Source organism: Falco rusticolus, chromosome 12 (assembly GCF_015220075.1).
Source record: "Falco rusticolus isolate bFalRus1 chromosome 12, bFalRus1.pri, whole genome shotgun sequence".
NCBI classification, from domain to species: Eukaryota; Metazoa; Chordata; class Aves; order Falconiformes; family Falconidae; genus Falco; species Falco rusticolus.
In genome coordinates, this window is record NC_051198.1 from 12,450,792 (window position 1) to 12,521,979 (window position 71,188).

Below are 71,188 nucleotides of genomic sequence, written 5' to 3' on the forward strand. Positions count from 1 at the left end.
CTTTGTCCAGCGATGTTTGCATGCCTCTGGTTGAGTAATCCCATGGTCTTAATGTAACCTCAATCAGTCATCCTCTCCCCAAACAGCTTTGTTACCTTTTATTTTGCATCGTGCAAATTCGAGATATTAGGAACTTTGGACAGAGACCATGTAGTGCATTTGTTTGAAGGCATTTGGCACATTCCTGAGAACTACAAAGCAAGCTTGCTATGCCAGGCAGCCACAGACTATGTAACAGCAAGCCCGTTTTCCTAGCACTTTTCTTCCTCAGCAATCCTGAACAGCACAAATTGAAAAAAGAATCATATTTGGAAGTACCTGCTACTGAAACGAAGCCAATTCCAAAAGGCTTTTCTTTTGCTTTGAAAAGTTTATGTTAGTTAACTAAACACCTAGAAGCAACAGCAGGAGGGAATCTGGGAAAAGGTATCGAGCAAGATACAGCCACTTCTTCTCCTATGTATGCATTATATTAGTCTCTTTTGACCTTCAATGTTATGCTAGTGCATTAGTGGAATCCCTTACATAACAACATCAGGACAGGACTCTAATTTCTCTTGCCTTTCATTTCACATGCAAGGGGAGTTCAGTGAGACCAAACAGGTCCCCAGTTTGGAATCTGGCAAAGAACCATGGCAAGGCAGCTCCTTTGGGAGAAGCTGCAGGGGTATTAGATGGGCACATGGGGCTCGGCCCTTCTTTTCATATTCCCCTTGCTGCAGGGGGAGGTCTATAGCACAAGTTTTGGTATTGCAAGACTGCACTTACAGTGAAAGAGGAAAAAAAAAATCCCAAATTGTTTTAATGCATCAGCGTGCCAAGTGCAGTTCTGGTCACGTGTCCACATGCTTATGGGAAAGTGCTCCCGTGATAATAAATGATCTCACTGGGAGAGAAGTGAATGTGTGAATGTGAGACAGATACACATCAATGCTGTGTGCAGGTTTAGACAGACAGTAGCTTTTTAAGAAATCCCTCTGTTTCTGTGTGGGGGCTGGAAGTGCACACCCCAATTCTGCATAGGAAGGAGGATTTAGTAATGGCCTGATTTTAAAGCTTTTGTTATTTCTCTTTTGAGCAGGTCTAATCCAGCCCTCTGGTCCAGGCTTTTGGCTTCCTTTGGGGACTGCAGGCTGGGGCTTTTCATTGTTAGCTGAAACAGACATTTGGACGCTTTCCCTTCCTGGAGCACATTTGCTTTTAGCGCTTTTAATACTTGCTTTGTCCCAAACTCAAACTTGTCCTATTTTGTTTGCTGCCTTTTTTTTTTTTTTTTTTTTTTTTTACCACCTTGATTCAGCAGTGGCAAAAGCCTGATGCCTGGGAGCAGTCAGTCTACAAAATTCCTTTTTCTCTTTGACTAACCCCAGTTCCTACTGTTTCACAGATATTTTTTTTTTTCTGAGACTAAAAACAATCCACAAAACTCACATATGAGAGCTTCAAAGCCCAGCACACAGGATGTTTCTGCAAACTCTGCTGTCCATTTAAGGTAGTGTACCCTCTTTTCCAGCCAAGTCACCCAACCTTCCATTGTATCCAACCACACGGTTTGCCTTGAGGAGTTTTTATAATAACCTACAAACACACACTGGCAGATGGTCTGAATTTTCTCAACCAGCCAAGGGTTGTCAGGACACAGCCTCCATGTGGATGCCAAATGCAGCTGGTCGGCAGCCTCCTAACCCGTTATCTCAGAGTGCAGAGCTCTCAGTATGGACAAAGGGGGGCAGAACTGCCAATCTTGGGGACTGGCTACTCACCTCAGGGCTCTGCTTGCCCCCTTCAGTATGGCAGGATCCTGGACAAAAAACAGAATCCCTAGACTCCAGCTGCATAAATGAGTAGTTTGGATAAAGCATGATGGGAATCTTGGTGGGATTTCCCTGATGGGAAAAGGCAAGATATAAAGAGGATGGAAACAACTGCGGTTAGTCACCTGCAGCCACTGCAATCACCTAAAATCTCTGTGGCATAAGGAGGCCTGTTTCCATGGATTTTACTCAGTCGGCAGGTGAGGCCCCAAAGCCTTCCCACTCAGAGGCTGCCACTTAACACCCAGGAGCAGGCAAAGGGCTTCCAGGTGCTGGGTAAGGGAAATGATCTACCCATGGGGCAAATGCAGTCCTGCACACAGCCCAAGCAAAGGCCACGTTGGTGCAGTTCAAGGCTGAACTTCTGAACCCTCACTGAACTTTTTCAATCTGGCTTTTGTTTGGATTAAGAGCAGAAGGCAGAGGGCTACAGACTGCAGGAAGCACTCGATCAAAGTGCTGGCAAGACTGCCTCCTCCCTGCCACATCCCTTCCCGTGACACCTCTTGGCTTTGCTCACCTGCAGCCACTCTGGCTCTTTGCTTTTGAATTCTCATGCTATGCACAGAAGAGTTTCCATGCAGATGAGAGAAACCACATGCTGCTGGAGTGAAATGCTGATAGCAGTGAAACCAGATTCTGCTCCCAGGGACGAGAGGTGTCCACAGAGCCCGAGAACTTTGTAATTCATGAGGAGTTCATATGGAACCTGCCTCTTTCCTACCACATAGCAACTTCTTCAGTTCAGGTGATGGAGGAAGGATTGACTTGGATATTATCTGTGCCAACTTCTGTTCTGCCAGTAGGAAGCTGAAAATGGAGTGGCAGCTGAGCACTCAAAATCAAGTACTCCCTCATCTACAGCATCTCTTGCTGACAAAGCCCAGCCTCAGGGAACCTGTGACATCCTTTAGTCCTTTTGGAATGGGAACAACTTCACAGTGTTGTACTTCAATCAGTATTTTGGACCTGCCAGAGGAAAATGAGTGCTATATTCTCATTAAGAGTGCATCTACACGCTGGCTTGAACTTCGTGACTGTTCTGGATAGAGTGTTAGTGCACACTATCCATGTAACAACCTCCATGCTGGAAAGAAAACTGCTGAGCTATTCAAGTTTCCATTCCTGAAACCAAGGACAGAAGTCTGACCTGCAGCTGTGTTTGACCATTTTCCAAACAGTTCTGGTGTGTGGTGGCCTGCGCTGACAAGACTCTGGAATACCAGAACAGTCAGTCACTCCATGCAGTGCTGGTGAAACTCCTGAGAACTTCCTTGGCTTCATGGGCTAGTGAAAATATTTTGTTTCTGCAGCATGCCAGGCTGGAGCCCAAATGGATGCAGAAATCACAGCAGGAAGTTATGAAAGTGAGAATTCAGGCAAAGGATGGGCGGACAATCCTTCGCTGCAAGACAAATTTGCTTGTGGAATCATCCCTTGGAAACAGTGAAAGCCCCAGACTAGGCCAAACATGAGAAAATGAACTACAGGGAGTAATTCTACATCGACAGGGGTAAACTTCATTGGTTTTACATGTCCGGGTTCTGCAGACAAATAATATGGAAGAGAAGGGGAAGGACAGTAGACTCAAGAGTTGATGATGTAGGTACTCCCATGGCTGTATTTCTTCAAAAGCACCCACTGCTAGTAAAGCAGTCAAGTGATAACGTTCATGAGCTTCTGCTGTCAAAAATAAATTAGGCAGAAAGCAGAAAGGCAAAGAACTGAAGTCCAAGGAATATGAAATATCATGGTAAGTCTCACCTGGACAGTGTCCCAACTGCAGTGGGTAGAAGAGAGCGCTGTGGAGCACTCCCCAGTTGAATTCTAACCACAAGGTGTTCTCCTACATCTCCTACCACACCCAGGACCACACAGCTTGGCTCAAACTGGCATTTCACTTTCACGTTATACCTTCTGCAGTTCCCAGTCTCCTCCTCTACATTATATTACATCCTGGATGGCTGATTGCATACTCTGTCAGAAAGTTGGCTAACCAAGAACAAGGCGGGATCTGCAAGCCGCTACTTCCCAAAGCATTCTGCTCTTCCTCTTGCATTCCAGTAGTAGAAACAAGGTTGGGAGATGGGGTGGGTAGGCAGAGGCCAGCTGCCAAGTGACCCAGTGCAAAGCAGGGAAATTCTCACCTCTCTGCAGAGAAAGCTGGGGCATGTAGGAGGGAATGTCCAAAGTTCGTACAACGGAGACAATAAAAACACTTCAGAAAATAGAGCAGGAATTCTGCTTTTTGGAGAACATCACTGAATAAGCACCAGAACACCTTCTGGAGAGGCAGAGCACGTAGAGGGGTTCTGGATGATAAATCCATACTTCACATGATTAGATCAACAGCAGGGAAGCACCCCTGACCCTTGTTAAAAGAAGACAGTTTGCCGACAGTTCCATACAGTGGCATGTTACATTTTAATCTCAGCTAGGTGCTAGCCAGTGCATGCCAGACACTTTGTATTTTAAGGGCGCTCATTTTATACAGGGTGACTGTGATATGGGCCAAACATTCTGGCCAAGATGGCCACAAGTGCAGCCAAGGAAAAGCTGAAGAGCAGCTTTTCTGGCACTCTCAAAAGTATACATTAACACAGCTCCTCAACCCTTTTTTATGTACTTCCTTAGCACCTTTGCCCAGGTGCCACAGGGTTTGTCCCATGCAGCTGGCCTGTATGTTGCCTCAGGGGCAAAGAGCAAGGCAAAGCAGTTTTTCATCAAGCTGGTCTGTCCCTCTTTCGGCAGCAGATGAAGCTGCTCTCAAAAATACTGACACAACCTTGGAAAAAGCCTGGCCAAAGGGAGCATCAACAAGAGCTTTGCAAGACTGGAGAGAAATGAAAGGGATTGCTCATCCAAATGAAGTAATCTGCCAGACTTCAGCCAGGCAGGGCTTGCTGCTCTGAGTCTACATGCAGTAAGTGAATGCTCAGGTCTGTATTATGGTAGAGGTGTTGGGTTCTGACTCCTGCTTCAAGTTACACTCCCCATCATGCATCTCCTTCAGTCTCAGGTGGTGTGAGTGACATCAGTCCCCAAGGTTATCTTAGGCTTTCATCTTGGTCCTGTCATTCTAGCAGCTGATGGTGCAAGTCTAATGTCAAGAGCCCTACCATCAGCAAAACATTCTTCAGCTCAGCGTAAGATTCTTCTGTCCCCAGACGGTAGGAATTCTCACAGAAGTATGTGGGGTAACATCTGGAGTAGCCAGTGACTTCTTGTAAGTCCCCTCTTCAAAAAAGTGAAAGATGTCTAAATTCAGAGTGAAGAGTTGGATTGATTACAGGGGTAATGAGAGGGAATTCAGAGCAGAAGGGATGAGCACACAAAAGTACAGATAAGACTCTGAGAGAAATGCTGTCCTTCATCAGGGCAAAGCTTATTGTCACAGTCTTGAGACAGACTATATGCCTTTACAGTGCTCTGTTCTTTTCACCTTGCACCTTCCTATTTTAAGACAGCAGGAACTGTCTTCTGTATACAAAGCTTTCTTCTATGTGCAATGCAAACTCCTGATGGCAAGAGAGTAAGTGCAGGTGAGCAAGCAGGAGTCAGCAGGAATGGAGGCCATGTGACTGGGAATGGACTAAAATCTCAGTATACTGGATACTATTAGCCACCTGTGTGAACTATCCATCTCAATTTGCAGCCTTGATACAAGTTTGTCTCTGTTCGCTGGCTTGTTGCTGCATGACTACTTTCTTCTGATCAAGGAGGACCAGATTCCTGCAGAGCCAAGAAAGTGATGCCTCTTTCACCTCTGCCAGCATCAGTGCACAGCAATGGGCAAGCTGCTGTGCCAGGATCCCTGGTTCCTTCACAGAACAGGTTAAAAGTCCCTCAAGGAGCTGATAGCAATTCAATAGTTCCAGCACCTGCAATATTGGCACTTCAGTCTGCTCCTGAAGTGTGGCTGGTCAGGGTTATTTTGGAGGGGATGGGGTACAGAAAAGCCTATTTCAACACCACACTCAGAGTTGACCCACTGGCAGAGCAAGGAAAAAGCCATCACTGCAGGCGGAGCTAGAGACCACAAGGACTGGTTAAACTGACATTAAGGAATGTACATTACCTGTGTTTCTGTCTTGGAAGAGCTTTTACAAGGGGCCCAAGCATATTATGAGGCACCTCAGTTTCTTCCTGTTGGCATTCCTAGGGCTACAGCAGCAGTGCAAAAAGGCACTATTACCTCTCATTTAAGCAGGGAGGTAAAAACAACTAGAGCAGTCAATACAGTGATCTCAAGAAGAGTTTAAGCTCAAGGATTTGAAAAATATATTACTTAACTGTGTAATGTACTGCCTGCTGTAATAGGCTCTACCTAGATCCTGTTGATCCCTTCTTGAACTAGCACTTACAAACACAGCAGACACAAACACAGTGAAGGAACAGATTAAGTTAGGTGTGCGGCCCTGACATTATACCAGACAGGATTAGAGGATGACCTGGTCATGTTCGCATGGCACTGAACAAGGCAGCTTGTTCCACTCAAAAGTCCCAGCCCAGTTCTGCCCCTGTCCTTCCCTGTCAGCTCACTTGCATCTGGCAGCACCACAGGCTGAGTGCTTCCCAAATTACTACAGACTTACAGAAAGCCTTAGAAACAAGTACAGACGCAAAGACAAGGTAAGATTAGACAATTCATTTATGTGGGAAACTTTTGATGAGGTGCTAGAGGAAGGAATAAATTTGTATCCCCTGCCTTATGTGGTTCCAGAGAGCCATGCAGGAGGTGCAGGCAGGGGTACACACAGTCAAAACTCTCACATAACCGCAATGGCAAAGATTTTGCAAGGGTCCAACATGAAGAGCTTTCCCCTTCCAGTATGCTGAGAAGACAGTATCATGAGAGACCAGGAGAGCACTTCTGAAGTGCCCCTGCACTCTATCCTGGCTCTGGGACTCATCTGTTTAGTTCCAGCCCCACCATCAAAATGCTCAATCCAATTTCTTGATCTCATTCTCCTGTCTCCACCCAGACTCCAAAGCCTGCCTGTTTCAATGCTGTTCCACCTCCTCAGCAACAGCTCTGCTCTCTTTTTCTAAACTCTGCTTCCACCCTGCTTGCTACGTTCCCTTGCTGGGACAAAAAAACCACAAGGGTGGTGTAGGGAAGGACTAGCAATGCAATAGAGAGGGCTTTGATACTAATCTCCAATTTAAATCTCTTAATTTTAGAGGTGCAGCACATCTACTTGCATGTAGAACGTATCCAGAGGTATCCATTCTTTGTTCTCACTATACCAGTCTATGGAACAATTCTAAGAGTCAGGGCATTAATCTGGAGTCCTGGTGTGATTCTAGCAAGATAAAGGATTTACCATTTCCTGTCTCAACCTGCTCTGCAGGGTTGCTATGTGAATGTGAACTAGATAATGTGCTCCACCCCACAGCTGCTAAATAGACACAGCCTCTAAAGAATCCCAAAGATTTGTAAGACACAGGAAAGAGGTTTTCAGAGTTGAAATATCTGATGGCTACAAGGCTACATCAAATGTGGAGTCCTCTTATTTGATCCTCACTGATACCCAGTACACAGCCTGCCAGCATCCAAGGGACATTTCCAAGAGCTTAAGACCTGAAATGTAGGAGTCTCCAGCCATCCCTAGCCCTGCAGCCTAAGCTCTCCCAGCAACAGCCCCATGGCCTCTGGTAACCCCACAGCTTGCTAATGCGAGGTTCATAAACCGCTCTGGCATTCCCATGGAAACAGAGTGTGAGGTCATAAACAGGGGATTAGCACCTCTGAGCGCCCAGCACCGAGCAGGAGGCAGCCACAGGCTTTCCCTTCGCCCACCAAAGGCCAGGGGCCATTCAGGCCAGGAAGGGGGACGAGACCCTGTTGCATAGCAAGGGCAGGCAAAGAGCAAATCACTGACTGGGGGAAACAGGGATGGGGCAGAGGGGAACAGGCTTGTCATGGGACCCTGCTGGCTGCTCAGCCCCCTGCTCACTGCTGATACCGCTCCTGGGCACCCTCCTGCTGTCAGGGGCCAGACACCAAAAGCCTAAGAGAGAACAACTGTTCAGCCTGGAGAAAAGATGACTCAGAGGGGTCTTACCAATGTTCACAAATACTTCAAGGGAGGGTGTAAAGAAGCAGAGCCAGGCTCTTCCCAGTGGAGCCCAGTAACAGAATAAGAGGCAATGGGCACAAACTGAAACACAAGAAATTCTGTCTGAACATAAGGAAACTGTTTCACTATGAGGGTGGTTCTTCAGAACAAGCTGCCCAAAGAGACTGCAGAAGGTCCATCCTTGGAGATACTAAAAACCTGACTGGACGTAGACCTACGTAACCTGTTCTAGGTGATCCTGCTTGAGCAGGGGGCTTGGCCTAGACTATGTCCAGAGGCTCCTTCCAACCTCAACTACTCTGTGAGGCTGGGACTCCATCTCAGTGGCATCCTCCTGCAACTGCCTACTGAGTGTGAGTTATAAGGAGGGTGAGCACAGCTGAAGAAGGGAGGGCAGACTCTTAACACGTGTGGCAGTTTTAATCCTGTGGGGATAAATGCTTTGAATGAGATGTGGTTTGTCCTTAAAAGACTGACAAGAGAATATCATGACAGACTCTCCTTCTCCGAAATACTGTGAGTACTCTTTATAAGCCCTGCTGCCTGAGGCATGTTTTACCTAGTTATAAGGAACTGCTTTTCCTCTTCCAATCTACTCCTGAAAAAAAAGATGTGGAAAGACAAGACTATTCACCTGTTCAACTTGTGTTTCTTGGGAATATGCCCTTCAGGAAGTGGAGGCCTGTGGTTTGGCAACAAACCTGAAACAAAAAAAAGAAAGGTGTGAGAATATTTTGCAGTGTCTCCTTGCCTCTACAGCATCTAGAAATTACATTACACTTCATAAGCCAGGCAACCCAGGTCCGTATTAGAAGAGCACAGCAAAAACTCAAAAAACTACAGTAGAAAGGGTATTTTATGTCATTGCTTGAACCTGCACTCCAGCCAAAGAGATGCTAGAAGGTTCTGCTGGGTACAGAGAGGAAATACACACCGAAGACACAGCCACTTGGGCTCAATGAAGAGGCTTTTTGAGATGGCACAGGCCACTGGTGTCCAATCAGATTCTATCTCCAGGATGAAAATCTGACCATTAAAATCCTCAGTCTATTTAACCTGGATACAACTCAGGTACCACACACAAAGATCAGCTCAACACTCCAACTATGTCAACCTTGGTCCCACTCCTAGGGTATAGCAAAAAAATTCTTCACATGGCAGATGGTAGACTGTGCATGTTATTAATGGGGTTGGTCAAGCTTACGCTAAATTGAGTGATTTCAGAAGCTGGTATTAATCATTAGTTACTAGAGACTGAGCCACTTCCCAGATCTTTCTGCAATGGCAGTGTCATCTAAAGGGATAAATGTCTGCTGCCAAGGCAGGAGCCAAGACACATAGAAAGCGGAAGGAGTAGCCTCTAGTCCATCATCCTGTCCCAGCACTTGGACTATAACAAGTTTGCTGGGTGACTGGACAATGACATCTCACTGAGCTATACCAATTGGGTTGGAGACCCCTCTCAAGGGGTTCTATAGGTACCCCACAGTAAGGGGTTGTCTCAGGAGGAGGCTAGGTACCTGCACGGTGAGCCATCTGCACACAGACAGCAATCTTCTTGTGCTCCTCCAAACAGAGGCCTGTGATCCTTCGTGGCAGCATCCCTCCATCAGAACGGATAAACTGACTCAGCAGCAAGACGTCCTGAAGGAGCAAGAGAAGGGCAAATCCATCAGTGCTATAGCTACTTTAGCTGCTGTGATTCTTAGGTGTTGGGCTGACCCTCGTGCTGTCTACAGAACTCAAAACAAAGCAAAACAAAACAATGACTCCTTCCTACGCATTTTGGCTGCAGCTTCACAACAAGGGGCTTTTGCTTGCTGTCACTATGCCTGCCAGCTTAGCGCAGTAAGGTCACTCAGATGGTCTGAGTCTTCCCTTGACTTCACTAGTGTAAACACATGATGTCAGCTGCAATCCCTGCTACTTTACTGTTGCTTGCTCCAAGATTCTAGCTAAGATAATGTGTCCTAGGTAGTCAGGCAGTTACACAAGACCTACAGATGGATAGTGTTTACACAACTTGAAATGCCGTCACAGCTGCTATCCTAAAGGTCACAGATCTGTTAGATCACCTCTGGCCCCCTCCTTGTTCCCTCAGAGCAGGACTGTTCTCTGCTATCTACTCCTCAAACTTTTATCCAGTTTCCCATGGTGGAACTTCTCTCATGTCTCTTTGGAGGGGTGGAGAGCAGGGAAATGATCCAAGATCTTGCATGAAGAAGCTTTTTGTATGAAAAGAATGTGTGCTGATGAGAAAGACCTAACAGGATAAATTGCTGCCTTCAGTTCTTCAACTGCATGCATTAGGTGGGGCTGTTACAGCCATGCTGGATGGAAGGAGCATTCAGAGCATGCCGAGGGTTTGTCTGTGGTTCAAGAATCATTGAAATTACACTGCTGTTGACCTTTCCAATGGTCACAGCTCTGGAAATGTAAAGCATTCTTAATAAAAACAATTAAAGGGACCTCTAGGATCAGATAGTATCACAGGCCTGGGATGAAAAATTTTTAAACACAGCAGCAACAGCTGTTGCACAAGTGTCCCATTAACTGTTAACAGTATAGCAGCGCAGTATTTTGATACATGCTCTCCATTTCCACATACAGCACCAGTGCAAAGCTACCCCTCAGGCCGATATAGACAGCTCCCCCTGACATGCTGACATCAGCATAAGTTGGCCCAAAAGGCCCCTGGAGACTCTGTGCTCGTTTCTTCCCCTACCTGTTGACAGACTTGTTGCTGGTAGAGTTTACTTCTCCGCTGCTGTTGTAAGCATGTTCAGCAAGCTGCCAGCAAGCACCCTGACAGAATGAGAATTCATACGAGGTACGACAGCACTTTACACACTCTCTGTCAACAGCAACAGGCAAGAACAAAGAGTACTTGTTGCTTTTCATGTTGGGTGACCCTGACTCTGCCTGTTACAGATTCACAGACCTACTCCCACCCCCATATGTTTGTTCTTTTATGAAGAGCTCCATGGACCACTCCTAGCTTCATCCTAGCCTTGCAAAATCAAACAATCACAAGTGGATATAAAATGAATCTAGCTATCTAGGAATTATACATCCACTTCCACTGCACAAGACCAGCTCAGCTCTGAAGGGGGCTGCTGGAATTCAACATGGCTTTCTGGTAATGACCGATTCTGACAGATGCTGTCATACAAGTGCTGCAGTCAAAATTTAGAGGTTTTTTTGTTGGTTTGGGGTTTTCAGTTTTTTTGTCCCCCACCCCTCCCCACCTTCAATCCCACCCTCACTAATACCACAACACAATCAATAACACAATTTCCGTCTTCCCTTATCTGGCTTCCTTTCTACAACGGATGTGTTCAGACTGACTTTCAGATCCAGCTCCTTTGAAAACATGGCAGGTTAGGCAACTTCTCACTGATACAGAATGACTTATCAACCACCATACAGAGTGATGCTGTACCCAAAGAACAAGAAAACCATAGCTGAGCAACTAGCAGCAAGTTCCTGAGAGGCCTTCTGTGGTTAAAACGGAAGCGAAGTGTCCTCAGCCCAGCTAATACATGGTCTTGCCAATGAGAACAGTAACCAGGGGAACAGTTGGTGCCAGCTGCATTGGAAACTGGACGGAGGCCAGCCAAACAGTCCAAGGGCACTGACTTTCAGCCCCTCCTGAAATGCACTGGACTGGATTCAGGAAGCCAGAGCAAGACTCCATCCCCCTTTTGCTGCTTCTTTAGCCATCCAGTTCTCCAAATCACCCACAGCTCAATTTGCCATTTAGCGCAAACATACCACTTCCTTAAGTGAAGAAGGGCTGTTTAGCTCCAAGTGCCTAGAAAGAGAAAAACTTACGAGACTTTTCTACTAGTCTGCTGCATTACTCTGTAGGGAAGAGGAAAAAGGGATCTGATGGCAAATTTGAGGCTGTTCCAGTCTTTGAATCTGTGAAAGTCTAAGCAGGCTACAGAATCTTGTGAAGGGTGTGTGTGGTCCAACTGATTTTTCATATTACCACCACGCCTCATGGAGTCACAGGCTTGTTATCAAGTGTTTCCATGCAAAGGGGGGTGGTGGGAAGCAAAGGGAGGTAGCCTTTCTTTTTCCCCTCTGTGGAAAAACATCAGGAAAATCTGCTCTCTGTTATCATCTCTGATCAACAGTGTCACCAACTGACCAACACCCTTGTGTGGCAGTCATTTCTTAACTGAAATCATCTATGTCCCAGCCGCTGCAGCTCCAGGTTATGCTCACACTGTTTGGCTTAAAATTCTGCATGCTTGACAGACGATTTGTCCATTTCTGAAGATCCCCACAGTTAACAGGCCAGGTGCCTCTCCCAGAATACTTGCACAGATGCATCTTACCACAGGGAGAAAGCAAACAGGTACAGCCAACTTTATGGGGCAGCTGTGGAGGGAAGCAAGTATGTAGAGCGGCCAAAGAAAAAAATATGCCTGGCAAGTTCTCATGGTGCCGTCATGTTCCATGAAATTCACATTTTGTGCTAGTGGACAGCCAAGCCTGTAACCACGGATTTGCTTTAATCACTGGACAGCTCCCATGAGGCTGGACCCAGAATCCCACCCCTGTAATCTGCAGCATTTGATGAAAACAACTTGGATTGAATTAATCTAGGGCAAAGCTTGCAGTTTGGTTTCCTCTCATTGCTGCCAAAGCAAGATGACATATTTACTGCCTACTCAGACTAATGATATTTGAAGTGGATAAGGGGGAAAACGAAAAACAAGTTTAGCCTTCACCTCTAAAAGGGCTGGATAAACTTGCTAAACGAAACACTATGTACAGCACGTTCCTGTGAATGGATGGCAACCAAAATGCAGATGCATCTCTGCATTTTAATATCTGCAGACACTCTGAAAAGCAGGATCCTTGACTGCTTACATGCGATTCATTAAAACCTTCATTTACCACAAGAAGAGTTCTGTCTGTGTAGCCAAATTACTACTGAGCTGTATCACGCAAGTCTGCCAGTCATTATTTCCAGTTATACAAGAGTCTAGTTTTTCTTTTCTCCCTTACTCCTGGGAGCTGTACACCATTCTCCAGGCATTTCATAACAGGACTGCAGGTTTCAATCCAGCTGCATCCTAACAATGACCAAAATAATTTTTTATCTCCAATGGATGTGAAAAAAATCAACTGAGGTCTCAGATTCAATGGACAGACACACACAGACCACAAACTGTGGGAATTTATACCTTAGGCTCTGTTATCCTGAGCCTCAGCAGAGACTAAGGACAGAACTGGCAAAGACAACTACAGCCCTCCACACCACAGCGGAGGCAGGTTGGAATCATGAACTGCTAGTGCTCACAATGCCTGTTCAGTTGATTAATAACTTTGGAGACATTGGTCCCCCAGTTCTCTGACAGCCAAAGTAACTCATTATGCCACTACTTTAGACTGTGCTAGCTGCACATGACAAAAGAAAAGTCCTGTGAGGTCATATTACTCAGCTCCCTCAGGGGCTAATTCAACACTTCCCTTTTCATAGGGCCTCATTCAGTCCAATTACAAGCCTCCCAAGCAAAAAAGCTCACACTTTCCCTTCTGTGCAACTGACTGATCTCAGCTTATCAATCTCAAAGGAATCACTGTGATCCATCCATTCTGATCTCTTACCAAGACAGATTATAGGTTATATGCTGTATGAACTGGGCTATATCTTTAACAAAAATAGCTGTTCTCAATTTACAGACTTTTAGGACAATTAACCACCAGTAAGTAAATGGTGCCACTGTTTAATTACCCACAGAGTTAAATACTTGCACTTTATTATTTAAGCATTTAAAGATTCTGCTGCTCACCACTGCTGCAGCAAAGAAAAATAGCAGACTGCTTTTGTGCAGAAAAGGGAGATTTTATTCACCTTGACATTTAGAAGCATGAAAATCCATGACTGGTACAAAGCATCCAAACATATAAGGGAGTTATTCAAGAAGAAGAGGTGGTCTGCTCCAGAACTGAAATTTCTCCCAGTTCTCATCAGCCCCACAGAGGAACGCTTCTACATGCTGAGGTAAGAAACGTCTACAATTCTGAAATGCCAGTTCACACTGCTCTCTCTAGCTTTTTGTCCAGGTTTTCCTCTGCTCTACAGCGGGAGTACTGGATATACATACATCAGAAGCATATGCACTTAAAAACCTACATGACAGCCAGGATGGACATGTTCCTAGTTTGTCTCTCAGGACCACAATTTCTTAGGAATGATCTCAGGCAATGATTTTCAAGACTGTGGCTGAAGGATTTCCCCTCACATTTGGTTTCTCTCTTGCCTCAATACTGACCAGTAGAAATCAAGATCTGAGAATCAAACTGAAGTGTGGAAGAAATCTCATAACCTTAGTTCAGTCTACAAACACACCTAAGACTCGTGCTTTACGTTGCCTGTTGAGATCAACAACCTACTTATAATCCTGGAAATCAGGCTCTACAGCATCACACTGTCTAAAAACCTGCTTCTTTAGTTCTTGATGGCACTGTTATCTCTACATGCCAACAGAGCCTTCTACCAGACAGCAGCAGAAAGTGAGCCTATACATGAATTGCCAAGATTTAATCTGCTCCCATGGCTCCTTTCATCCCTGAGCATCAGTTTATAGTTTCTCTGGAGTTGCTGATGTGTGACTGATGGAATGCTTGCTGGAAATCTGTAGAACTACCCAATTTAATGATGCTCTTGACTCCTCGCATTTAAAAGTCAAATAAAACTTATATTAACCTTAAAGCATTTTCCAGTTTAAGCGATTGGTCTGTTTTTGATCACAACACAATTCAGCAACCATGAAGAAGAGTTGCAAGAAATCACTGCATTCAAAGAAGGCAACACAAACCAAATGTGATCTGTTTTTGTAGTACTTTCCATACCTTAATGGTATTTGCCATTTCTCCTAATTTACTATCACCTGCAAATTCACTGTATATTTTATCTTTCCAGATTGTCGAGACTAGAGAACACTAAATACTCCCCTGCCCCAAACATATTTCACTGTTTAATACTGCATCCAGTCCGAATCACACTGACAACACTCAGATCCTAAACGATTTCTGCAACACAGGCTTTGAAAGATACTGAATTGATATTTCATTTACATCTCACATCTGTTGTTTCACCTGCCTGTAGTCTGGCACTATTGCTGTACTCATAATTCGTAATTCATGAGTCATAATTCATCCTATCCAATAGGTTATTGTTTTTACTCCTAGTTGGTACCATTTTACTTGGTTATTTGCAGTGTTTGATTTACCAAGTAATAATCATCAGCAACATTCTCCTTCCTCTCTCAGCTACTTAGTATTTCAGCTGCTATTTTCAAACCATTTGGTGATTCCTTAGGATTTTTTTAATGCTTTCAAAAAATCCTGCAAGTGAAATGATACATTTGCTAACTACTTCCCTTAAGATCCTGGGGCTACATGCAATCCAGGCCTGCTGATCTGTACCTAATTCAATGCTTAAGTTATTTCTGTACCTGTTTTTTCCTGTTGTTTCACATTTGCAAGATTGCCGTTACTATCTAGATATTAAAACATAATTTTCCTTTTGTGTGTGTGCACTAGGACTGCATGTGAGCAGCTTAGTCATTCTGCAGCCAACATGGCTTTCAGTCCACTTGTCTCATTAATGCACTTTCTCAGAAAGATTTCTTTTCCTCCAGAAGCATTTGTATCTCCCTCGCTCTAATCCTAATGACATTAACTTATTCTGAGTTTTCTGTGGCTTTATCTTAGTATCAGCATGTTCCTGTCTGGTCTTCTTCTTTTCTAATTCTAGTACTGGGTTTTTAGCTTGCAAGGGGAGCACTTAGTCCTTTTGTAAACTCTCATGTTTGAATGACCTCTTGTAAAGTTACATTCTGCATCTTCTGTCTTACACTTCTTAATCTAAAGTGTTCTTGACTGCTGTTCTTTTGTTTAAAAGCATTACAGGATTTCCCTGCCATCTTCTACATTTCGTGTTAGTAATTGTCTCATTAACTAATAAACTTCTCATCAGCATTTCCTGCAAAAAGCTTTAATCAAACCTATTTTTTCCTGTTGCAAGAGATGTAAACACATATACTCTCCTTCATGCCCATCGAGAGTTTTGAAAGTTATATATAACAGTCATTACCTTAGTGAAAATGACCCAATGAGAAATTGTAGTGCTTCAAGACATGCAATTGATCTAGCCAAGTCTTTTGGCCTCTCTGGAGGCAGAACAGGCCTGAATCAGTTGATTAATGTTGCGTTCTAGTTTGAGTCTCCTGGAAATACAATGCTGAAAGGCACCTGGGCACAAAAGAGATATATATGGCCGCCTCAGATCAGATGGCCATGTGTACAATTCCAAACCTCCTATTTTATATGAGCTCATCCTTTTTGCCAGGAACACTATCAGCCAAGGGAAACAATTACTATGTGGGAAGCCCTTGCTACACTCAAGAGAAGCAGAGATGGAGTTGTATCTTTACTACACCCAGCAAAAGACAAGAAGGGCAGGCTGTGTAGTATGTAGATCTGACAGCAGTATTTACCTAGCTATGAGGATGAGGGAATGCTCCTTCATGGAACTTACCACGTAATCGTACTTATGCTTCAGGTTCCAGCGACAGATGGGACACTGGCCAGAGGGGTTTGGAGGAGCTGGTGCTTGAGCATCCTCTATAATTCTCCCTTCAATCTAGAAAACAATGCAAAGGATATAAAGATCAGGCGTAGTTTAGTCTTCTACCTGCACCTGTGACTTGAGGAATACTTATCATCAAGTCCACATCACGTTGGTCAGTACTGAGCAGATTTAAGGGGAACAGCATCTGCATCATGCCAACTCACTTACATATAAATTTAACAACCACTTTGGATGTACACAGAATATGGGGGAAGAACAAATCCAAAGGGCGGAGAGAACCATTTGGTAAATTCTTGTATGTTTTACTAAATGTAAACTAGTTCACAGTCAGTGTGAAGTTCTCATATTTGCCTGAATTCCATTTATTGTAGTAGTCTTTTGAAAGACCATGCCTTGAAATTGTAGAGGCCCTTTAGCCAAAAGCTTTAGAACATTTTTTTTATGAGCATAAAAGAGTGTCACAGAATAGCAGATGCATGTTGTGAATGAAAACATGCAGCGGCTTGCTATAAATCACGAACAGGGAAAATTCTGAGCAAAAGTTAAATTTACAAAAGAACTGTTAGGAGATGTCTGTGGGTTTGTGGTTTTCTTTTTTTTTTTGTTTTGTTTTGTTTATTTGTTTTTTTTTATTTTTAAAATACACCAATGTTTTATCCAGTTTAATTCCCTGAAAAATTCCTTCAGGAGATCATTTTATAATCTTTTCTATATTACTACAAAGTGGTGACATCTAACACTTTTCCTCAAAAGTAACATACAAAGAGATGTAGAAGGGGTGTGTGTGAAGAACTTGAGAAATTTGTTTTCTAAATGTAGATATGTTAGGAACATGAAGTCTATCTACATGCACGCTTGTCATTTTTGAGGACTTACAAATAGAAGCAAGAGCTATCTCAAATTGCAGCTGAAGAGACAAAAGAGACAATAAAACTAAGCCATTTTTTCCTCCAAAGTATTTTGGAAGTTTCCTCTGGTCAAATTAGGATTAAAACCAGATTTTGAACACCAACTGACAGCCTCAAATAGTGCAAACATCAGAGTTTAAAAAGAAACCATGCGTGGAATGCAATGTTATTCTGAAGAAAAAAGTGGACTGATTTAGACTGCACCATCAGGTTCAGTGCCGGAAAACCTGGGAAAAGAAAAGCATGATATTTTTCTGTTAAGTGTACATGGGAAACTGACATCCAGCTGAACCGTCAGAACTATTTTACACCATGGATTTGTGTCTTCCTTGTCTAGTGATGGCAAAATTGAAGTTATTTGTAGTTCAAGCATCTCAGTACCTCAAAGAGAGAGAATATTGTCAATTTTTAAGTAAGATTCCTCCCCCCACAAGTAGAACAGCCAGTTTGAATACAAAACATAGGCCAGTATCTAATTTTCTATTCATTGGTAAAGTTATATTTTGGGAAGCTAGTGTATCTGGTCTTGATTCTTGCCAGTCTGGCTTCAGACTGTAATTCCATCTTGGAAACTAATACAGATTCAGAATGCTATGTCAGTATCAGTTTTTCTTCAGATAAATTTCAGTATACAGATTTTGGCAATTACTCCCCCAACTACTGAGTGCTTTCATATTATTAACCCGCTCAGTTATTACTCTTCCCTTAAAGAACTAAGAGGGAATACAGGGGCTGTACACTCTCAGTGTGCTGATGAAATCCAGATTTCTCTGGGATTCATTCCTCTGGTTCATATCAAACACCTCCTTCAATACTGATAAAAGCAAGCATGCACAGAACAATGAGAATAGAAAGATCGATTCAGGAAAGACTAATGCAGAGCAGGATAAATGGAGTGACCAAAGGACATGCCAAGAAATGTATCGCCTCTTTGGTTGGTCAATTTACACCATTTGTTACAAGATTTTCATCTAGGGGCACTGACGGGTCCTAGATTGATACTAGGATATCATACAGTAGAAATATCTGTATGATATGATAAGATATAAGGAATATATATAATATTCCTTATGCTTCTACAATGGGCCTGGAAAATTTATTTTTCTGAAGTGCTCTGCTACTGTAATTGCATACTGTTTTTACTTCAAGCCTCAGTTAATGTACTTTGCAATTATAATTTACATCCCACTGGAAACTGACAGCAAAGTGCAGCACTCCACTGTATGTGTTGTGTCGGTGTGCACACTCCCCCCTTGTTTTGGTTACAACAACTTCAGGACATTCTTACAAGCTCTTCTTTCCAGGTCTCTGGGCAAAGATTAGTCTGTCACTTGAAGAAAAAGAGACTTTCCATCACACCTACTATCACACTTTAAACTTACTTTTGTTGACAGTCCTAGAGGTCTTGTTAACTGCCATATTCTATTTGATATTATATACCTAAAATGTAAGTAACCTGCTCCATCCAGGTTTCAAACCTGATAACATCCACTAACACAAATACAACAAGAAGGAATCTCAGAATTTTAAAGGCATGAAAAAACAGGTTTTGTCTGTTTCATTAGCAAGCAAAAAGGTCTGTCCCCTCTTTATTACTTATGTTCATAGACATTAGCATTTAGGCGCACTGTCTTCTAGCTATTACCAAATAATTCCTGCTCCACTCTCACTGTATTTACACATTCCAAGATACCTGTGCCACCTATCTCCAGCTAATGCATAGATTGCTACTGAAATATGTGAGCAGAATAATGCAATCTCCTTTCCTCCCCAGTAATTTCAGTGCTTCTTCTAAAAAATGACAATTCTCTTCATGAAGTACAATAGATCACATGGTGTTAATTAAGTAAAAGCCTAATTCTGCTCCTTTGGTCTCTTCCATCCTGTCTTGAACTGCAGCTGAGAAAATGGTTGTTTTTATCAGTTCCTTCAGAACTTCTGTTTTATTTTCAGGAGCAGTTTTCATTTAGTATTTAAGATCTTCCGTTCACTGAAAATGTTTTCTTACAAAGAGTGTTACAAGATGCAAACTTTGTATTACCTGTAGTCACTACGGCAGATAGTGATTAGCAAACATGACACAGATCAAAGGCGAGTGACGTGCGTGGCATGCAGCTAGCACAGAGCCATCCTGTGATGCCACATTGTGTTGCTGGCCTAGGCTGAAGTGACAAAGCCACTAGGCAAACCTCCTTCTTGTCCGCCCACATTCAAGATGATGCCAAATACTTTAAGAAACAAACCCACCTGAAGAATCACCTCTTGCGCGTTGGGTCCCAACCAGTCGGGGCTGCCAGCTCTACCAGCGGTGCAGCGAGGGCTTTCGCGCCCATGGGTGGCTCTGACTGGAGGCACTCAACAGCAACAGGTGATGATCAGACCTTCGGCAGCCAAACCCTCCACCATTTACCTGCACTCACAAGGCACACTCACCCTAGTTTTGCCTTCACACCCTGAGATGTCTTTCAGGAAGAAAAGCGACCCTTTTGCCCGTTTTTTTCCCCTTGGGGCAGGGGGCTGGGGGTCGGACATGGACACACAGGCACAACGGGAGGCTGAAGGATGGAGAAGCAACGGCAAAGCAGCTACCAAGTACAAGGGGTGCAGGGACTTACTGTGGTCGTGTTGCCTTCATTCACCTCCACGACTGCAAAAAAAGAGATGTGAGGACAAAATGAGACCCATTAGCCTAAAAACCCCAGTATTTTCGGTGGGGGAAGATGGTGAAATACACTGAACGCAACCGTGTCTACCGACAGCGGTAAGGCAGTGGGGCAGCACTGGGCGGCCCGAGGCCAGCCCCGGACTCACCCTCCCGGAGAGCTCGGGTAGGCGGTGAGGCCCAACCGGTTCCAAAGAGTCCGGTGAACAACCGCCTCAAGCCCCCTCGCAGCAGGCTGGGCGCCGCCATCTTGCCGTCGCCAGCCGTGCCGTCACTCCCGCTTCCGCCGGCGGGGGGGCGGGCTCTGCTGGCGCCATTTTGATGCGCGCCTCTTCCCCGCCCCTGTCGCCTGAGAGGAGGGCGGAGGCGGGAGGCTGTTGTTCCCCCGCCCAGCATATTCCCCTGCCCAGCATATTCCCCCGCTGGAGTGGTTTTCCTTATTTTTTTCATTTGTTTGTCCGTTTGTTTTCAGGGTTTTTTTGTTGTTACTGTTTTGGGGTTTGAGTTTTTTAGGGTTTTTCTTTGAGCTTGTGTCAGCTTGGGGTGGAGGTGAATCTAGAGGTAGTGCTGGCTTCCTGTTACAGAGGCCTAAGCTACAGTCCTGGAACAGCTCCTGAGTCCTGACTCTAGTGAGAGGAAGAGCACGGGGTGATTTAGCTTAAACTATGTGGTGGAGAGGCCTCTTTGTTTGGATAGGCTCCAGGATGACTCCTGTATCTGGGGTGTTTCAGGCCAGCTGTGGGGTGCAGGGAAGGGGCTTGTTTCAAATCTGCTAGTTTCACATCTCTCTCTGCCAGGGATGCTGAGGTCAGTGCATGTTCCTGCACTGGCTTGTGTAATTTGGCAGGTGAAGATTGGAAACGGCATGTTGCCAGGCTTTAAACTTGTAACCAGTCAGGCCAGTTTAGATGCTTTCCATTTTTGTTTTAATGTCACTTGCCTTTGGCATGTCTTGGGCAGCTTGTAGGCTGCTGAGTGATAACTTTTCCCATCACCTTTCTTAGCATGCCTCATCTCTTAGCTGCTTCCACCTGCCTTTGGTGGAAGGTAGTCTAGAGGTGCCTGTTGAGGGGGTGTGTCAGATAGTTGGGACTTTAGATACCAATAAACCATTCAATGCTGCGTCTTCATGAAGAGTGTACTTAAGGTTGTACTCAACAGCAAAGGTCATTCATGGGATTTCTCCAAGTGCTTATTTGCATTCTCTTTGTCATCTCTAAAAAATCCAGGAAGCAAACCTAACAGAGTGAGATAAAATCCCTTGGAAGTTCATGTGCATTGATGGATATTCATGCTATTTTATTCCATCACTGGTCAACAGTACTTGTTGGAGATGTTCCGTATGTTTTTCTGAGTTTCTAGCTAAAATGTGATGTAAAATATAAAATGTGACATAAAATAAAATTTGATCTTCCTGTTTCAGGAGTTCTTCCACCTCCTTGTGTGTTACAGTTACTTCTGCTTCTTGTAACAGTTTAGTTTGCAAATCTCTTTCTGTGGCAGACCTAAGCAGTCAACTTTGGGACTTTCCGAAGAAGCCAGAATGAAGGCAGGGCTTCTGTCCAGACTCTTGTGCTCTATGCCAAGCAATGAAAACAGGGCCATCCCAGTTATTCAGAGTACAAATTGACTAAGAATGTTTGCCGGAAGAGATCTTTTCCTCTCTCGCCGCATTATGCTATATAATGATTTCTAGAATCAGGGTGATCTTTAGCTTGTCCAAAAGCTTAAAAGTAAGAGCCAAACAAAATATTTACTGCCATCCAGCCTAGGGATAACTTCCTTATGAGGAGAAGGAACATTGCTAGGCACAGTGGTATAACGATGTCACATTTTTTATGAGATTATTTGTTTTCTTTTTTTCTTTATATAGAGGCTTTTATCCTAGTGGAAGGAGTTTGGCTGCAATAATCTAATAGGAGAGTTTATTCAATGGGTTAAATTAAATGCAATCTCTTCTGCTGGCTTCCTTGGCTCTTGTGATGTGGAAAACTGAAGGGGTGACTCTCTTCATGGGATAGAAACCAACAGTTGGTAAGAACAGCACTAGCTCACCATAGTGAGCTACACAGAGATATGTAGACAGAGGGTTATGTGCTTTTCAAGAGTTTCCACATGTCATAGGATTTTTGATGCAGATACTTCAGCAGCACTATGGCTGTTGGTTGGACAGAAAGGCCAACATGGTGATAGTTCAGATGATACAGTTAGTACTCCTCTTGCTCGCCTCACCTTAAAACAAATCCTCTCTAAAGGAATTTAAGTGGCACATAATTTAATGCAAAGAAGGAAAATAATTGCTTTCTTAAAAACCTGCAGCCTCTGCATTGAGCGAACGGTTTCTTCTCCCAAGATGTTTTCTTTGTGTTCTGACTATTTCCTACAACTGTTAGCAATGCAGCCCATCGAGTCCCAAGGAGACAAACAAAGCATGTGCCAATTTGAGTTGAAGCCCATCACCTCTTTCCAAGTTTGGAAATTTGACATATTTCTGATTTCTTGGAGATAATTTTTGAATGTGTTTATTTCATCAAGCCCTTGTATTCAGGGGAAAAGAAAAATAGCCCTGAGTGCTGTGTCCATGCACACAGAGAGAGAAGACAGTTATTTTCTTTCTGTAAATTGCTTCAGCCATGCTCTGTGATCTGTTAGCACTGTGGAGGGTCGTCCAGTTTAGATAGAACTGGACGTTTCCAAGGAACGGAATGGGATGTCACCGGCCGTTAAAGAACGACTCCTTTTCCTTTTGAATTAAAATTAAACCTGTGCTCCCAAGTGTGGGTCTGGTCAGGAGCAGGGAAGTATCATCTTTTAGATAAGAAACTTATGTCCTAATTGCTTATGTCCTCTAGAGGTTTTGCGGGACTGTTCTCAAAGAAATGATATTCCCTTGTTTGAACTGCTTTGTGATTAGACATTGTAGATGTTCTGTAAGGCTTCATTTTTCTTTTCATACTAATTTGTGTTCGGTTCTTGTCTGAAAAATGGAATATGTTTTGTCTTTTTTATTATTTCCTATAATGTATTACTGGTTTCTGCTTCCAACTGCAAGGAAACTTTTCAGGTCCTTTGGGCCTTTTCTGGTCCATCGGATGCTAATGGATGACATGTATATCTGCTCCAGAGCCTTACCCGTGCAAATAGCTTATGAAGACTGAGGCTGTTCCAACCAAACATGATTAAAAGTCATAGAAATCGAGATGGAAAAAGCTATTAGGTCACGTAGTTCCCACACGCACCCCCTGGACCAGTACAGGTTTGTTTCCAATGGTACATTTTTGGTGCTTTCCAGAAGGGGTCAGTGCAGGTCAGCGTTCACTTTGCATCCAACAGCATGTCTCCCTTCCCCCTTCTTGAAAAATCAGGAAACCTGAATCTGGTGTCGAGTAGGTTGGAAATGTCTAGAATTTATATTATAGCTTGTAATTTGATGTTGGGTGATGAAAAGCAGAAGAAATGTGTTTAAGTCTAACAATTGATAATCCAAGATTTTAAATGAGGAAATGTAGTGAGCTCTTCAGAATGACTTGTTAGCTATGTATGTATATCAAATGCTACAGATCCTGAGAACTGTTCAGTTGTAGTAAGAAAGACACAGAGTCACAGGTTTATCCTGTTGGGTAGTCCATACTGAGAAAAATAATATTACAATAATATTTTATAGTTACATGAAAAATATCTGGATAATTCAAATTATATTTCTGATTGTAAAAACCAAAAGTGACAGAAACCCTCTTGAGACTGAATAAGGGAAGAGAATAACAATCATGTGCACCAAAAATGCAGTTCATCCTACTCAACCACTGTGATACAGAAACCTTTCTGAAGATTGTCCAGCATCATGAGTCTGTTAGGGCTTGGAGGCTCCGGCAGCGTTCATCTCGTGTATGTGAAGCAGGTGTCCTGGTCAAGAGTGGCCGCGTCCTCGTCAGCAGGAAAGCCCTGCCTGTTCCACACAACAGCAGCTTACCCCAAATGTCTGTGACTGTGAAGAAGTGACAACCAGCTTCTGAAATAGACTTTAGAGGCTGGAAGAGAATGATATTGGGACAGAAATTAATAATTTGAAGTGCAAAGGGGGATGAAAAGGTAGCAGAAAATGGTAAGAAGGAAATGCCGCAAAGAGAGCAGGGAGAGATGGCACTCTGGTAGAAGAATCAGCGACTCACTTGAAAATAACTTGTTTATATTTTTAAGGTTTTCTTATTTTCCCAGTGGATACGGTTATTTTTCAAAGTAAAATAACCAAGTAATAATTTCATTACATTTCCTTCCAAGATTTCAAGTTAAGTGTAAACAAGAAAAATCCAGTGGGAAAATTAATCTAACTTCCTTTCTTGAGAGCACTTCAGTTCTGTTTCTCCCCCCACCCCTCTTCTTGTATATTTTCACTGCTACTGTTCTTATACCCTGTATCTGCGGCATTGCTGACACCAGCTGAAATACCTCATTGATGGCATTTGTTAGAGGGAGAAACCTTTAGGATCACTGAAAATCACTTCTGATACAGAAATGATAAGTTCTGAGATTTTCAGTGTTTAAAAAATATTAATGACTTTTGACATTTTGGAAATGTTCCATATGGGCAAGTCAAAATGATGGAAAACAACTGAACCACTTGTACTGAGATTTGATCTCTGGTAATTAATATTTGGGCTGCATGGGAGAATCATAAGAAAAAACCCTCTGTAACAACACCATGGCAATCAGACCGGCAAACTTCCAAAGCTTTAATTTTTCCAGATGTTAAGTGCCTTTTTTTTTCCAACCCAGGTGAAGGAGGAACTTCAGAAAAACAGTGAAAAACATTGAATTTATAAAGGATGGTTGGTGTAAAGATCACCACATCCTTAAATGTCCAGATACCAGTGCACTGAAATACAAGCAGTATTAATTTGCATGAAATGAAGTTAGAGGTTTTTTTCTGGGATATAAAAATGATATGGTTTATAAGTTTTAAAATATGTTTGTATGTTTTTACAGTAAAAATGATGTGTCTTCAGACCTTTCCACACTGCTTTGTCACTAATGCAGTTTGCCTTCAATGACAGGTGTGCTTGTAAATGGTAAGGATGAGCAGGAGACATGAAGTCCTCTGGTTCATTCACATGAGGCAAGCCTTGGGGTGCTCTTTCACTGGGGAGTCATGAGAACCTGAAGTCATCTGTCTGTGTCAGTGTTTTTTGCCGTTGGCTGAAGCATGTATAGCCTTGACTCAGTTTCTTTCTTGTTGCCATCAGAGCCTGAGGTTTACCAGAGAGGCGTTGGAACTGCGTAGACAAAACCAGTGATGCCCAGTCCTTCCTTCTAGCAAACTGCTTTGTTGCTGTAGAAACTGCTTCATTATTTGGTGTGGACAGCTGCAAGCTTCACATCCCTGTCTCTGGGTGCAGGAGGATCCACAAGCTCAGCTTCAGATCATTCCAGTCAAGATTTGCACAAGGCTGGCTGAACACAGAGCAGGCTCTGCAGCATGTTCCAGTCAGGAATCAAACACCTAGATTTTAAGTGAAGTGGGATTTTTGTAGCAAGGCATAGAGTCAAGACAGAAATAGTTTGCAGAAGAGAGTGCCAGCTGGGTTTATAGTTTGTGAGAAGAGTAGAGGCTCTGTCATAACGAGGAACTTTGCAGTCCTCTTCTTGCTCTTCTTCCCATATTTAGCTCCATGAGATTGGAGTGGGGGAAACCCATGCTGTGCTCTGATGTTGGACCATGATGGGACACGATGGGGAGATCTCCAGCAGGGTTTTACTCTTATGGCTCCTTCAGCCAGATGGCTTCAATCTACTGACCAATTCTCTGTGCTTTGTGTGAGGTCTGTATGCAATTTAAATGGAGCCTGTTCTCAGCTAGTTTTGCCTTTTCTTTGCCCCCCTCCCCCACATGCACTTATATTCCCAGCTGACCCTTTTCATGCTTCCCCTTTTCTCTAGCCATTCGGGGAAATTGTGCTGGCACCATATAACAAATATATCAGCTGGATTCACCTCAAATCCCTTCACTTCTGGAGGCTGTCAGTCATGTAACTCCTCTCAGTATTTCTGAGAAGAACGCTCACTTAGACAACTGTGCTGTTGGTGTAGCTCTCAGAGTGGTGTTTCTTTGTGATGCTGCTGTTTTCCAGCTGGTTAGGAGTTCAGAATGTGACACTTTTTGTACACACCGATGTTTGGTGCCACCCTGAGTCCTAGCAGATTTGTCTGATCAACAGAGCACAGTTATCTGAACCTTGATTTGTGTTTGCATTTTGCAAATCTGGAAAGAACATAATTTCTCTCTAGGTTATTTTTTTGCATTTTCTGATATTGTTCAGCATGAAAAACATCAAATATAATGAAAAATAAAAGCAGGGACTGCCCTTCTCACTGCATATTTATCACTTAGCACCAAAATTACATGAAGTAGACAATAGGGGACAGTCTTATTAGATGGTCTTCTGAATAGAAGACAGTAGAAGACAATAGAAGAGTGATAACAGCACAAGACAGTAGGACATGTCTGTTTGTTTAGTGTCTGTCGTCATCAAGCTTGCTTTCTGGACTGACATGTTGGAAAAAAGATCAGATGGGCTGCAGTGATGGTTGTTGGTCTGTTAAAATCAGTTTTACTTATCCCTAACTGTATGTGCTTTCTGCTTTGCAATCTGTTGCATTGCATTTTTTAGTGAATTCTTTACTTTCATGAATCAGTGGCCTGGAAGAGCCTTAGAAGCTGCTGGAAAATAATAGTGTTGGCTTCCTTGCCAGTCAGGTGAAAATGCTCTTTTGCTCTTGCATTTCTTATGGCTTCCTAATGTGAGTCACAGCTGGCTGGATACCTTATCTATTTAGAGATAGGTAAGGGAAAAGATAATTTCCCTTGGGGAAAGAAGAGGATGGGAGTACTTTTATGACACTTTCCAGTTCTCCTGGTACGCTGTAGGGTCTGCATGGGCTTCTGCTATGTTGTGCAGCTCAGAGGGCTATTCCACTGTTGAGGATTTCCAAAGTTTATCGCAGTGCAGTGCTGCTTCTCTTTTAATTTAATTTCTGTCAGTTTTTTTCTGGGAAAGGCATTCAGTGTCTGCTTCTGTGAGTGATAATGACACGCAATTCCCATTTTGATATTTGAGACATGGAAATAAACTCCTCTCCTGACCCCAAAGATACTTGTTCTTGGTACCCTGCGGATCTAGTATACAAACAAGAAGGACTCTGCTTTCATACCCCCCAAACAACAGAACAAAACTGTTAACTGTAATCTCACTGAGTGAATCACAGACGAATATGAGCTTGGCATGCAACAAGAAAGCTGAGACAGTGCTCAGCGGAGATGAAAGTGAGATACTGATGGCCAGAGTTTAATTGGGTTTTCATAAAACATGCTGTTCTTCACAATTTGGCTAGCGCTTGATAGTTTCTTTTTATGAGTCTGGCAAGACAATGAAACTTCAAACCGTTTGCTTTGCAACTGGAAAAATGAACCAGAGAGATATTCAGAGGAGCACTAGAACTCTTTGTCTCTTGTATTGAGAAGAAGCAATCCAGCAGCAAGGGAATGAGAGCCTCCTGCAGCCCTACATGCACAGTTTAGCAGTAAATCAGCTCAGCTGCAGTCCTCACCGCATGATATTCTTTAGTTTCCACTGGGGAGAATTCTGCTCATCTCCAGACAAGATTTTGACTTGAGTTAATATTTATTTCCATTTTTACAGTTGTGCTGTTCAGTGATGGATGGGGTGTGTTAACCTTCTACTTTTTCACACCTGGTCCACACCTGTTTGGGATCTCATTCCCTGCCCTACTGGGCAGCAGCTCTTGAACTTTGTTGGATCCTGGATCTCAAGCCAACTGAGGGTGGTTGAAACTCTTGGCCAGAGGGCTTTTTGTTTTTAAAATCGGAGAGGTTGATAGGTTTTGTTTTGTTCTTCAGTGAATATTCATTCTCATGACAAAAACATTTCACAATAAGCTGTTTCCATCTGACAGCCCTTTGGCAGCACATGTGTGAAATAAGTTGGTTTTTTGTAGTCCAATTCCTAGTGGGGAAGAATATCCCTGTCTCAAATAAGGCATTGGGATTTCATTGCACTCATTGATAGCTTAATCAAAGAAGTTGTGGACTAATATTCCTCACAGTCTAAACTCGTTAGGGAACATACAAGTTGATCCTCCCGCACACTGTGAAGAAACTTGTTCTTGTCTTGCCTGTGCAGCTCCTTTTGGGTAGGAAGGGAGCTTTGGTCTCCAGGGCTGTGGATTCAAGAGCATGAAATTCAATACAAAAATTTTAAAACAAAAAACAAATGGCATTGTTTAGAATCCTGTTATAGCATGTTTTTTTCATTTGCACTGTGGGAGCTTTAAATATTACTATGTGAGCACTAGCCAAATTTATGTTGGTCAAGACAAGAGAGGAACTGGGAGGGAGTTCAGAGAGACCCAGCTAAACTTACTGAAAAGGCAGCTCAATGGCAAATTAAGTTCCTTGTATAATGCCAGAAGATAATGCATGATTGGGAGAAAACTCGTTTACTCAGACATCTTGAAGTGCTCTAATTTAATTCTTTTAGTTTAGGAAAAGACCTGAGCACCGCTACTCAGTGTGCTCATCAATATTACTGAGAATATACTTGACTGGACAGTGTGTGGATGGCAAGTATGTGGAGAGTCACTGTAATTATTAATAACAAAATTGAAAACGAGAATAAACATGATGCTGCAGACTTTTAAACTAATATCAGTTCAAATTTGGATGGTGGACAGATTAGTAAGTGGATTTTACATCCTCTCCTGACTTGTCTGATAGCTTTTTCTGGAGGGGAAATACTGAACTGTAGAGGCCTTGGGACTGGTCTAGCAGAGTGACTGACATGATCCGTATCTGCTGGCTTCTGTCTTTATGGGGTAAATGAGGTGGAAAGTCAGGACTGATGTGCACGGAAGGAGCTGTGCTGTGAATCGGGCAAGAACAGTTGGGGTGTCATAAGCGAAGGCTAAGGTGTGCCAGCAGAGATGGGTTATGGTATCACAGAGCTGAGTTGTGATGAACTTGTGAGTAGACCAGCAGGTAACTGACACTGGGGCTATTGATGAAGGCTCAGAGACAACTACCGGGCAGTATGTTGTGGTCCCAGAGCTGGAATAGTAGGAGACCTGTATGACAGTATGAGGAGCATCTGCAGAGTCTGCTGTGGTGACACCGGGGAACAACAGAGAAAGGAGGGCAATTGCCAGTCAGGAATGAGGGATGTTGGCAAAGCTCAGTATTTGGAGTAACTGGTTAGTGCTGGGTGCTTTCTTCTTCCTTGGTTGCCACTATGTGTCAATCTTTCCTGGTGGGTGGTTTTTTTTTTTTTTCTTCATTTTCCTTTAAGAATCTGGATCCCCTTGAGCAGCAGGTCATCTTGACTATAACATAGAGGAATAAGCTTGGGAAAGTTTTGTTAAAAGAAAGTGGGTTATAAAAATAACCCTCTCTGCATGGCTTGAACCTGTCAGCATGACGCTGCCAATGATGCAGCTGGAGGGGAACACGGCAGGCTCCTCGGCCCTGAAGCAGAGCAGCCCACACAGCCTGCAAATGTTATGGGCCTGGCGTGGGTTTGGGGGAGGTGTGCCTGCCTTGCCAGGTGGGCCATGCATGGAAGTCAGATGCTTAAGTGGCCGTAAGCCTCTAATCAAAGCAATCATTTTGAATCCCAGTTCTGCCAAGGGCTTGAGATGGGTAAAGGAAGTGCCTGAAAGTCCTGCTGGGCTCACCTCCAAAGTACGGGGTGCTTCTGTATGTCCTTTTTGGGATGAAATTATTGGCCCCTTGCAAGATGAAACAACTCTTCGTAAGGATAATTCTCTCTGCAAGTGGCTGCAGCATGAAGTTGTGCTGGTGTCCAGGCCTGGAAGAGTCAAAACAAGCTAGAAAGAAAGTGGCTGAGGGGCTGGGGAAGCTTTTGTCGCTGAGGCCTGAGATGCTGGCTTGCCCAGGGTGTGTTGGTGTCCTGCTTAGGGTCAGTAGTCCTAGCTGCAAACATTTTCATCCAGACAAATTGACTCTGTTTGTTCCTGTTGGCTTTGCTCCTGTCTCCTTTGTGTTCCAGCAAGGGAGAATTTACCCTCTGCAAATGCAGGGCTTACATGCAATTTTCCTGGAGTGCTCTGATAGTCAGCCAAATCAGCAGGAGCTTTTTGGAAACAACAGGAGCCAGCTGAGGTCAGTTTTGATCTGGGTAGGAACTTTACTAAACCAGTCTTGTGAGGAGCCACTTTCATTAGGCCAAGTCAGTAGGAACTGCAGAGAGCTGGCTGAAAAGGTATAATTCCTGGTGAGGAGCTCTTGGATGGAAGTCACCTCCTAGATGAAGAAGTCAAGGCCATGCTGAGTTATTTGCTGCTAGAAGGGACTTTGGTTTTGATCAGATGAACTAGATGAGGCTCTTTAAGTTTTTTCTCATTGTATACTAAGAGTCTTTCCAAACAGGCAGCAATGGACCTATAGTTTGGAGCAGCAGAATTTACTATGTCCTTCGTCGGTGCCCTGAGGCCAGGCTGGAATCTTCTCTGCCTACAGCTGCTGTCTAATTCCACTGTGTGTAGTCCTCACCCCAGCTGTATGGAGGCTTCTCTTGATCTTCAGACATACTGCAGGAAACTATTTAATCTCATTGTCCTCAGAGCCATCTATTTAGAGAAGAGCATATCATAGCACGACATGTTAATTTATGTGGTGCTGTGTTGTGGGATATTCGTCGTGCCATGTCTCTAGCCATGCAGTAGCATATGTGAGCATGTCCTTGTGTCTACCTATCAAGGTAGCTCACCCTTTCTCCCAGCATTATTTTGCTTCCTGTGTTCTGGGTTGCTGCATCTTGATGATAGCAGAAATTTTCTCAGGATGCTTCCAGGCTGTCCGGCTTCTAATGCAGCATCTGATCCATTTTCTTAGGTGACTAGCTGAGGATGCAGGCCACATGGTTTAATTCTCAGCTTTACCCCAGACTTTCTGCATGACCTTGGCAAGTCATGAAGTGATTTCTTCAACATGTAGAAGCAAAAGTCAAACTCCAAGAGAACAGCAAGAATAAACTTTTGCATGCTGGCCATTCATGAAGTACAGAGTACCTGCATGTGGTCTATGTGGTTGTGCTTGAGAAATAACTTACAGTAATTACTGAACGCTCAAGAGCATAACTATTGGCAGAGCCACCTAGTGGGAATATGGTCTGCATGTCTAGAAGTCTTTCTGCTGGACTGGGCATCATTTACTGCCTCCTCTCTTCCCAGCCTCTAGGGCCATTTCCTTGTTTACCCAGTGACAAAAATGGGGACAGTATAGGGTTGCATCAGGTTAAATGCATCTACATGAGAGTTTTTACTGGCACAGTTACATTGGCAGCCCTCTTTGGCTGCTTGAGCTTTACAGTATGGGACAAACCTTAGTCTTTGGGTTCCTCAGGGACTTAACTGTAACTGGGACATAACTGGGCCTTGCTTTCTTGTAGGTCTGTATGAAGATGAACACATTAAAGTTAAGAGCTGCACAAGCTGTAGCTGAAGGGACCATTGAAAAACTTTCATAGATACAGTATCATTCAACCAAGTTTTCATAAGATGTTCAGTTCAGAAGATGACTTGAAATGTGTGCATTTGGTAAGTGGAAGTGAGAACATGCACGAGGTGGAGAGGTAGATCAGTTCAACATTTCCCTAATTCTAAATATCCTTTGCAATGCTACTAAACATACCCATGTTTATATACAAGGAAGGAAAATGTAAACCAGGAGACCATTAAGGTGATCTGTTTACTTTTACCTGCTCACCTGGCTTACACAGTGTTTTGGTCATTGGTTCTCAGTCTTGACTCTCAAAAGGAGTGAAATCATTGAATCGGGGATTCTCAAGGGGCAAGTGTGGATAATGGCACTTTACTGCAAATTTGAGGCCTTTCAGCTGATCTTTGGTATTTTCTCCCTAGCAGTTCTAAGATTTAGTGCGCAGTAAAGTCTCTTTCAAAACAAAATTTTGAAATGGATCCACCTCTACCCTTGAATGTTTCTGCTGGTGAAAGCTCTGTGACCTGATCCATTCCTCCCCAGATCAGACTCTGTTACAGGAACTTTTTCCAGTGTGGCCTGTAAAAGCATCTCCTTCTCTTGGCCTGAAAACTGATGGCCCAGTTGACCTACCACTTTTGGCTTCAGGAAGAGGCCCTGATCCCACTGCTTTCAGAAACAAACATTCCTTGTGGCTGCTTCTCTAAAGTCAGCATTTCACATCAGTGCATACTTGGCCTTTATACTTTTAAAGCAGCTTTGTGTTTTTTGGTGTTGGGTTTTTGGTTTTTGTTTTTTTTTTCCTTCCCAGATACTGGGGAACAAGAGGTTCAGAATGTCTGGTAATGCAAGAGCAGTGTGATGCCAGGAGTTGTATTGCTGGCAGGATAGTGTAAACATGCTTGTCTTACAAGCTGGTGGCAAAGATAGTTCTTAGAAAGCTCTTGAAAGACTACCTGGAAAATCAACAAAGGTGTTACATGTGAATAACCCACCTTCCTTTTGGCAGGTCTCAAAATGAATCCTTCTCCTGCAAGGTGGTTTGGGCATTTTAGGGAGTGGTAAGTGAACCACACCTCTTCTTCCAAATTCTTCTCACCGACCCACCACTGGGCCTTAATTCTGCCAAGGAAATTTTTTTTAAAGTTCAGTGTCAACAGGCAAGTGCTGTCTGTTCTCTGTAAGGACAACATGTATCTGAGGGATCTAAAAATACCATTCTATGTTGAGAACTAGAGAATCTGTGTTGTCTGTAGGGACTTAAGTTACAGAGAGTAACTAAAATACAAGATTTATTAACTTTGTCCAGTAATTAATTGATGGTAGCATGTGAGGACAGCTTTCATAAGAGACTAACTTTCATTCTTGGTTTCCTGAGTTGATCTGTCTCTCTGTCTGTTTACCTGCCTACCTCTACCAGGCATGCACAAGGTGATGGTGAAGAATATGGAACCTCAGCTAGATTTTGGGCAAGATTCTTTGCATATAATCTGTGTCTGGCACAGATGGCTGGGGGCAGATCATCAGAAAGCCAAATGTAACTTCCTTGTCATATGGGGCAGTCATAGTGTGAGTTAGAGTATGCTAAGGGAAGTTTTCTCTTATGCTGCTGATGGATAAACTCCATGGAACCTTAATCTGATGAGCAATCAGATAATAAAACAGAATTCTGTTGAGAGCTCTGCCCCTGTTAAGACACCTTTCCCACTGGTAAACTCGCCACTGTCCCTTTGCACTCACAGGCCTGAAAATATACATTGCATTTTGCAAAATGGCGGGGGTGGAAAACAGACTGGTGAGTGGTACCTAGTTTCCAGGCCATTTCTTCCAGCCCAGGAATCTTTCCATCCCATCTCACTCCCTTTGTTTTTATATATGGCAGAGGAGAACTGGACTGTAGCATACAAGTGATGCTGCTTTTGGTTTTGGTTGTTTGTTTGCTATTTTTTTTTAAATAATGTGCATTATACATTGGATTGTGACATGAACTGCAAATGCTCTGTAAAGGGCTTTTTGCACTTCAATACAAAGATTTCAGTCTGTGCCCCGGTGCAGCTCTGCCTCTTTCTTCTAATGGGAGGCCTCAGCACGGGGAAACACGTCCTAGGAAGGCAGAACAACAGGGCGGGAATTAGTCAGATGCAGAGGAGAGCAGCTCGATACTAATGGCCAGATAGGCTCTGACAGCCTCACACCAACGGGCCACTCTCCTCTACAGGGAGTTTACGAGGCCTTGGCTTGTGTGGCCACCTCCACTTATGAAAGAAAATCAAAACCAGATTGATGTCCCCCTCCCAACAGCAGCTGCCTGTTTTTTTGCATAAATTGTGCTCCCCTGCCCCTCTCCAGGGGAGCTCCATAAAATAAATGGATTCATTACATGCGGATTTCCTTTTCCTTCTTCTCTGGAGAAACAAAGAGCCTATTAGACACAATATGGAAATGCATATACACATGCACACACGTGCAGACAACATGAAAATGTGCACGTGCACATGCAGTGCACAGGCTTCCTCCCATCTCTGTACCCAGACAGTGCCATAAAATAAGTGCAGAAACCCCTTCTTTACGTGCACAGCTCTGCTGAACACACAAGCCTGTATTCATTCGCACAGATCTGCAACTTAAATTCTAAACTAACAAGGACAGGAAAGCCCAGGGCAAGTTGCCTCCTCCCAGAAGGTGCAGCACTGAGAGTGCGCTGAGTGGGGGTTGCTTTCTTTCACCAAAGCCTCCCCTAGTACCCAGGAGCTGTGTTTTTACCAAGAGTGTAAGGGCCCCATCCTTCTCAGAGCAGGACTTACAACAGGCTGCATGCATGGGACATCATAACCACAGGACCTGGGAGGCTGCCAGCTCTCCTTCCAGCTGAAATAGAGGAGGGTGCTTGGTGGCTGAGAAAAGGCAGAGGGATGAAGGTAGGGAAATGGCTGGGAGCCCTTCATTCCTCTCATCTCCAGGTGGCGGCAATCCTGGCACAGGAAAGAGCTGGAAAACACACCTTCCCTGGAGAGCTCTGACCTGTGCAGAAGCCACAGATGCAAATCTCACACACCTGCATACCAGGGTGAGGGACACTCTGGAAACCCCTTGCTGAGCAGGTTGCACAAAGTTAGGAGATGCGTACATTCACTTTCAAGATATAAGCCATAAGACTTTGGCCCCAGGACAAGACTGTAGTATGTGGGTACGTTCACATTGTATGCTAAACCTGGGTCAGAGCCTGGGTTTGAGCACTAACTTGCTTCCCGTGCAAACCGTGAATGCCCTAACCCTCAGGTCCAACTCCTTCCATCTTCCGTCAGAAAGCCTTTGGGGCTCTGAAAGCCCAGCTTTGACTGGGTGCTGTGCTGCAGAAACAAGAGCCAAATTACAACAGCACTGGGAAACTGGTTGTAATCTTTACCAGCTCCTAGTTAACTGCTCAACTGATTGGGGAGCCAGCAATGGAGCAGAGGTGGGAGAGCTGCTTTCTCTCTGTGGCACCAGGGGATGCTGTGCCTTGGGATGAGGGAGAGGGACACAGCTCAGCTGGAGGGTGGGTGGCGGGCATGATGGTGACATTTACTGGGTCAAGGCTCAGGACCGTGCTAAGGACATGCCACTAGTGCCTGAGCTGGACTGAACTCTGCCAGAGCTCTGGCATTCAAAGGAAGAAACTGAACATCAATCTCCTTTTCATTCAGAATCCATACTACTGCGGAGCCCTTTTTAGCCTTTTTAGGAAGTGGTAGCGTAAGTTTAGGAGGGCATAAGCAGCAGGCTGGAGGCAAGAGAGACCCATTCAAAATCAAGGGGTGGGGAAAGCAATGTTGCCAGGAGAAGGAGTTCAGATGCACGATCCAAGACCCAAACCTCTCAAATCATAAATGTCTCGGTAGTGTAAGAAGATACGGGTGTTTTTCTCAGCCCTGCAATATTGGGCTTTTAGGTTACAGTCAGGCTCCATTGCTAGCTTTTCCTGGCAGCTATGGAGAGTAGGAACTTTCCCTTATAAGACGTATGTTTTCACATAATTGAGTGAGTCTGAGAGCTGGAGCTTTAAGAAAAACAGTGACTCAAATGGGATGTCTGGTGAAATCTAGAAAGTGAGCAGCACAGGGGAGACAGACCCTGCTGAGGAGGGCTTCTGAAGAGCTACTGAGCAGAAGTCCTGGAACTGAGAGAAGCTGGCAAGAACTGAGATATGAGGGAGCTTACAACAGTTCATATTGCCTTAAATTCGGTATTCTAAACCCCAAGGTTTTAGACATTTCAAGCTGGACCACAAAAATTTGTGATAACTTTAAAATAATGAGCTTTTGTAAGAGAATAAATGCTGCATTTTCACTCTTTGCCTCTTGCTTTCTGAGCCTTAGAGTTGCCTTCAAATCACATTTTGTAGTTTTTCCCACAGTGAAGAGCGCTAGAAATGTCTCTCATGTAGAAAACATGCTGCATTGGGGTCATAATCAGTTTTCCTCACAAACAAGAGGACTAGAAACTTGTCTTATGTAAAAAATATGTTTCTCACCTAATCATCTGTCGTCAGGATCTGGAGCTTTAAGGAAAGACAGGAACAGTATAATGAGATCCACAACCTATCACAAGCACTAGCAATAGCAATACTACTTCAAATGGCTTCACTTCACTGGTGTCTGCAAGGACTTTATATACGCAAATATGGAGATTGCAATCATAACCCTGGAAGTGCTGGAGCCTTGAAATGGTCAATCTAGGTGAGCCCCCAAATCCATTTATTCCTGGATCCTGTCTCTAATGCTCTGATACTTTCTCTGATGCCTTTGCCAGATGCTTCAGGGGAAGATGCAAGATCTTTGCAGTAGGCAGATGTAACATAATCTATTCCACACTTAACATTGCTTTCTTACCCATTAGAGATGGGATTGGGACCAGGAATATGAATTTTAACATATTTTCCAAAAGTGTTATTAGCTAGCAGCTTTTTTTTTTTTTTTTTTCCTTTTCATCCACATCATTGTCCAATCTTTTTCTAACGTTTGCTAAGTTCTTGGCTTCCCCAGCTTCTTGTGTTAGGGATGGCTTAGTCCAGTTACAGATGATGTGAAGGAAATTATTCACTTTGATGAAGTTTGGACTGGTTGCTTTTTCATCTTATTGAGTATCTGTTCACCCTTGTGTGTCCAAGGACAACAGCAACACCCAGTTGTCTTTAGCTCTGTATTTTGTATGCTTTCATCAGGATGCCTTCTGGTTGCAAGAATGCATGGGGCTGGGGATTTGTGCCAGTGAATCACTTTGCTTGAGTCTCCCACGTACTTTACCTGCTTACTTTTACAGACCCTGCTTCCCTTCAGTGTTTTTCCCTCCCTACATGTGTTACGTGATAGCTGAGGCACTCAGCTTGGACTGAGACATCCTCTGGTCTGTCTCCTGCTGTGACCTTTTTCATCAGCATCTGCTCCTCTTTAGACTATAAGCTCTGTGGCAGGGATGAGCTTTTGTGTATATATGTTTGTGCCTGCAAACCATGATTTCAACTGGAACCTCTACGTTCTGCTTTAGTGCATACCGCAATTGGCAATAATTCACACTTAAATAAACCCTGCTCTGCAATTCACAGGGCTGAGCTGAGAGCTCCTTCTTGGTGACCTGGTGCCCAGGCTTGGTGTGGGGCTCATCCCCAGAGCACAACCGGGCCAGTGCCTTGGAAGGGATGCAGTGCTCCTGATTCTCTATGGGAAAGCAGAGGGCACACCATTCCCTCTAGAAACAATCCTGCCTCTGTCTCTTTCCTTTGCCCCTTATCTTCGAGGACATTTGTATGCAAATAGGATCAAAGGCTCAGAGATACGAGATAGACTGCCTGTATATTTGCCTCAGGCAGTGACAGGGGATGGACTTCAGAGCAACCCATCCTCAGCTCACAAGTGAGTGAGGAGGAGAGATGGATGCAGGGAATCCAGCCCTGACCCTTCTCTGACAGTCACCCCTCATTCTTACACTTGGGAGGCACTTTCTGCTGTTTGTTGAACCAATACCTTCCCTCTGAATGGAAAATCCAGCTGGAGATATGCTTGTGATATCTGACACTTGTAATTCATGGTATGTTGGCCAGTTCTGCAGATTGGAGCGGGAGCACAAACAGACCCTCATGACTTGCCAGCCACGTGTGGGGTTCACTAGTCACACCGTGTGTGGGCTCCTTGCAGAGGAGAAACCTTTCCAAGCAGCAGTGGAACTGTGATGAAGGTGAGAGGTGGTAGCAGGGAGGGTGATGGCTCCCCAGATTGGTTCTGAGCAAAGAGGCAGGTGAGGTTTGATAAATTGTGGATTTGCTTAGATCTAGGAGCTGGTGGGGATCTGGAGGTGAGGAGCTGAGCAGCTGGCAGGGCAGCAGGTCTGCTGGAAGGAGGGAGGAAGATTTTGTCTGTGCTCATGTGTGGGGCTTTTTTTGGCTTCCTCCTCACTATGGTCTGCCTTCAGGGACCGGGACTGCAGCTGCCGCTGCAGAGTTCAGCCTGGGCTTCCTTTTGGAGAACCGCTTGTGGCTTTGATCAGCCATAGCCATGTGCCTCCATACCTCCTCCTCCTTGAGTGTGGAGTAGGACTGTTCAGACAAGTGGAGGCTCATCTGGGAGTGGACACAAGCCCTGCTGCTGAGACAGCCCTGCCAGAACCAAGACTTGCTCTCAGGTCAAAGGGAAAGATGCTGCCAGGCCCAGTTGCTTCTGGTGTGCCGTAGGCGTTCAGATTCAGTATATCAACTTTGCTGCCCAGACCACCCCTCAAGTCCCTGCATGGGAAGAAAGGGCCAAAGGAGCCTTGGAGACAGCAGTGTCTTGTCTCTCAGGGGGGACCAGGCAGGTTCTTGGGGGCAGGATGGAGACACAAAGGACCAAGGCAGCGGGAAGGGAGCGTGCTGCGTCTGCCAACCTCTGTCTTCTATGCCTGGCTCATTGAAGGAAGCATAAGGCTCCTCCTGTGTTTGTCATGTCTTGGAAAATTACCTGTGTCTAGTCACTCCTTTCTCAGCAGCTGGGGCATACAGCAGTAAAACCTGCCTGCATTCCAGGCAGTGCTGTTTTCAGGTTCATCTATTCCCTGTCCCAGCTGGTGATCCCCTGGAGAAGGAGGATATACCAATGACGAGAGGGTAATATTTAGGCTGTGTACAGTCTATGAAGGTCTTTCTTGCCCATCACATACACCATGCCGTGGGTTAGCAGATCCCAGGAGTGCATGCTGGAAACCACCCCCGGGTTGTCTTCTTTGGGCTGCAGTGCCCATCACTGTGATAAAGCTCAGAGCTCTTACTGGCCTCTGCATGGGCCCACTGGCCCTGCCTGCATCCAGACACAAAGACCCAGCTATCCTCTGGTTTACAGACAGGACGTTTTCTCCCAGTAGTAGAAGTTTGAAGGTAGACTCAGGTCTGGCAGCCTGCAAGGCTTATTAAAAACCAGCCTTATAAAATATGAGCTAGGAAGCAAAATGCAGTGACATAAGAGAAAAAGGAGGAAACCACCAATTAGGAACAGCCCCCGAGGGGATGCTTTCTCAGGAGCCAGGAGGAACTCTGCCAACAGGGCTTTTGGAGCAGGATGGGGCTGCCTTAGGGGGCAGGGTCCGGGGTAGCTGCCTTGCACAGAGCCTTTCTGCAGTCAGGAGGGCTGGTCCTCCAGCTCAGGAGGGCTGGTCCTGCAGACCAGGAGTTGCTGTCCCTGAAGAAGAGCAGCAAGTGATTGCTTCCCAGCTGGGTGAGGGCTAGCACCCAGGAGTGGGAAGGAAGAACAGGAGGAATGCCGGGAAGGTACAGCCCTCCTTAGCCTATGGCAACCAGCTAGTGATGGGGAATTCCTTCCTCCAGAAAGCAGCTTTGCCAAGGAGCAGCTTGAAAAGCTCTCCTGATAGCCAAGTTTCCCACAGAATGGCAAACACGTGCCCAACCGCAGGGCTGCTGCAGGCAGGCAGAGGCTCTAAGTCCCTGCAGCAAGCAGAGGACGCTTGCTTTCCCCTTGTGAAAAACAAACCTGCAGCTGGTGTCCGGCTCCAGAGGTGGCCTCTTACACCATCAGGTGTAGGTTGGTAGAGAAAAAGGACACAAGGTCTGAGCTTTGTTGTTTTGTTTGATTATTGTTTTGTTCTTGGTCTGTCAGGCTGTTGCGGCTCACTGGGGGTCAGAGTTACTGTCCATCAGTGACGACAGAATGTGGTCTGTGGTGGGGGCCATGCTCCCGATAAGGAGCGCTGAGACACTGGGGGCTGAATGACCAGGATGTGGCTTGTGGACTCATACCGTGGGCTTTCTGCTGGAGAGGAGTAGGTGTGCAGTGTGGCTTTTATTTGCTCTGGTCTGTCTTGTTTTTCAGTCTTCCTGGAGGTGCCAGCTTCTTACCAGTTTAGGGAGCTGCTCAGGCAAGGGGGTCTGGGGGGAGGATGAGGTAAAATACTTGCCTGGGGCCACTGTGTGCTGCCTGCAGGGGCTGTCCAGGACCTGTAAGGAGAAGGGCCTCCAGTGAGCAGCCTGAAGAACCTGAAATCCCATCTGCTTTTTGGGGTGCCAGTGGGAACTTTGTAGGAGACTTAGGCCTCGCTGTTTTCCTGGCAATGAGTTGGCTCATCAGCTGGCTGCCCAGACAGTGTTTAACCTCTCCTGTGGTCACCATTTACTACCCTTGTAGTAGGTACTTGGCTGATCTCTGCCAGGGTTCAGGCCTTTGCTTCAGCTCTTTAACAACAAGGTTTGTGCTTTGGGAGCAGCTCAGCTGTCCTCACTGATCTCCCTGAGTGAAAGGACACAAGTGGTGCTTCAGGTCAGATCTGCCAGATGAGGATCGCTGCAGTAGCAGTGAGCACAGTAGCCACCCAGAGCACCGTGGGCAATGTGGCACAAAGTATTTTGAAGATGCTGTAAGTGAGAGCTGCTTAAATATTTGCTTGCTAAAATTGAAGCAGGGACCTAGATCTAAGTCTCTAGCGTCCCAGACATTTTCCCCATCTTGCAAGTTTTTGTTTGGAGGTGCTCTCCTTCTTCCCAAGGAGCTGTTTCATGTTGTGTAAGGGATTCAGTATTCATTAGGTGAGGGATCTGAGCACAGGCCTCATCCTGCCAGAGGAACCACAGCAGTGTAAATGAATCAGTCTCTCTGGTCCATTTGATGCAGACCATGAATCTGGGTCTCCCACATCCTACTTGAGTACCTAACCTTGGCCTGTGTGATCTGGTAGCGCTGATAAGTTTCCACAAGGAGGTTCATTTCCAATCAAATAATAAAAAAAAAAAGCTTGCTGAGAAATATCAAATAAAATCTAGTCCAGACACGTCAATCTTCTTCCCAGAAGAAAATCTGCACCAGAAATCATTTTGCACCAGCTCAATCTCATAGAAAAAAAAAATGCACTGTAAACCTACCAGTAAGCATTTTGCCTACTAGTATATGCAAGTGAAAAAACATAAGGGAGCTTTACTTTTACACACCAGGTAACAGAAATCAGGCTGTGTAATATTTTCTGCCTGACTACCCATATTTAATATGAACATGGTGAAAAGGGAAACAAGAAGTGGGTAGATGTCAGAAAGGTATCTTCTGAGTCATTGCAGTGAACAGGAAGCCCTGATGATTCAAGATTTGGCACTTTCTCTCGCTGAACCCGATGTCACATCCTAGTGCCAGGAGAAACTGTAGGCTGTAGGAAGTGCTATCTTCCGGCAGAGATAACAGACCTGTCATCTTCCTCTTCATCAGTGAAGAGTCCAGTGGTATTTTTCGTGAGAAAGTAAAACCCTGTTTATAGTATCCTGACCAAGACTGTGTGTGGAAGTCTTGTGTGTGTGTGTGTGTGTGTGTAAGAAACCATCTCAGTTTCCAAAGTGCAGTGGAATCTCTCCTCAGTTCAGACACATTGCTTTGTGCACATACATTAATTTGTTAGTGTATTTGAGGAGCTAGTTCTCTTGCTCATTAGGACAAGATATGTTTATTCTTTTTGTTATAATTCTTACAGCCCTTTTTTTCCTCTCTTTGAAGTGCTGAGGTGCAGTCACTCTTATTGGCTGTTTGTGGACAACATCGTGGTTTGGTTTGTGCTTTTTGCTCCAGATGAGGTCAATTTCCTTTTGGGGAAAAATATTACTGGGAGGAAGCTTCTTGTGACACTTTATGGATGCTGTGGACCTCAACTGTTGGGATGTAATGATGTTCAATAATAACAGCAACCATTATTCTTCTTCTGCTGATCATTTTTGGAGCGGTGCTCTGCTATTGTGCTTCTCCAGCTGTCCCTCCTCCTCTCCCCTTCCCCTCTGCCCATCCCTTGGCTTGCACCTTTACGTCCCACTTGCCCACTGTCCAGGTACCTTTGGGGAAGCACAGATATGTCTGTAGTCCAAAATCCTACTGTGACTTGTTGAAAGTATTCCAGCAGTGGTGAAAATGCTACATTTCATAGCCAACTCAACAAAAAGAAAGGGCTTTGCATGGATGACTCAGTTAATTTCCCTTTGCCTACCGCAGAAGCAGCTAAAGGATTTCCAGTTGGTTGCCCCATTAGCCAGGGCGTCTCGCTGCAGGTCTTTTGAAATTGCATACATAGCAGCAGCCATGGTTGTTGCACCAGTGAGCTAAAGAGGGCACTTGAGGCTTTTGAGCAGCAAAGACAGAGTCCCGAGAATAACATATGGAAACCATGCAAACCATCCCTGGCCTTCTGGCTGTTGTGGACCTCATCCCCACTGCCTCTGCCAAGTCCAGCCATAGGAATGATGTCAGTGAGTCGCTCTGTGGGGTTCTGGAGTACAGTGAAATGTACCCAGTGAAGTCAATGATGATATTTCCAGTCCTGGGGGGTTACACGACCATGGATCGCCCCCATGCCTATTCTGTTGGACACAGATCTGGCAGCAGGACCCTTCAGCTCCTTGAGTACAACTCATTATATCTGGGAACAGAGCCAAGGGGGAATGAAGGAGACTTCAACTGGTGTGAATCCCAGCTGCATGTCTGCTTAGCAACACAGGTTTTCATAAATACATTGTCCATGGCTCTGTACTCTGCTGTGATTTTTTTTCCTGCATGCAAAGGCCTGTGTGAGAGCTGGGGCCACCCCTAGGACCACTGACCCACTGTAGCCAAGAAAGTTGTGGAAATGCTGAAGCTATCAGCCTCTAGGCTCTACCAGCCACCTCCTGGGTGCTGCTCCTTACAACTGAACAGTGGGAGCAATGGTTGTTGTGATCCTTCAGCAAAGCAGGCAACAAGCTTCTGCTCATCTTCCTAAGCAGTCACCCAGTGTCTGATGCACTCTGGTTGCACCTGCTGGGGATCTGTGCTGCAACATGTAAATGCCAGATGATGAAGAACCTTAAGACGAGACAAAGATTTGAGGAGAAAAAACCTTACATGAGAAAATGTTGTTGTAGATTCAGTTTGGGTCAAAGGCTTTTCCTGCATCCTTCTGAGATGTACCCGACCTCAGATCCAACCGGCATTGAGCTGGGCATGATCTGAGGATCCTACATCCATGTTTTGAAGGGTCGATGTGTGTAGATGAAGTCATCCCTGCTTTATGCTTTATCCCTAGGCACCTCCACAGCTCCTGCTGGATTCAGTGGGTGGAACAAGAGCTCTTCGAAATACCCATGCCAAATAACTGGAGCAGGACTCCAGGGCTTCCCTTCCAGCTCCACAGACTAATTGACCTAATGGATGAAGCAGGCCCCCAGGAGGCAAGCTGGCTGAAATCATGTCCTAGAACTGGGAGGGGGTGAGGTTGGGTGGGCAGAAAGATGAGGAGCCAGGATTCGTAGGCTGTAGCCCTGTCCATAACAGAGAGTCTTTTTCTGATTGTGGTGGCAGAGAACATGGGTCAGGCTTATCAGTATTATGGACAAGCCACCCAGAAGCTTTGTTTGCCTTTGATTCTGGTCTGGGTTCATTCAACTTCTGTCTGAGGCCAGATCCAAACCCACTCCTTTTCCTTTGAAATGGTTTTCCGCTATTGGCTTAAACGAGACAAAAATTACTTCATTGCCTCCCTGAGTAAACAGATCCCACTCCATCCTCACAAAACAAAAGCTGAGGATTCATTTTCCTCAGGACTCATGGCAGATGAATCAGAAAGCTGTACTTTTTTGTGTGTGTGAGGCTGAGGTGGGCTGACGAGCAAGTGAGCTGAATGGGAATAGTGGAAGTGGCGTCAGAAGCTGGCACCTCCACGCGCCAGGAAAGCGGTGTGTGCTGGACGTGAACGTGGCCGAGGAGGGGGGAGACCTCCAGCTCTGGGCCTCTGGATAGTTCAGCTGTTGAGTCAGCTGGGTCTGGGGCTTTGCAAAACAGCAAGGGGGCAAGGGTGAGCAAAGAGCCAAGAGCGTGCATGTGTGAGAAAGACGTTTCACCTCTGGCAGTGCGCCAAAGGAGCGGTTAGTGCAGCCCTTGGAGACACACTTGCAAACACAGATGCTGGCTTGCACACGCACGCTCTTGCTCACACACATGTACCACTAACAGCACATGGAGGCTGCTCCCAGAGGCCAGCCCTGCTTCAGGCTGGTCCCTGTTAATGGCCAACATCTGGCAAGGTAGCTGGGGTGGGGAGACAGCTGGGGCTGGTGGGCCCTTTCCCTGGCTGTGAGTGAAGGGGAGGGCTAGGGTGGGCTGGACTAGGCTAGTCTTCTCTAAAAGCAGCCTGCAAACACTCACTTCTCCTTCCTCTGTAGAGAGCAGAGGTTGAGCAGCTTTCTGCTTTTATGTTTTGTGTGTTAAGGAGCCATTGAAAGGCAACAGTGTGAAACCCCCAAACCACTGTGCCAGGCCGTAATAGCCAAGCAGGTTTTGCCAGCCCAGCCTGGCTTTGCCAGGAGGCCTTAGCTCTGATACGGAGCATGGAAGCACAGATACCCTTGATATATGTTGTTAGGAAGGATTCGTTATGCTGATGAAGGGATTTTTCAAAATGGATGCAGGCAGTTTACAGATTTGGATGTCTTACCCTCCCTTTGGCAGAACTGGGGAGGGGGAAGCATCCATCCCATGGCCCTGCAGCAGCCCTCCGTGTAGAAAATCGGTTGTGTTTTGGCCCCTGAGGAGGAATATTCACTGGTGTGAACTGGTGGGTGATAGTGACTCTGCCAGAGGGTGTGTGGGTTTTCCGCTGCTGCCTGCAATGGTCCTGCTCCTTGCATGTTGCTGGAGATCTGATGTTAAGTGAGGTGGGGTAGAGAGTGCACTGGTAAGAAAATATGGGAAAACTTTATATTTCTTAAGTTACAGCCATCCTTCATCTGGAAGGATTCCCCTGCAGAGCTGGGTAGCTTCCCCCCCCCCCCCCCGCACTTCCCAGCAGCTGCACCCTGTCTCACCCCTGGTGTTTATCTGCAGGGGCCAGGGTGATGATGCTCACACCTTCACCTAGCCTGGAGAATGCCTGTCCTCACCTTCTGAGTTGTGGGCAGCAGAAAACCTCCCCTGTGCCTCAGCCTGCCTGAGCCCGGGCTGCAGCTACCCTGAGACAGCTCTTAGCAAACATACAAAGGTTTTCTGGGCATCAGAGAAGTGATATTATCCAGCTCTGCTGTTATCATAGCCTCCTCCTTGGGAGTACAGGTAGGAGGGCTCCCAGTGGTGGGGAGAGAGAGATGGGGTGTAAGGAAAGGAAAGGGTCTTTCACAAATACGGAGCAAATTTTTGTGGATGTCATCTCTGCATGTCCAGCATGGGACTCCTGAGGAATGGGGCCTCATCTCCCATAGCTGCGCGTGCCTGTCCTTCCCACCGGCTGTGCCTGCTGGAAGATGCCCTGCCTGACATGCTGCTGAGCTGAGGGTCTGCGTGGAGTGACGGGGGTGGTCGGGGCTGGGAACGGTGCACCTGGGGGGTGTGCACTGCAGGATGTGGTGCTGGGCCTTGGGAACTGAGAGCCTCGCCAGCACCCTTCCCCCTTTCATCACCTTGCTGCCATTCACCCTGCCTGTAAGGCACTGGGTAGCGAGGGCTGAAGTGAACACTGGAGTATCTTTCACCCCAGCCACGTCCTCAAACCAGAAGTCTCCCTGACCTGGGGTCAGAGGGCCCAGATTCTGCCCTGGGTCTCTGGCTTTCAGGTTGAGTGTGGGACCACAGAGGAGGGCTGAGGTTAGAGCGTGGCCATGCATCTAATTACTGTCCCAGACATGCGTGCGCATGGCACACCATCACCAGACACAGCCCACATGTCCCCACTTGCTCACCCCTGACTCACAACAGACTGGAAAAATACAACCCCACTCTGATGCTGTGATGAAGATGTAAATGCTCTCTAATAATACATGAGTAGTGTACGTGAGCAGCCAATTGGGACATTTGGCGTCTGACATTGCTGCACTGAAGACTGGGATGTTTACTCTATGACTCTGTTGAATTCAACAGAGAATGACTCTGGGCAGACCTTCACGACAAGCTTGAGGCAGTTTTAGGATGATACTCATCAGTTCTGAGGATGTTAGCTGGACCTTCCTCCCCCTCCCTTTAAGCCCATCAGATGAATGTTGGGCAATCAAAGCTCTAAATCTCAGGTATTGAGGAAACAAGGGAAGTCTTGTTGCATTGTGAGACATTTCTGCTAAGATGGAAGGAATTAACACTGGTGGGTGTTCGGGGTGAGGAAGCAATCACTAGAGACCAACTGTCTGGGTCACCATGACAAGGTGGTGAGTGATCTGGAGGTGACCAGGGAACAGGCAAGGCCTTGCCACCATCCTCCTTCCTCACTGGATATTCCTGTGTGGTGACATCTGGACACAAAGCCCTGCTGAGGAGAATCCTCCACGGGGTACCAGCCAGCTCCCGCTTCAAAGGCTGGTAGCAGGGTACTGGGCCCTTGCTCAGAGTCAGAGGAACAGTCCATGCAGCACACATGGGTTGGCAATTCCTCTCCCCTTGGGAAGGCTCTGGATGCTGCCAGTGCTGCCAGCTGTGTGCAGCTGGGTCACAGATGTGCTGCTGTGGGGCACACTCACAACATGCCCATGTCGCTTTGTGGCCCTTTCTTTGAAGGCCCATCTGTTGAAGGAGCTGGTGCTGGCCCAGCCATGGGATCAACAGGGGTGTCCTTTATGCCTTTACACCTCACCCCTTTCCACTACCACATTTAAGGGCTTAGGGGCTGGATGGCAAGGGAGAGATGTCTGGTCTCTGTGTCAGACGTGTCAGACTGGGAGGACTGGAGAGGCAGAGCCTCTGCCTGGTGAAGGGATGGATCCCAACCACGATCCCCCAGGAACTGGTGGAAGCCCATAGCATTTAGACAGCATAGTTAGGAGGCTGCAGGGTGTCACTGCAGTATGGTACTGTGGCTGTGGCTGCTGCACCGCTGTCTTCTCCCCTTGGACTTTCACAGGCAGAGGAGAGGCAAGACCTCAGTGAAGGAAAAGGGCAAGGACCCATGTGAACATTCTGACACAGGGAAGAACCCCGTGTTGATGCCTGTCCTTCATGGGGCTGGAGCCCTGCATGTTTGCTGTCACCTAAGGGCTTTGGTCCATGAGTGATCCCAGGTTACCAACACCTCTCTGCCGTGTGAATGTGCTCCCTGCTATTTGCACAAACAGGAGTCTCAGCCAGAATGATGGTCTGATCTGATGTGGTGTTTATGCAGTCAGAGCTACCATAGGCATCTGTGATACAGCTGCCAGGCCCTGCTTTATGTTTGCCTACAAGCCTACCTGACTTTCAAATCCTTGGTGGCACTGGGCTGCTGTGCAGCTGGAGCAGCAGGGAGGAGTTTGTTGTTGTGCTGTGTTCCTTTGAGGTGGGACAGACTAACCCTCTGGCTCTGCACTTCTGACCAGCTTGACCACAGGTGCCAACTGTTTGTCTTCAACCAGCGTGTCGCACCACCTGCTGCTGCTTCCTTGCCACTGACTCCCATCTCTTATTTGGATTCAACCATGGCCAAATGCAGGTCCCCATAGGCTAAGTCTTTGTGAGCTGCAAGAAATTCCAGGCTGAGAGCTTGAGTATTGTGTCTAGAGCAAAGCTCCAGCTGGGGGGTAGAGCCACAAGGGAGTTTGGCATCTAAACTGCTATTGAAACTAACTTGCTTGACTCTGAGGTGGAGCACTGGTATCTGGTCTGCTCAGGTCTGCTACTGGAGGACAAGACCAGCTGAGACTGGGTCCAGTTTCAGAGAAATGGTGGGAGACAGAAGAGTGTAGCAGAAACACTGAAGCCTACAGGGATCAAAAGAAGCTTAGAAGCACCTGGGTCCAAAAAGCTGGCCCCTCAAATAAAGAAAAAACCTACGTGACAGCATAGCAAGAGACATGTTCCCAGGTCAGCTCCTGACCCACCTGTTTTGGGTAAGGGCTTTCTGTGGCTTGCCACATTGCTGAGGTGCTGAGCTGTTGGCTGCTGGCTCAGAGGTGAATTTTACTCTAGTCTCAAATGATTTCTCAGACGGCCAGTGTAAAAATGTCTGTCTTCCTCAGGATTATGACACCTCACCTTGTGGGGCTGCAGTCACAGGTCTGAGAGTTTGGTGGCTGTATAAGCCACCAGCAAGAATAAGCCCCTGAGTGAGACCCAGATTGATGCTGATGGGATCCAGGGAATGACCTGACCAGTGTTTTTTCTCCTTTGGTATGCAGGTCTATCCTGAGCATCTGGACCAGGCAGTGGTAAGTGAGGAAAGAGGAGCCTAGGAAATTGGAGAGGGGGAAAAATGGGTGAAAGGAGGCATGGGTGACAACTGATAGCAGCGTTTTTCCTTGCTGGGTTTTTACTTAGCAAAAGGGACAGGAGCTTGCAATGCTGAAATGTCTTCCTCCCATCATGGCCTCAGGCTCAGGCCAGAGGATGTGCTAGGGCTGTTTGTAGCCTGAAAGCCTTGGTGTAAACGGTTGTCTGCATCATGGATGGGTGTCCAGGTGTGTGACTGAGTAGGGGTGAATCTGGCTGCTGAGCCGGAGCAGTTGGTTTAATGATCTCTCCACTGGTTATTAGCTTGTTGCAGAGTCAAGCTGGTGTGTCAGGCTCTGGCTTTGGTGAGAGCACTTGTGAGGGCAGGGGGCTGCGTTTAACCCTGCAGGTGGCAAGAGTGTGCTGGGAGGCTGGAATCCGCAGGCACAGCTCCATTCCCAACTCCAAACTGCCTGTGGTTTTCTGCCAGCATGAATGGGTCTGTGTCTGCACAGGGAGGAAGGAGGAGGGGACAGTGTGATGCTACTCCTTACGCCTCGTAAGGAAAGGACAAGACAGGCAGAGGTTTCCCCTGTGTCTGTGATGCTGGTGGGCTCTCCAGCTGCAGCCCGAGCCTGACGTTGGGCTGGTGAGAGTGCTCTGAGTCATGGGCTGTCTGCATGCTGTACAGCCCGGCTTCTTCCCGAGGCACACAGCAGAGCTAGCAGGGTGCCTGCACGACTTTATCAGCATCTGCACGTAAACTGTCCCTCCGGCCACTCAGCCTCTGAATCACAGGGGTCAGGTCCTGGCTGTGAGCAGGGGGATTTCCCAGCACCCAGCACAAGGGTTTGCGTGCGGAGAAGCCTCCTTGCAGACAGCTGGAAATTGTCTCCAAGGGCATGTTTCTGGACAAGACAGGGCTAAGAATGTCCTGAGTGGGTGGAATTCCCTGAGAGGCTTTGCTGTGTTTTGTGGGGTCTGTCCCCACATTAAGCACGGGGACAGAGGGTGCTGGCTGTCCTTTACCCCCTGGTGTAGTGTCCTTCACCCAGGTGCATCCTTACTTCTTCTTGCAGTTCAGGATATCTCCAAAGCCATTCCCCTCCACAGGGCGGATAAGCCCTGACACTGCTCCCCTGCTGAGCAGGTGCATGAAAAACTCCTGGGTGACTGGGGCTGTGTGGGGCTGTGACACCCTGGTGATGGCCACTGCAACCCCTTTGATGGAGGATTCGCTCCTCCAGGTGCTGTCAGCATGGGCTGGGTGCAGGGGCTGCAGGACAAATGGAGTGAGTGGTGCTTGCTGCTTGCAGCCTTGTGGTGCTGCGGAAGGGCCTTACTGGCTGCCCTGTCCCCACCATGGATGCTTCTTTTCCAGCCTCATGCTCATTCCACCCAGCGCTGGACTCTTTTCCTCTGCATTTCCAAGGGGAGAAACTCCTTTCTCATTTCCCATTCTTCCACAGCACATAGCCAGCAAGGGAGATGCTAGCGTAGCAGTTGAGACATGATGGCAGCAGGGACCCAGCTGAGTTTGGTTTTTTGGGTATGTGAATGGAGGGTGCCCACTGCACCCCCTGAGCTGCTTCTCACTCACTGCGGGTGGGAGGAAAGAATATTTTAGCATCAGCCAGGCGTGGGTGCCAAACAAGCAGCCAGCAGAAAGGCAAATATTTTGGCTACCCCAACACATCTGTTTAGAAGCAGTTCAACCCCAATTTTAAACAAAATGGGGAAGAAAAGACATTAATTGAAGACATGTCTTAGGAACGCGATCCCTTGGCTGGGGCCCAGCCTTGGCAGCCTTGTTGGGAGATCATATGTCACACAGACGAGATGGTCACCCAGGCTCTGTTGTGAGCCCCTCGTGCTGCTTTTGGGCAGGTCACACATGCCCTGCAGAAGCTGAGGGAGGCTGTACTTTGTCATGTGAATGTGCAGCACTGTTGTAGGGGTACATACTCGCCCAGCATCACACCTCCCCACTGCCCTCCCCACCTCCCTGTGTAGCAGCATCCTTGTTTTGGGAAGGACTCTATGTCAAAGTTGTCTGCTCCTGTCCTGCTTCATCTTTTGTAGGAAGGATTCAGCCCTGGGAGATCCTAAAACAGATGAGCTGTTTTCCCAGCAGCCTCTGGCTGCATGTGTGGGACTGGGATTATCAGATTGGGAACAGCTGATCCCAAGTCTGTTGACAAATCCACAAAGATTCAGTGAAGCTTAGACACTGCTCTCCTGATAGTCTCCTTTGATTGACCCGAGACCTTGTTAATCTCCGCTACATCCAGAGGCAAGGCTGCAGAAACAGCTTCAGATGGGGAACTGGAGTGTGGTGTGGAAAAGGGAGGTCCCTGAGCTTCCCATATGCTTCTCCAGTGAGCTGTGCAGCCCCTCCTGAGTTTAGTAGTGTCGCAGCTATCTGGGATATTTAGGTTGAACTCACAGGTGAGGGATGCTTGAGCTGTGGTCACAGCAGGGTGCACATCCCCACCCAATACACTGCTGCCAGCATGCTTGCTGGTGTGGTTACCCTGTGCTTAGTGTGCCCCGCAACACCAGTGTGCCCCTCCCCATCCGCTTCCTTAGAGTGGAGGCAGCACGACCTGCCCAGCCACCCCAGTCTGGCATGTGGAGATCTGAGGGAAGGGCTGGAGGAAGGCCAGCCCCCCCCGGCCACTGCAGTAGGGGGGGTCTCCTCCTTCCTCCTCTGCCAGCAGAAAAAAAAGCAGGAGCTCAGGGGGTTGCTGGGGCCTGGGAAGGGGGCTGGAGGGGAAATGGGGCTGGGGAAGGAACTGGATGCTCCAAAATGGATGGGACCCATGCAGCAGCACTCGGCATGCCATTAAGTCCCCAAGGGACAGGCTCTGGCTTCCCAGCAGGGTTGCACCAAAGCCCCACTGGGTGCCACTTGGGCAACGAGGCTTGGTGGTGTCACTGGGGCTGTCCCGGTGTTAGCCAGGGGTGACGCAGTCCGAGCTATCGTATGCAGCCAGCCTCCGGGATGTAATACGTACTAATGTTGGCGGCCAGGGCAGAGGCAATGGGGGCAGGGAGAACCTTGGAGGAAACCCTCGGCTTGTGTCAATCAGCACAACTTTTTATTTTACAGATCACGCTGCAGAGCACTTCCAAGTATGAACAAACCTAAACGAAGACAGCTGGCAGAGGCTCTTGTCATCTAACTCCTTCCAGATGTGTGGTCACATGCCACAGTTTCTGACTAATGACATCCCTGAGGAAAGCCCTGGGGATGCAGCAGTGACGGAGCGGGCGAGGGGCGCGCCAGAAACCTGTTGGTGGGCTGACAGCACTGACTCCCCAGGGGCTTCTGCCTGGAGACCCTGGTTGGGGAGGGACCCTCCACCGTCTCTGTCTTCCCCTTGCGATCAGTAGGGCTCAGGGGGTGGCACGGGGCTGCCTCTGCCATGCTGGGCACCCAGGCAGCTCTCCACGGGTGGGTAAAGCTACTTAATCCAAGAGTGGTGTCCTGTGGAGATAGCTACTTCACAGCTTGGAAGCCAGAAAACCGCACTTAGTGGGGTTGTGCTGGAGCAAATTAGCAATGTTTTCTGATAATGAATTGAGGCTGAAGCGTTTACGCTGCTTCCCGCTTGGGAGCCCATTCAGGTCTCCCTGCGTGATGCCTCTCTCTGCCGCAAAGATGTGTGAGAAGTCAATCTGGGTGGGAAGATTTGTAAATCCTTCCACCTCCCCCTGAAATAATCTGCCCTGCATGTCCCCATTTTACGTTCCTGCGTGGCCTGGGTTGTATTAGAGCTGTGCACAGTCTCCACTGGGTTTAGTTTCCGCACCTCCCTGTGGGTGGGACTGTGCTAGTTTTATAAGCTGGGGCCTGAAGGATGCTCGGTGTCTCAGAGATGGGTCAGGGATTTGGTGGGGGGACTGGCTTGTCTGACCCCAGGTGGGAGATCATGTCCTCCCAGAGTACTGCCTCCTTCATGCTGTCTTTCAGAAACTGCAGGCAACCGGGGTTCAGTCTTGCTGCTTAGGCAGAGGAGTAATTTTGGATCTTCCTGTGGTCCCTGCTCTCTCCCTCTTCCTCTCCACACCTTTGTAATTAACCTCTGAACTCTGGCTGATCCCAGGATTAGCACATCATGGGCTATCAGTTAGGGCTGCCAGCACCCCTTCTGTGTCCCAGCATCCCTGACAAACTTGCAGGGGGGTCTGGAAAGCCAGGTTGCCCCTGAGGAGGGAGGAGGCTCGTAATGGATGGGAGATGGCAGGAGCCTGGTGGGTGGTGAGAGCTTATCCAGGGGTCACCTGTGACTGATAATAATCTCCCAAGATGAGCCCAGGAGCAGGGAGGAGGGATGCAAGGAGCCCAAGGGGACTGGGGCAGCCACTTCAGCATCCCTGCTTTGGCCCCTTTGCCAGAGTAGGCTGTAGAGGGAACGGGAAAACCTGGTAGGCTTTCAGCGAAAGGTGTAAATATTTCCTCTGCCTGCAGGTGAAGGCAAAGGATTAGCTCATGGCTTTTGGTGCAGTGTCTCCTCCAGGACCTAGCTATGCATGTGTTTTCCCTTGGGAGGGTGTCCTCAGGCAAAGGGAGACCTTGCTCATGGGGTTTATTCTATCTCAGTGCTTGAGGTGCACTCCAGGTCAGTGGGTGAGCTCTCTGCTCCCATCTCAGCCTTCGCAGCTCCTAGGTAACTAGTTTTCCGGAAGACCCCCAGACAAATTCACATTTAACCTAACAGATGCGGTGCCGTGACCTCTGTCACTTCTGCCTCAAGATAAAAACTCCCAGCCCTGATGAAGCATGCAGCAATACGGCCAATTTAGCCATGAGAGCTGCTTTTTACCTCCAAGACATCCAGCTGTGTGATGGACTGCACAGTGGAAATAAGAGAAGTAGCAATGGACTCATGCTGGGATTGTGACTTTAAAAATGTGGGGACTGGCCCAAAGGAAAACAGAGACTGCAAGGGAAAACCTCATAGATAGTGGCCAACACAGGCAGAATGGACCCCGGTGCCAATTTCCCCTAGCTAAGGTGTTTGTCTGTGACCTTCAGTGGCTGTTAAACCCCTTGCCCTAATTGCCCGTGCCCAGTCCTTCTGGTGTAACTCCATGGGCCGCTCTGGTGCACCCCTGGGGCTGGTGAGAAGGATGAGCCTAGAGGCTGGAGCAATACCTTGCCATGCCAGCAAGGCGCTGGGGGTGAGCCTGGTTGGTGTTCCCTGGAGGAAAACAAACCCCAGGGAGGAAGGCACACGGTTTTGCAAAGGTGCAGGCTGCAGCTTTCCTTCCTCCTGGGAGTGGAGGAGCAGCACTTTCTCCTGCTTTCACTGTGCCCCAAGGAGCGGAAGGTTGCTGCTCTCGGGAGGGCACCTTGAGAGTGAAGAGGTCAGCATGAGCTGGCAGCTTGTTTGCACCTCTCATTATACGAAGCTGGGAGTGGGGCTGAGCCCTGAGAGGTACAGGCAGGCTCGCAGAGGAAGTGGGCAATAAGCTCCCATCCCCACTGCATGATTCGCTGTGTGTGTACAGGATGTTTGGTTTCCTATCGGTCCAGTCCAGAGGTGGCAGGGATGGGGAGACACAGACAGGTTTTGTGGTTTCTCTAATCTGATGGCTTCCCTGCCTCTTCTACTTGCAGGCAAGTTCGTGCTTGAGGCACCCGAAGTGACAAACCAATGCACTGTGCCCTGGCACCGGCTGTGTTTGCAGGGAGGTGGTCTGCTGGCTGTTTGTTTCAGCAGTGACTCAGGCTGACGAACCCAGTCGCAGCCAGGCACAGGAGGACCTTGCTGGAAGGTGCTTTTGGCTCCTGGGAGCTGGTCTGGCCCTGCTGCTGGTGAGCACTCTTGGGACAGCTGCGTGCAGAGAGGCAGAGGAAAGGGGCTGATAGGCAGGATCAATGTGAAGGGCAACATGTATTAACCGGATGCAGGAAAGTGATTCCCATCTCCAGTGGCCACAGCATCACCTTGTCTGGGATGTTTCAACCAAACCCAGTGCAATGGTGATGGCCCTCAGCCATGGTTCTAACACGCAGCAGACTGAGCTCTGGAGGCCCCAGCCACCCATAGGCCATGGCAGTGTTCCTTTCTCTAGTAGCTCTGCTGCCTGTGGTGGCTTTGCCTCTTCTGTCCCTGAGCTCCCCATTGAGCTCCTGCCTCTTGCCTGGGTCTCCCTCATTCCTGGAGTGAGAAAATCCTCCCTGGAGGAGCACATCATCCTGCCTAGAGTTTATCTTCTGCCACAGGGGCTTCACCTGCATGAAATGCCCATTATAACCATCAGCTGCTAGTGATGGAACATTCAGGGTGAATCTGTATGAGGACAGGACCGTCCCTGGGGCTAATGCTGATGCTACTGTCCCTGCATGGGGGCATGCTGAATTGCCTTTGTCTGCCTGGAGGATTTCACTGATGGGGTGGTGTACTCCAGGTGTGACGGAAAATGAAGCATCATGCTTTGCTGAAACAACATTTCTCCTGTGAGAGATGCAAACTGTGAGCATTGGAAGGATGAAGACTGTGGTGTGAAGAGACGTGAGAAATGTGCTGGAGTGCTCTTTCCACTGTGACCTGGGGGCACCTGCCAGAGTGGGAAGGATAAATCAGGGGAGCCCTTCCCTCAAGTCAAGAAAGCTTACCCAGGGAGGGAGAGGTTAGGAAATACAACTACAAGGTACAGGTACCTCTGGGGACATCAGGTGCTGCCCCACCTGATTTCTGTGATATCAGGGGGGAGCCCCAGGTGTGTACCCTGAGCCTCTGAGTGATGCTTTGTTTATAAACACTATTTAAAAAAAATAAATTTAAAAAGAGGCTTTTGAGATGGTCCTGGTCCTGCCCCATCAGTGAGTGCTGGGAGAGCTCCGGGCTGCCCACAGAGCAGGACCTGGGTAAGCCTCAGGCACACTGTGGGGAATCCCCAGCTGCAGAGAGGAAAACTGCTGGGAAGAGATGCTGCCAGCTTCTGTGAAATGCTTTCATTCATTGCTGTCCAGGCGGGAACTGATCCTGGCAAAAGGCGGTGAGGGGATGTGTTTCATTCCCAGCAGAGCCAGCGGGGGCTGGTTTTGATCAGAAGTGATCTGGCGGTGGACCTCAGCGTGGCTGATAACTGCAACCTGCTGCCCCAAAATGCCGCTTGGCCTGGAAGAGGCTCGCTTGTGTTTGCATTTGAAAGGACCTCCCATGCTCCCTGTGCTTGCATTTGAACAGCTTCCAAAGCAGCTTGTGTTTCTCCCTTTTTGTCACCATTATTATTTTTTAATAAAGTTCCCTGATTAACTTCTCAGGCTTTGTGGCAGAGGGGCCTGGGAATTCATTTCCTCTCCTTGGCCACTTGCAGGGGTTTCCAGGCCAGCTCTTCGGTGCTGCTGCAAGGGGGGACTCGGCAAGGCAGCTCCCAGTGGGGCAAGGGGAAACCCAGGACATGGGCTTTGTCCTGATGCCACAAGTGCTCTTTGGGAGATGCCAGAGGGGCCATGGGGTGGTGGGAATTGGTGGCATGGGGACCAAGCTTGGTGTGGGGAGTGCAGGCGGGGGGTATCCACCTGTGAAGCAGAGCTTGCCATGCTCAGGATGGGGAAGATGTTCATCAGAAGAGCTGTGTGTGAGCAGCCTTGGTCTACTGAGTCAAGACTCAGGGGCTTCGGCAGTTTTTTGAGAGGAGTCTTGCACTGTGGGTTAAATAAAACCAGAGGAACAGGGGGAAGTATAGATATTCCTGTATGTAATATGGGGAGGGGGAGGGTTTCTATTCCTCTCCTTGACTTCATTCTCCTCTGGATCTGCTCTGAGGCTTTTCTGCAGCAGTGTTTATTAATATCAGTTACGTTATTAGTAACCATAATTAAAACATTAGCATCAATATAAATGCATCATATCTGTTGCTATTTGCAGAACTGAGAGCAGAAGGAACCCAAGCCTGCATAGAGAGATAACACAGCAAATGCCATCAGCTCTTCTCTTTTTACCACCTTCTCCATTTTTTCCCCTCTCCAAAACCAAGCAAAAACTTTTCCTGCCCTCCTCAGTGTCGTGGGGCTGCTGGAAGCCAGCAATGTGGGGTCCCATGGGGAGGCAGGTGGATTGTGGGAGCCCAGGCTGGGTTGCACTCGGGTCCTGGCTTGGCAAAACGCCACAGTGGCAAACACAGCTGACCTGGGGAGGCACTTCCAGCATATGCTGGGGGAATTCGGTCACGGCAGGAGGACAGGACAAGTTCAAGGCTCGTTTGCCCAGAGTTCAGACCAAGGCGGGGGGTGTGGAGGGCAATGGCATGAGTGGATTGGAGACTGGGAAGACATGAGCAGAAGAGGCTTTGGGTTCCTCGCAGAGGAGCCTCAGCCAGCCTGACTCACCTAGAGACCCTGGCAGACAGAGGGGGCATCCTAGACCAGGGTGAGCAATGGCTGGGGAACTGAAAGGACAGGCATGTCCCCAGCCTTGGCAGCCTGTTGGGGCACATGGAGCATGGGTACATCTCTGCTGGCATTTTTCTTTGCAGAATGGTGAGGCAGAGGCACAGTCAGGAAGGGAACATGCCTTGACTGGAAAACGTTGTGTATTAGGGCCATGCGTTCTAGTGGCTGGGCTTCCCAGAGGGCAGGCCAGTGCTATCTGGAGCTGCAACAGGGCTTTTGCATTTATGAGCTTTGGTGATCAGCAAGCTCCTTGCAAACATGCAATATTGAGAAATAATCATCTGAGTTGCCCTGGCCACCTGACCTCCACTGACTCTTAATCCTCACTAATTCACTTGTCTAGAGCCTGAAGGCTCCTTAGATAGATGGTCCTGAGTACTAGGACCCTGCGGGGAGGATGGAGATGCTTACACCCTTATTAACCTTTTCCCTGTTTTCCTCTGCCTTCCCCATTGGGGTCCTTTGCTCTTTGGCTGTGTTTCTTTCTTGCTGTAGCTCCTCACCTCCCTGCCCAGCTTTGGTTCTTAGCTGGCCTGCAGGAGAAGCCACCCATTGCTAGTACACATTGCTTTGCTTGCCTTCATTTGCTCAGGCTCTTCTCTCCCTAGCTGAAACTCAGAAGATAACATATCTCTTCTTCCCTTTGTCTCCCTCCCCTTTCCCCTTCATTGCATGTATTTCTCTCTCTTTCCATCCTGTGACTGAAACTTGGCAGGAAATTCAGAGACGTGCTCAGTCATTAAAATGACTACCCCGAGGAAAGGCCAGAGCACAGCCTGAAGCAGTGGAGGGGGTGGGGATGGGCTTTCAGCTGATCACCATCATTTCCACATCAGCTGGGAATGAGATTCCTTCTCCCCTTGCTAGCAATGGCCCCTGGCTGGCCCCAGCGAACTGGCAGTGCTTGCATGCAGGAGCGGGAGATAGAATCTGCTGGGACAACCTCCCTGATGCTCCTGCCCTGACTTTTGGGTTGGAAGATGGGTGGCAGCACGTGCTTTGGGGCATCCCTGGGAGGAGGGATAAATGGGAAGCAGTGTCTGGAGGTTCAGAGGCAGATCGCTTGACCTGGGCTCTGGAACCAGTGTGTTTGTGTCAAACAGCGATGCTGGGGTATGTGTGTGTGTTGCTGGTATATTTGCATGTGCATGTCTGTTAACAGAGTAGGATGCTTCTGAGGCCAAGTTACCTGTAGCCACTGTGTGTGCTCTCCGTAGGCAGAGGTTTTGTCTTTCCTTGCTACTCCATCCTTCCCCATCTTGGTGCTGCATCCCTGTTCAGAGCCTCATGACCAGCTCTGAGCCCCAAAATGACAGGAAAGGAGGCAAAACGGGGAGCAATTTGAAAAGTGTATGGCCTCAAGCAAGGGAGCACTGTGGCCTTGCTGGTAGCTCAAAGAGGAAATAGGGGCAATGTGGTACTGGAATGAACGATGCAGAGAAACCCAGAGAGGCTCCGGCGTGTCACAGCTTTCACTCTCAGGTGAAGGGGGCACAGGCTGAAATGCAAAGGGGCCAGACTCCAGACAGATAAAAGGGGTGACTGTGCAATCCTTGAACCCAGCCGAATAATAGAGTGCAAAACACATGTGGTATTTTTAATCACCAAGAAGCAGCATTAGCCGATGGCTTTATAAAGTGCCCCAGGTGGTGCTGTTTAGCCACTGGAGGCAGGATCTGCAGAGACTTTTGTCAGGGTCAAGCTTTCAGGGCTGGAGTGACTGGCTGTGGCAAAGGTGAGGAGCTGGACACACACAGCCAGGAGAAACCCCACACGGAGCAAGAGGTGCTGTGGGAAGCAGAGGTGACGCTTTGCATAGAGGTGCCTTGCTGGAGGTGGTGCTCTGATTGTGACCCTGTGGCTGTTTTCCAGTGTGGCAGGAAGGCAGGACACCATGGCAGCTGAGACCTACTGTTTCTGTTTGGTGAGAAGCAGGTTAGCAATCAGTGATTGGGTCTGGCATGACAAGAGAAGGGTTTGTGGTAGCTGGCTGGACCATATCCTCTTCAGCTTCACTTCACCTTGGTGCAGCTCTGGTGGCATTTTTACAGCATGGAGTCACTGGATCTGGTTGTATAGCAGGTCTGGGCAAAGCTGGGCTTTCATGTGCTGTGGTTTTGTTCCTGAAGCTCCCCATGAAATGTCTTTCAGGTAACATCCCAGCTTCCCCATGGGACAGTGTAGATTCAAGACATCATTAGGTCTAGAGCAGATGCGAGGCAAAGCCACAGCTGTTCCTAGCTAAGACTGCCCTGTCTTGGGCTCGGTGGGAGTGAGGTTATGTGAGCAACCTGTTCAGAGCAGGTCTTTGGGAGTCCCTGCCTGGATAAGGCAGATCTTAGGAATGACAGGAACAGGCAGTCTTCATAAGCCATCCTGTCCCCTTGTTCTCCAAACACGTGGATGCTGGCCAGACCATATGAGGTTGGCTCATCACTACTCATAGTGTAAAAGTGCCTCGTGGGTTCTGTTAGGAAATCTCTGGTGTCCCCTGCATGGGATCTTGGGCAGCTTCAGCTCCCGCATTGACTCCAGCCTACCCTACCACCAGCATGCTTTAAAGGAAGCCAAACTGAAATGCTAGCTGTGATGGCCCTTGGAAGACACCATCTCCCGAGCGGAAAGGAGCTTTATGAGCGTTACTGGAAGCTGCTGTGGCTGAGTTACCAGAAATAAACCACTTCGATTTGAGGCCAAGTGCTTGCAGACCACTGCATTTCCCACTCTGGTAGCTGGGCCACTTTCCTAGTGCCTTTGCTTCTCAGCAGGGAGATATTCTGTAAATGCCACCCACTGCTCTTGGTGATTTGGGTGGGTGGCAATGAGGCAGGAAGACAAAAGGTGGGTGCCTTGCTGAAGGTTCCTGTTAACATAGATTATTTTTTTTTCTTTTCCTTTTTTTTTTTTTTTCTTTTTGCTAGAAGTGCCCTTTCTGGGAACTTTTGGGTTTCAAAAGGAGTAGCAAGAATAGCTCTTTTTAATTCACGGGCAATTGCAGGGCTGGGGGGCAGGAGGTAGCTGGAATGAGAGGGCTCTGCCCACAGTCCAGGAGCAGAGGATGTGTCCCTGGAGAGGCACAGATGCCTCAAATGGAGGCTTTGCACACATGGGGGTGGCACGATAAGTGTCCCTTAGCTGTTCCGCTTCCTGTCTTTGATTTTAATCAAACTGCAAATATGATGCAGAAGCTACGTATTAACCTGCTCCCCATCAGAAAGCATGAGGGCTGATGTCTACACAGCCCTCAGCAGCTTTCTTTTCCCACTGCCTCAGAAGAAGGGGGCAGCGACCTGTCAGCTCCGGCTCCCAGAGAGGGGGACTGAGGCAAGGAAGGATGTGCCTGCTGCATGCAGAGGAGAGAGTCCTGAGCCCAGTGCTTTAATCAAAATCTGTGTTTTCTCCTCCATGGGAATACCTGGTGAAGAGGCAAAGGCTGAGAATGATGCACGGACATGCAAAGTTTCTGTGGGGCTCAGGGGAAAAGTTGTGACAGGTATCACCTCTATGTTAGTATGGAGCATCGTCTGACAATTCAGGACTCCTGATAATTTCCCTTGCTGAGCCTTTGAGCTTTGCGGAGGTAAAGAGCCCACCACCAGATCCTCTTGGCCAGTTCTGTGAGCTGCCTTCTCCACCAGCCTTCTCCCTCAAGGGCAGGGTTTTTTGATGGAAAGAGTGCCAAGAGCCCTCCAGGGCTGAGGCTGGGGACCTGTTAGCTGTGCTGCAAACACAGCCAGCCCTGCCTGTAGTGTGGCCAACGCACCAAACCCACCAATTTGGTCAGAATCCTAACCCCAAATTCACAGCTAGTTGCCAGGCAGTGCCTGGTTTTCTGCCTGGAGTCAGGGGGAAGGAATGTGGACAGCTCTTCGTGCTGAGGCTATTGATGCTGCGGTGGTGGTCAGCCCCTCTCAGTGCTGACTGCCAGCCTTACTGGGAGTTGGGAACCAGTACGAACCCTTCCCTGGGGTGCCATGTGGTCCTGGCTTGGATGCGCAGCGCAGTGGCTCTGGGTTGGGACAATGCCCGGCTCTGGAGTGGGTCAAGGAGGTGCTGGAGGGTATGACTGTGCCAACTTTTGTTTCATGCTTAGTGTAACATCTGGCAGCTTACCGTACATATGGGGCTGTCGTACCCCATCCTGTCATCTTGTGGAGCTGGGATGACAGTCCCCAGCCTGGGGTTTGCCAGGCCACATTGTCTAGAACAGGACTGGCTCCTTCTTGTGTTCCCCCTTTCCTGAAGCACTCAAGAGGCCTGTGAGGAGCAGGTTGTGGGTTCTGCAAACCATTCGTGCAACTGACAGCCTGCTTTTTGCTGTCCCCCAGCCTCTTCCTTGTGATACAGCCAGCAGTGTCTTTGGTGCATGATCAGAGGGCTGGTTTTCTCCATTGCCTGGACAGTGCAAGCCTCTCTGTGTGGTGAGAATGGCCGCCGGTGCTGGGATGGAGGTCACCTTCTTGTCACAGAGCAAGCGAGAGGCCAGGGCAAGGAGGGATTTCTCTACCCTTGAACAAGCAGAAGGCAGCAGATGTTTTATCTTCATCCCGAAAGATCTCAGGACAGACCCAGTTATCTCTCGGCAGAGGACATAGCAACTTGTTGAAGGGGTGCTATCCACTTAAAAATGTACTTCTCCTGCATTGTTATTTCCATCCTGTTGCTGAGCTGTGAAGTTCCCAAGAGCCCAAGAGTGGAGGAAAACACTCATGCTGGGCTCCCGGCTGGGTCGTGCGGTGCGTGTGTCAGCACTTTGGATGCAATCAGTTTTTGTATGGTCAGAGAGTTTCTTCCGTTGTTTGGGTGGGCTTTGCACAAGCCTTTGGGAGAGAGCAAAAGCTTTTTTAGAAAGTGGAATATATGACTGTGAAACCACAAGAGTGATGGAGGGTCTCAGGCGTGGGTAGGAGAGCCAAAACGGCTCCTGGCTTTCAGGATGTTAGTCACCGTCACTATCGCTTTCCTGGCGTGCTGCTCCCTGCTACCCACCTTTTGTCAGTGTCCTAATTCTCCATGAATCATGTGGGATTTTGGAAGACCTTTCTTCCTGTGCTATCTGTGCAGTTCATAGTGCCTTGTGGCTGCTACTGTGACATAAAAAAATGTTAGTAAAATAACCACAACATACTCATTTTGGAAACAAATGAGAGCTCAAATTGACAGTTTCCCTCTATACTTAGGAGTAAAGCCACAGGTCCTGAAAAAGCTCCAGCTGGTATGAAGCTTAGTGTGCGTAAGTGTCCATGAATATTTGAGGCATATTAGGAAAAACTTTATAACTGCCTAGTTAATGCTGGGGCAAGCAACCTAGGGGTGAAATGGGAGATCCTTCTTGTGATGTTTTCAGAGGGGCTTAGATTAATATCTCCCAGATAGTGCTGGTGATGCTTGAGCAGGGTCCCTTTCATGTTTGCACTTCTATGTTCTATCCTGGAAAACGAAGTCCTGTTCAAAGTCTCTGTTTTTAGACTTGGGAGCTCTCTGATGGGCTAAGCTGAGCCCATGGAAGGGACTGCACCCATCCATGGCCATCGTCTATGAGGGGTCTGCCATGTTGGTGACTGAAATGGCTCCTGTGGCTGAAGTTGTGATGCCAGTTGTATGCTACAGGAGTTCCTGGAAGGGCTCCTTGGCAGAGGCATGAGCTGCCCCATACAGCTGAGCACAGTATCAACCTCTAGCATGGAAAGGCAGCAAGCCCTCCACACCTGGATGCTGGACTGAGCTCACCTGCCTATGCAGCCTGTTACTGGGTGCCTGTATTGAGCGTCTTACCAGAAGCCTGGAGCCAAAGAATCTGCTCTGGCATCCCAGACACCCTCATACTTCCAAGAAGGAAAATTACCCAATAAATAATTAATTTTAATTTATTTAAGATGCCAGGGGTAAGCGGTATCATGTACAGTACAAAAGCAAGGAGGGTTAGTCCTTCACAAAACCCTTGGGTAAGCATCAGGGTGCAGTAGCTGTTAAAAATCTGTGACTCCTGAAGATGACTACTCAAACTCGTGGAGAAAAAGTCCCTCAAGGACTCTTAGATATGGAGACAGTTTCTCACCTAAGAAGTCCTGAGCCACAGTCAGCCTGGGAGGGCATGCAGAGGCAATATCGCTGTTGGCCTGCTCCTCTTCTCCCTCACAGGCATCTGCTGCCAGCCAGCACTGGAGACAGTGCTTGGCTAGATGGATGCTCACTTTGACCCAGCACAGCTGTGCTTATTCCTTACATGTGGAGTCACAGGGAGGCTGTGGTTGCATGTAGAGTTTTGCCTGTGACGAGCCCTGTCACACTGGATCATAAATATTTTGCAAGGGAAAACTTCACAGGGCCAAAATGGCATCCTCTCCCCTTTCCCCTGTGAAAACACAGATCGCCTCCCATTCCCGGGCTGTTGGTGGGTGCTGTCCCTGCTCACACTGCTGGTACCAGGCTGTACGCCTTGTCTGATGTCCCTGAAGGCACCCAGACACAGACTTCCACGGGGCTAGGTGAGAGCCGGTCCTTCTCTGCAGCTGTGTTTAAACCCTACCTCCACGCTCACAGGAGAAACATGCCAAGAGGGAGCTGACCTGTGGGAGGTCAAGAGTAAGAGGCCAGACGGCCCTTTGGCATCTTTGGCTAAACACTGTGTGATTGTGCGCTGCAAGTTCCCCTGGGAAGAAGCTGCATAGAGCCCCGCGACAGGCGAAGGAGCAGGAGAGTGTGCAGCAGGGCTGCGGAAAGCCTTCTGGCTGCCGTGGGGCAGCTGGTGTTCGTGCCTGGTGAAGGACAAGGGGGCTGCTGAAACAAGGTCCGCATTATGCTCTGAGATTCGGTGAGGTGGGATGGAGCCGAGCGGCTCCCCTTTTGCACCAGAAATGATGCCTTTGGTTCATTGGGAAGAGAGAGCAGGGTGCTGGCGGGGCGCAGCCGCCGGCTGGTGCTGAGCGGAGAGCGGGGCACCCCCCGCCATATTTGCGCAGGGCTGAGAGCTGCCCTCCAGGCCCCCTGCTCCCAACCCCGTCCCCCTGCGACCCGCTCCTAGTCTGGGGAGGCCAAATGGCCACCCCCCCCGGCCCCAGCAGGGCTCTCCACACAACGGAGGGGCTGTGTGACCTGCCTGCTCCCAACTTGGTTGCTATAGGAAAGGGAAGAGACTGGAGAGAATGTGTGGGGCCTATTCACGCCCCCAGCCCCGATTCACAGCGCCCCTGAGGTAATGTTTGCCCGGCTCGCCGTGATCTTGCCTGATAAAGGGGCCTCCTAAAAGCCAGGGGGGGAGACCAGACTGAAGGGGCTGGGAGAAATATTTGCCTTGAATGCCAGTAACGTGTGGAAATGGGGAGGTGGGGCGGGCAGGGGGATGATAAGAAAGGACCCTTTGAAAAAGAGGGAGGGGGGGAAAACTGTGCGCCGGGTGCCTGGCTGGCCCCACAGGCTCACTGCCTCTGCAGGGTCCAGCCACGCACGGGGGTCTCGGGGTTCCCCTTCACTGCAGCCAAACGATGAGTTTTTACAGGTACAGGTGTACGAGCCCCTGCAGCGAGGCCGTGTGGTGACTTGTATCCAGGGGTGGTTTCCTCCTGACGCCAGGGATCCAAAAGCAGAATCAGCTCTGCAGCAGCAGGATCTATACGCCTTCCCAAAACTCTCCTTCATTTCTTTATGTTTAACTTGTCTCACCCTGAATGTTCTCATTATTCAAATTATTACTATTATTATAATATTTCTACTTTTGTGCAGTCAGAATGCCCTTTGGGCCCATCTTTTTGCAAGCTGTAATGGAGAATGGGTTTTGTTTTGGAAAACCCCTTCAGTTGCATGTGAATCCTGGGAAACAAACGTGAAATTCCCGTTGCCTAAAACCAAGCAAATCAAAACTCCAGTGGTCCTGCAAATGTTTCCCTGCACAGAGCAGAAAGAATTTTGGCAAAGGGCAGGCAGTGGCTGCCTCTTAAATTTCCGTAGCTGATGTTAGCACATGTCCTTTTTGTAGGCTTGATATTCCCCTCGACTGACCTGATCAAAGCAATGAGACAAGTACGTTGCTGCTGTCGGGACACTTTGCAAGATGAAGACTGCATCCAAAATGCTTTTTCAACATCACTAATGAGGCCCAGAGATTTCTTCCCCGGGTCAGTGTTATCGCTTCTCTGAAGGAGGTGTAAGGAGGGTGGTAGGAACATCTGGACCCTGAGGTTCAAACTGAGGAAGTAAACCAAGCTGGGGGAGGGTGCACGGCAAGGGACCAGTCAAACTGTTTGTTCACAGGACCATGTTTCAGATGAGCTGTAACTGCTTGGCCAGGAGGCTTGGTATCAGTGGGCATGGCTGGGTGGAAGGCTCTTCCTAGTGTGCCACTGGGGTCAAAAGAAAACAAAAATGGGAGTGGGATGGAAGAGAAAAAAAGAAAAAGCAGCAAATATTATAATGGCATTTTCTCATGGGAAGGGAATATATTCTTCAGCTCTGGTAAAAAAGAAACAGAGGGGGCTGGGGCACTGCTATTGAGAAAGACTGAGAGCCTGGGAAAGGCACTTCTATAATGAGAGAGGGAAGAGATGAGGGTGATTTAGGATAAGAAATATTGTCCTTGGCTTTGACTAGAAGGAGAGCAGGTCTTCTCCTTTTTCTGACTCTTTATACGGCACCTATCATTGTACGAAGAGAAGAGACTCCAAACAGACCGTGAATGTGGTTTATAAAAACCTCTCCTTATACTGAGAGAAGGATGACTAGAAGTGGGCTTCTCAGCCTTCCTTTATTATGAGGAGTAACCCTTCAGTTAAGGAAAAAAAAATTTGAAGCCCTTGTATGTGTTAGGGAAAAATAAAAGGAACATCAAAACGCTTTGCTAATGACTTTGGGAGGAGAAATGGTGTTCGGAGAAGTGACTTCTGGACCTCAAAGGACAACATTGGGGGAGGGGCAGAAAGCAGCAACATTATTTTTGGGGGTGATTTAATAACACTTTGGTGGTCTTGCCATGCCCCTCGGCAGCCTTTCCACAGATGGCAGCCTACCAACTGGGGAATGCTGCCCCTCAAAGCACTGGGGATATGCAGCGCAGCAAGCAGGGAATCTGGGACTTACTGTAAGATTTATATTTAATTTCAGCAGCTTGGTTGGGGTCCTGCCATTGGGTCAGTTGCGCTTAATCCTGTGTTTCTATTTACCAGATACATTCTCACTCTATTTTCTGGAATTCCCCTGCCAGGAGCTCTGATAGGTGATGCAGGCTGCACCACAGAGAGTTTAGCTTTCATTCATCTGCAGAAGAAACTAGACTCATTTGAAGTTTGCTGTTGTTTAAGCTCAAAGTCCCCCCCGCCCCCTATTTTTTGTTAATTTAATATCCATCAAAGGATGTTTTTACTCTTGGATGAAACTGTTTCTTTAAAGCCTGTGTTGCAAGTGACCTGGCGAAGCTGTGCACTGTTTCTGAGCCCTCTGAGAGCTCCCATGGCTAGCGCGGATTAAAGGAACTAGGTCAGATTTCTAAGCTATAGCATACATGATGCTGCTGTTCCAGCTGGACTATCTATAAAAGCTGGAAAAGAAAATCAGAGTCCTGGAAAGAGGTTTTGTTGGATGTGCACTTCCCAGAACTCCCCCGAAAAGCAATCCAACTGTGCAGACTGGAGTGGAGAAGCTTCAAAAGGTTTTTCCTAAATCAATCCAGCCGGCTGAAATCCACGGGAAAGCTTGTAAGAATTTTGCTCACAGGCTGGACAGATAATGCAAACAAGCAAAATGGAAGAAAAAGCATTTTTCTATGTGATGTCACTCCCAGCATTATTTTATGTGAACCAGTGCATAAGTTGTAATTCTCCTTCAGCCTTAAACATAGGTAGGAGGACTTTACCATCGATTGCAAAGCACTTCTCTCTTGGGTGGGGCAGAAAGCAGTCCACGTGTATGCAGCAGCACTGCAGAATGGCTCAGGATGTGCAAGTGAAAAAGACTCCTTCAGGAAAAGAGAGAGACAGAATATGGCATGCCATGGTCCTAGGCGGCAGTCTCCACTGACCAGGCAGAGGGACTATGCTGTCTATCTCATGAACTTTTTTGATCCCTAGCTTCTGCGACAGGGTGCTGGCTGCTCAAGCCAGGCTGGAGCCTGGCCAAAACAACATCCTGATTCTGTGGCAAGTGCTCTGGGATCAGACCACATGTGACGAGTACCCCAGATTCGCGTTGCATTGGGAAGGGACTATTGTGACCTCTGCCGCGCCCTGGGAAAGTCACTCGGCCATGGCTCACAGGAAGGAGAAAGCTTGCTTTCTCTACATCCAGGATTTCCTCCTCAGCCCTTCCCCTCTCTCATGTGCTGCACTACATCTTTCCCCGACTCTTGCATGCCAGGATCAAAAAGCAGCATGGAAGCATTGCATGGGCTGCCAGCCTTCCTGTGCCAACAATGAGGCTGGGGCACAGCTGTCTTCTACCCAATGAGAGAGGTGGCCCTGCTTCTGCCCCGTGCTGCCGCTGCTGCCTGCACAGTACCAGCCTGCAAAGCTGCCTGCAGGAGCGGGCAGCCCTGGCATGGACTGAGCACGGTGGAGCAGACTTCCCAGCGTGGGAAATTTCTAAAGAAGCAGCCTTCTATAAACCACGTTTTCATTTAACTAGTCTAAATATATTTCAGTTTCAAAACACACACTTAAAAATAACTTACAGAAATATTTATATGGACACGGAAAGGAACTTTCCAGCTTTGGGTATTCAGCCTACAGCCCACGGCAGAGCCCACAACTGCCTTCCTGTTCAGTCATTCTTCGCTTGTTATTGAGCCTCTTGTTTTGGGAGTGTTTGAGTCTATTTTTTCTTAAGTTAGCTTGCTTCACTCCACCCTGCCTCATGGACTCAGCGGGCTTTGCTTCTGTGAGGTCAAGACTGATATTGCAGGATAGTTTTTCTCACAGTTGCAATCATCGTAACTCTCTCCATGATACAGGTTTTCTTTTAGGCCAACACTGGCTCAACTCCGACAATTCATGGGGTAGTGCACAGCATGTATTGGGGAGCTCCTGCTATCCTTTCCTTGGCCCTCTCTGTACTCATCATTTGGCTGCCTGTCGCCATTCACATGCTGCTTGGGGCAGACCTCAGCTTTTGGCAAATATGTATCAGCCTTGTACATGGGGCCTAAAGGTGGCAGTTTGAATCGTCTAGGTGGTTTTGCAACACGAGTGCGATAGTAGGGGTAATGACACAGCCTCCTTCCTGCCTTGTGGTTTTAACCATCGTTTATTCATTGTTGTCAATACTTTTTTGCCGTGGCACTGTTAGCTATCTGGACATGTACCAACCACTTCCCCTCGTCTATGCGGACAATCCTCTTTGCTAAAGAAAGGCTAGGCTCTTACTAAAGCATCACAATAAGGTCAAGTCCACAAGCTCATACTATACATCATATAGGACAGAAGCAGTCTGATGGGTCAGGACAAAGGTTGGCTGATAAGGATGTGTTGTGTCATTTGTCTGTGTGTCTTGGCTTTTCCAAAGACATCCCTGTAACCCAGGAATGCCTTCTAGGACGTTTGAAATGTCTCAGTTCTTCAATTCACCAGATTTTATTTTTAAATCACGACTCAATGTTTGTTCTGTACATACTGCAGGATTGGTGAGAATCTGTCCTATGTTTAGCAGGAACAAACATCCCAGAGGAAGGTGTGCTCGCTGTGATGAAGAGTGTTTGGATTACAAGAGAGGTCAGATGAGTGCAAGCCCCATAGAAGCTGTATGGGCATTCAGTCTTGTTCAGTGCTGCAGGAGGAATTGTGCTTAAAACATGGAACTACTGGAAAAGTTCTGCTATAAGAAACATTTGTGTTGTTGTAGAGGCAGTAGCTAGCATAGGAAAAAGCACAAACACTCAATCAAACTAGCTCTGCGGTGTCTTTTATGGGAGCAGCTTGTGACACTTTAATGTGTCACCACCAATGAGTCTCTGGTTTTGATTTTCAAAGTGAGGTTCAGCACCCTACTGGTTTGCTAATGATTTTGCCTCTCTCTCCCCTCTGTATTTCTTTTTATATGTGGAGGCTGGAGCTGGATATGTGGGTGAGTGTGTTTTAGTGTTTTTCATGAAACTTTAACCTAAAACTTCATACAAAGCAGTGGGAACAGACCTAGGTCACCAATTAAATGCAACTAGCTCTGAAATGTCACACAACATCTATTTAAAACAGTCCAAACTCCAGGCTTGGATTAAGATCTGGGCATTCCTAAAAACACAGGATTAAACTGAAAGCTCAGATTTCCTTTAAAAAAGAAAGCTTCCTGCTCACTGCCTGCATAGAAAAGATCAAAACCCTGAGCTAAAGAGAAGTGATGCAACAGCTTCTTCTGGGGTCCCAAAACCCCAAGGGTGCAGTTCAGTGCTTCAGTTTGCCTGGCAGCAAAGATGGGCAGAGGTTTCTGTCCCAAAGCATTCACTCCTGCCCCTGCACTGAGGTTTACTGTGCCTTCAGTTTTGCTGCTGCTGTCGTCTACAAGCTGGATCATGGAGTAGGTTACAAAGGGGCACAAAATTTGCTTTAATTTTAGAAGGATTTTTTAAAAAACCCAAACCATTTCAGCTGTCTCTGTGGTCATGTACACCGAGGTAGTGGCACCGCTGGGGGTGAGGGGCGAGGAAAGACAAGCTGCTGTGCAGGCTCAGGAACGCCAGGCTGGGGCAGAAGCTTCATAAGCAGCTTTGCTGCTAAGGAAAAATGGTCATTGATACACCCCTGAGAGGGCAGAACATCACAGGACGGGTTCAGGAACAAGCAGCCAGGCTTGGGAGAAGCAGAAAACTTTTAAACCAGCTTTGTTCTTGGAGAAAATAGATTCAGACTCAGACTCTGAGATAGTAGCTCTGAAGGGGATGAGCTGTTCTGCTCACCTAATGGTGGTGTCCTTTCCGAGGCTTACCCATTGGAGACCCAAGCAGGCACATGTCATGAGCTCTCATGGTCGCAGGTGTTCAGGGCATCGTTTGCATCCCCCTGAGAGAGTCCTTTCCATAGCATAGACCTAAGAATGGGTCAGTGCCAGACACTGGCAGCAGGATGGGGGCAGGCCTGGTGTAGGATGGGAGCCCATGAATCACCAGTCTTGCTTGGAGCAGGACACCTCTGCTCCATGGAAATCTACTGTCTCAATGTGGTGCTCCCTGACCCCATGTAGCTTTCTGAGGAGATTACAGTTTAAACTTGGCATGCCCAATGCAAAAGAATGCAAAAAGATGTTCTTGTGAGGATTAGCGGCCAGTTTTCTTTCCAGAGGAGCTGAGGGAGCTGCATTACGTTTGCATCAGGAGTGAGAGCAAAGACGGTGCAGGAGGCAGTGATCCCCAGGGACTGCAGTGTGGGCACTCCTGGGGGCCCTGCAGCAGGGGGACCAGCTCCCCCCACGCTCTGGGGACACCAAGCCAATGAGCACACCAGTTTCAGACCAAGCCAGTAGGGGTCACAGTAGGTCCAACAAATTCCCCATGCCCTCCTCCGGCCCAACCTGCCCTCACATCTTAAAACAGTTCACCACCGGCTGACTGGTATTAAACCCTCCTACTACTCAGCAGCCTGAGCAAGCCTGATGAAGCCAGGTTGTGGTTACTGGGTGCCTTCCTGGAGGGAGCTATTAGCTGCCAGGGAGTTGGGCTGTCTGTGGCTTTGTGACTCTCTCTTTTCCCTGGCGTGTGTGCCCGCTGCAGCTAATGTACAATATCTTGGTGGTAAAATCAGTCATGAGGGTGTGGACGTATTTTCTTCCTATCATTGCACAGAGGGAAAATAGTAGATGTGCCAGCTTGTCGGGCTTCCTTATTTTCCCACCTCTCACCTTCATCCTCCCTGTGCCAAGTTCATGCTGGAGGATGTTCCTGCTGCCTGGAAGTGATTGAGTCTGCAGGGGACTTGGGTTCATGTCTGCCTGTGCTGCATCATCCCAATACCAGGAACTGCTCAAGGAAAGTCACCTGAGCATCTCCATGCTATAATCTGGGTGGATCCCTGTTATCCTGGGCTCTCTTGGGGTCTTCCACAAGAGCTTGGACGTTCCCCTGTGGAGGGACATGTACTGTAGAGGCAGGCGGGCTTGCAGTCAACCAGTCCATGTCCATGCTCAACTATAACTCCATGAGGAAATTGCAGGCACGGCAAATGTAAGACCAGATTTGTAGTTCTGTATGCAGAGATACTGGTAATTTCCTTTCTCCATTTCTAGCAATGGCATCTTGGGCAGGGAAGAAACAGAAGTCAAAACCTCTGTTTTCTTAAGTGAATATAGGAACCATGAAGCTCCGTATGCCTGCACTGAAGGCAAGGTCTGCACGGGATCAGGCTGTGGTTGGCTGGTCTCCCACAGGCTACTGGACCTCTTGCCAGGGCACCTTCCTTGGGGAGGACTTTCTGGGCATGATGCCTTGGTGGCTTTGGCACCCACCGTGGCTATGATGTGGGGCGCTGCCTGGTGGCCCCAAATGCCCATGCTCTGCTGTGGAAAGCATGAGGTGGCTGTGGCTGGGTGAGCTAGGCGAGTAAAGCCTCATAGCTGGTTCCTGAAAGTCTCTGCCACTGGAGGG

The 71,188-nt window shown here is 47.5% G+C and overlaps 1 protein-coding gene across 1 annotated transcript; it reads right to left on the bottom strand.

Annotated features, from left to right (window-relative positions):
* Positions 1-1,242: 1,242 nt before the first annotated feature.
* Positions 1,243-20,378, bottom strand: MRPS18A (mitochondrial ribosomal protein S18A). The gene is made up of 5 exons (XM_037405729.1): positions 20,234-20,378; positions 20,038-20,069; positions 16,461-16,565; positions 9,418-9,541; positions 1,243-8,598 (listed from the first exon to the last, which is right to left on the bottom strand). Exons 1-5 carry the CDS (start codon positions 20,331-20,333, stop codon positions 8,528-8,530), a joined length of 432 nt encoding a protein of 143 aa, XP_037261626.1. The 5' UTR covers positions 20,334-20,378; the 3' UTR covers positions 1,243-8,527.
* Positions 20,379-71,188: the final 50,810 nt, after the last annotated feature.

Bases quoted from the DNA above. Each gene is read 5' to 3' on its own strand.
- MRPS18A (XM_037405729.1), bottom strand. From the start codon at position 20,333: ATGGCGGCGCCCAGCCTGCTGCGAGGGGGCTTGAGGCGGTTGTTCACC. The intron at 9,542-16,460 runs GTAAGTTCCATG...TTGCTCCTTCAG, and splicing joins AGCATAAGTACGATTACGTG to GACGTCTTGCTGCTGAGTCA. The intron at 8,599-9,417 runs GTACCTAGCCTC...TTTTTGTTTCAG, and splicing joins GCAGATGGCTCACCGTGCAG to GTTTGTTGCCAAACCACAGG.